Genomic DNA, 72,089 nt, shown 5'->3' on the forward strand with positions numbered 1-72,089 from the left:
CAAATCTCTTTGGCCTCCTCCTCATGAATTCCCTCCACATCGTCAAAAGAGTACCTCAACATGGTGGACATTCACGTTGGATAAATTGCATAGATAGTAAGATGGAGATGCAGTAGATTAAGTGAAAAAGATAGAGATTCTTATTTAGCCACAAGTTTAATACAAGCTAACAGTATAATGATACTGTATATAGATTAACACCTTGTATTCTGCTAGCTTCAGAAAGTTTGTCTAATTTCGAACCTTGTATCTGAAGAAAGTATTTTGAAAAGGCACCCAGAGTAATTTTTTAAAACCTTAATATAACATAATAAGAATGATTGAAGGAACTAATGCTAACAAAACCATCTGACCAGTTGTAGGTTAGAGATGGAGATAAATTATTGTTGGATAAGGAGTGGGAGTATACTATTGTTTTTAAAAATTTACAGTTAGATTATTCTGTGCTATTCCTGAAGATGAAATTAAGATTGAGAAGGAAAATATAACTGAAACTTATTCTATTCCTGAAGATGAAATTAAGATCGAGAAGGAAAATATAACAAACTTATTTTGGCTGAGATAAAAATCAACTTCCAAGAAATCATCAGTGGATAGCAGAGAAATAAACGTCCTCACCAAAATGATTAGAAAACAAATCACTAAAAGAGGTGTTAGCAGATATCACATAACTAATTCTTAAAAAGACTCCTACCCTAGAATTAAATTAGAAAATAGAACTTCTGTTCTTCTGCCCAATTAAAAAAAAAAAATCCATGATTCCTCAGTTTGAATATGAGTTTCTTGAGGACAGGTCTTGCTTTCTTTCATACTCCTCAAGTTGGAAGCCTCTCTTAGAAATGGCATCATGAATCACAGTGTCTCTTTTATCCTTAGTACAAGTGCATAATTTACTTAATGAGAGCAATGAGCGTCATAACAAAGGAAGAGAGTGATATAACCCAGTACTGAACACAGAAGAAATAAATGTTTTTAAATGAATGGATAGTTTTCAATTTATCTCAAACCTTATTTTATAGAACTTCATTTTAACCATTATTGCTCATGATTTCTTTAGCAAATGATAACCAGAATCATCGTTACTTTTTATTGCAATCTGAGAAGTGATATAAAAAAATTCTTCTGTTTATATAGCTTTAACCTTTGTTTTCCTCAGCAGTCTAGATTTCCAGTGGCAGAGTGTTTCCTTGCAAATTTATAGATGATAGAATATAGGTAACAGAGTATAACTAAGATTCCTTCAAGTGTGTACAGTGGAAGGTTTTTTTTTTCCACTTATTTATAGAGCATTTTAAAAGTGAAAAAATTCAGGGGGAAAACTAGCAAAAGTTTGAAAATGTTATTGCTTAAAAGTAAGCATCAGATTACATTTTAAAATAAGCTTCAAATGCTATGCTTTTGCTAGATTTTCATCTCAAAACACTTTCTATTTGGTTGATCTTTATGTGGTGTTTCATATTTCCTGCCCCTAAGAAAATGTTTTTGGGTGTATTGGTACATTACCTTTGTGCAACACCATTACAAGTGTGTTTAAAGAAAAAAGAAGAAAACAATCTAGCAGGTTAACATATTAACATTTCGGTGTTAGAAATAGAGGTTCAAATTTTAAACTGCTGAATGGGTTTGGTGCTAGGAGGTCATTCATCCACTTCACAAAGATAGTACAAAATTGACAGCTTCGTATTAGGTGAACAAGATCATAGAATGCAAAGGAGACATACATAGTCTTCGGAATAAATCCTTTGTGTGGGTCCTTTCAAATGGTGCTGCACTATCATTTATATAAGAATGAATTTTCTGACATTTTCCAGTTCACAAAGATACATTCTCAAGTTTTCCTGAAGATGCCCCCATGTATTTCAAAGCTATTTTTAAATTTACATAATTAGAATGAAATAAAGGAATCTCATTTCCCCTCCATGTTTCTAATAGTTATGTTAAAACCTAAGGTATTTTAGTCTTTTCCAAACATATTGCAGCCTTAATGCAAGTTAATTTGTCTCCTCAGAGAGCTTTTGATACTTTTTAAAATTAATTATGGCACTCTGATATATTTTGATTATTTCAGGTTGAATACTTTGCTACAATTTCTATTAACATCAAATAGTGAAGTATAAGATGGTGCAAAAAGGTGCTACGGAAGATATTTTACAGAGAGGAATAAATTAAAGTAAATATTAGATTTTCTAAATGTTAATTTTTAGCTAAAATAATGGTCAGAAGTTTTTATGCTAATCATACAATTTTTTCTCTTGTGAATCTTAAATTCAAAAAGCAAATTGTAAGTGCTAAACAAACTGCATGACAGAAAATAATCTTCTAGAGTTGAGTGTGCCTGCAGTTATATCTGCAAGAGAGTCCAAAGACGAGATTGACATCAATGAAAAGAACGTATAGTCAAGTTTCAAAGCATAATGCATCTCTTTTTAGTTGAAAAAGTGAGACACAAGAGGAGATGGAGTGTATTTTCCCCACTATAATGAGAAATATGATGGAGAAAAACAATAAAGGGTTGATTATGTATCCTAAGTGACAAAGGTTACTGTCAAAGGATGTGAGGACCCCAGAAATGTGGATACGAAAATATTTGGGGATCCTCCCAGTTGGAGGATTAGACATGTTTAACAAAACCTGTTAAACTCAAGCATGACCATATGACTTGCTTTGGCCAGGAAATGTGAGTGAGAGTGACATGTTCCATACCTAGTCTGAAGGTTGAAATGTGGCTTACTACATTTTCTTGTCACTGACAGCAATTCTGGAAGCATGCATCACAATAGAGTTTTCATCAGCCCATACCCTAGATAACTGTGATGAACATAGCCTCCTTGCTTGCCCACAATAGAGATGAAACATGTGTAAGAAATAAACTTTGCTGTTTTAAGTAAGTGAAAATTTCAGTTTGTCTTCACTGTACCATAGTTTATGCTATTCTGACTGATACATTAAGCCATGTGGCCTATGAGGTCATCATGGGAAGTTATAGAAGAGAAAGATGCTCCCTGGTGGCTTGAAGGATTCTGAAGGATAGTGGCACATTTAAGATACTTCATTAATTTCATCAGAAAAAAAAAAAAATATCGGGACTGGATTTCTGTAATTCCATTGTGGATATCTGTCATTCAAGAGGTTCACAGCCACATGTCACTAGCACCACACAGTGCAACTATAACATAGATTTTATGGGGGAAAAACTTACAAGCAGAGAAGTAGTAGAAAACATGCAGGCCTGTGGTCCGTACAGGTACATATAAAATGCTAGGGTCTTGAGGGAGCCCAACAATTCATACCCTGCTTCTCCACCTACGTTCTCCTAGTCCTGATAAAAAGAAACATCGATATTAGAAAATGTAGGCATACCCTCATTATAACTATGATGTTATGAGTATTGGAACAGTCAAAATGGTATCACCACTTTCCTAATCACCAATTTTAGCCTTAGAACAACTCTCCCAAGGATTTGAGCCTACATAAGAGAAATTCCCAGTGATAGACCTACTGATCTGAGTGGAGGAGTTTGAGAGAGAGCAAATTCCCCTCACATAGGAACTTCTAAAAGATTATCTACACTCAATCAAGAAATTTCAATCATGATGTCAACTCACTCATTTTTCTTCGGTGAGTACAAGTAAGAAGTAAGACAAGAGGGCAAGAGTATTTAGAGAAAAATCTCTTTTTATAGAAACTAATTGTAAGGGAAAAACCCTTTCTCCTTAAGAACATTTTACTGTCTTAACCATTTGAGTTTAACCATGATGTCAGTGGTTATCCAGAAGTACGGCTGGATGCGTTAGAAGACATCAGTGATCTCTCAGAACAATCCTGATCCAGCTTTCTGGAGGCAACTCTCCAATGTCAGCTGTGTCGATGGCATAGATTAAGGCCCTAAAAGATTCTGAAATGAATAAAAATAGTGCATTGAGTAAAATCATCCCAAGGCCACTTTTTACTCAGGACTAAAAATAAATTCTCTATTCCCTTTCCCTTCTAAGTTATGGCTGGTTATTTTGTGCAATATAGCCTATGAGACCATGAAATCAAAGTGACATTACAATAAACCTCATGAAGACCCGCCATTGATAACATGCTGATACTGTCCCTTATCAAATTCCCAAGGACAAATTAAATATCAGAAATAACATTGTTTTTACTATAAAGGGAATTAAGGCCAAATATTAAATTATTTTACTTTGTGAATTCAGAGAAATTGAAAGCTAAAATCTACCCACCCACCCCCACTTTGTATTGTGCTTAGTCTCACCTGGAATGTTTCTCAAAACCAAGTGGAGGGACTTCCCTGGTGGCACAGTGGTTGAGAGTCCACCTGCCAATGCAGGGGACATGGGTTCAAGCCCTCGTGTGGGAGGCTTGAAGATCCCACATGCCGCGGAGCAACTAAGCCCTTGTGCCACAACTCCTGAGCCTGTGCTCTAGAGCCTGCGAGCCACAACTACTGAGTCTGCCTGCCACAACTACTGAAACCTGCATGCCCATGCTCCACAGCAAGAGAAGCCACTGCAATGAGAAGCCCGTGCAACACAACGAAGAGTAGCCCCCGCTCGCTGCAACTAGAGAAAGCCCACGTGCAGCAACGAAGACCCAACGCAGCCAAAAATAAATAATAAATAAATTCATTAAAAAAAACAAGTGGAGTTGTGGCTTTTCTCAGCAGCTGCAGCCGGTGCTGTCTCTCCCTCCAATTGCTTGTGGTTCCATGACATGAATTTAATGCCAAGTATTTCATGGGCTGAACATTTAAAGATTCTAAAGAATTAATCATCCTCACAAGATTATCACTGCACTGAGCAACCTCCACAAAATTCAGAAAACAAGCCAGTCTGCATTTCCTACCACAGTCAGTCCAGACAACAAAATGTTTTTTCCAGAATACAATTAGGGTTGCCACAGACTCACTGCTATGTCGGTGATAGAGGGTAAGCAGACAAAGCCTTTGGCTTTAGCCTCAGTAGTATCTCAGTTAATCTATAACCATTGAATGGGATTTACGACTTTGAAGTTATCCATTGAGAGTAATATCCCAAGAGTAGTTCATTTCCATACTCTGCCTATATCATACTTTTGAAGAGGAACAAATCCTGTCATCTTCCCTCGGAAAGTGACATTTAAGTCCCTACTGCTTTCTCAATTAGTCGAGACCTTTGTAGGCATGGAGACACTGGTTCTCAGTTCTAATCTGTGGTGCGTTTCCCCCTCTTTATTGAGATCTTAATTTCTGTTTCCCTCTTTAACTCTGTTTTTGGCATTTCACTGCTGAATAGAATGCAAATTCTTTGTGTGTGCATGTGTTCATTAAATAATTCAGAACTAAGAGAATTGCTGCTAGAAAAGTGGCCATAGCATCTTCAGTTTGTTTCTGGAGAATCACCTGCAGCAGATTCTGAACTGAAGCTGCTGTAGAAACTTATGAATCTGTTTCACTAGAGAGGTGGTGAAAACCAATATCTCGACCATTCAGTCCTCATGATGTCATTTCCTCAGTGTTCTAATGTTCTAGCCCTTGAGTGGGTTTTCACTGTTTTCTCCACACACTAGATGGAGAGAATTCCAGTGGGTTATTTCCAGATACTGTTCCTCTACTGGCTTCAGGAAGGCTCAGCTAGTGTGTACAGTTAAACCTACTTAATTTTGACTCTTTCCTTACTATCCATGGTGAGCACTCTTTGCTGAGTCAGGTAGCCTTTTTTAGGTTTTTGGTCCAGTTATATTTTTATTACCATTTTCTAGTTGAATCCATCTTGTTGTGTCCCCACAGTGAGAGATTTGAAACCGTGAGTCTGGGGACTGCCAAAGGCATCAACTCTTCCAACATCATGACCAGTTTCAGATTCTTGATTGGATAATCCTTCCCAGGAGATATTCTCCCATGTACATTATATTTAGCCAAATCTCAGACTTAAGATATCATTGTCTCCCCTGTTTTTCTTTGTGTCTTCATTCCCATGTCTTTCCTTGGAGTCTGATTTCCACACATTTTTACGGTATATTTTCTTGAGACCCAAATATTACCTGGGTACTTTGCTATACTACACCACTTGGAATCTCAAAAAAATATTTATTTGATTATATTTAACTGACATTCAAGGTCTTCTTTTCTCAAATGTGTTCAGATATTTTTTCATATAGCTAGTACTCCAATTTTCAAAGGTGCATTCCCAGTTTCTCTGATTATGGATATTATTAATACTGTTAAGAAGTCAACTCTAAATGTTTTTCTGGTTTTCCTTTTCTGTTTTGTTGTTTTGATGATCAAGTGCCTAGAACAATGAATGCCTGGCACAGGGTTGTTCCTCAATTAGTGTTGACTGAATGAATGACTGATGATTTTTCAGCCTTTATTCAAGATTAGTCTCTCCATGGGTTTAGTCTAGATGGAGTCAAATTAAAGGCAACCAATGTACTGTCACTCTTCTAGGTCCACAGTTAAAATTTTCCACAGATACCAAGGGGGAAAGGGATGGGGTAGGAGGAATTGGGAGATTGGGACTGACATATATACACTACAATGTATAAAATAGATAACTAATGATAACCTACTGTATAGCACAGGGAACTCTACTTAATGCACTGTGGTGTCCTAAATGGGAGGGAAATCCAAAAGGGAGGGGATATATATACATGTATGGCTGATTCATTTTGCTGTGCAGTAGAAGCTAACACAACATCATAAAGCAACTATAGTCCAATAAAAATTATTAAATAAGAAAAGAGTGGAGAGACAATAAATCATAGTGGTTAAGAGTAAAAAAAAATTTTTTTCCATAGAATCACTGAAATACAAGATACAATACAGCAAATAAGTGCTTTGCCTTCCTTATAGCTGTAAGGGTGTGAATACAAAAAATTCTCTTTTCCCTAGATTCTTCACTCCAGCCATGCTTGTATTCTTGGTGCTTGTTAAATCTTCATGCCTTGCTTAAGGCCAGGGGATCTTCTATAGATATGGACACTCACCTCCATAAAAAAGGACACATACCTCAATATGGGCAAAGCCACCCACAAAGTCTTCATTCAGAAAGTGGCATTTAAGATTGTTTTTCTATTAATTTAGGCTCTGGGAAACACCAATTGCCAGCTCTAATTTAAGGTGGTTTTTTTTCCCCCTCTATATACAAATCTTAATTTTTGTTTCTTTTTTGAGCTCCTTGTTTTGGCTATCCAGGGCCAGGATAGTTGGAACCCAATAAAGTACCAACAACATTTAGGGCCACTCTCCTCAGCAAGCCAGAATCCTTGAACTCTCTATGTCCATTTGTCTATAAAATTGTCCCCTGCCTTGTTTATTCCCAATGATTGTTCCCTTTGCAACCAGGTGACACACTTATTCATTATATATTTTCCTTACCAAGCTGAAATTAAGCATTGTTTTACTATTCTGGCAAGAGGAAGAAAGAATATAAGATAGGAGACTGGGAATGCTTAGGGAAAATCCATAATGGAAACCAGGTTTAGGCAAGTGAATCCTATAGGATAATCCCCTTAGTTATGTCAGTATCTTGTTTGATCACCAAAATCCATCAAGTTTGCTTTATTTTCTCCATTTTTTAAAGATAAGGAATATGAGCTTTGAAACAGTAAGATAGTTTTGCAAAATTACACAGCCTATCATCGGCCATAGTTTCTAAGTCTCTTATTCTCTCACTACTGAAATACTATCTGGATCTGTAATTATATATAAGACCTCAATATCCCAAATTCAATTCCAAAAAGCTTTTGAAATTCTGTTTATATCATTTCATCATTCTAGAGTTTTTCATGTAGGTGCTTTACCTTTAGATTATACAAACAAAGGCAAGGCTAGTATCACTAGAAACTGGAAAGGTAGCTTGCCACCCTCCCCCTACACCCTCTGCTTCGAGTGCTATTTTCAAATGAACTTGGGTTATTTTAAAGTTATGGTTTTCAGTTTGTACTATGATATTAAACTATGGACTGCTCTGAATTATCATATTAAATGAAGGAGAGAAAAAGAAGAAAAACCAAAAATATCTAGAATTGAAAAAAAATAGGTACTAAAATATGAGGAAACTAAAAATTGAAACAAAAATAATAGATTCTAGGTTGGGAGAGGATCCCTGAGATACCATGATTTGCTCCCTTTATACTCACTCTCTCCCCATTTTAACTTTCTCCTTTTTTTTCTAGTTTTTTCTCTCTTTACCCTGCCATATCAAGCTCCATAATACACAAAATAACTATAGGAAACACGTGGAAATTCTAGAAAGATTTTGATGAAATGTAGATAGCAAGATGAATATAGATACAAAAATTAGGTATGGTTTGGGATGTGCTTCTTTGTGAATCTCGGTGCAATTTGTTTTCAGGTAATTGGGCTCTCATATGCTTTATTAGAAGAAAACCCAACATGTCCCTCTTGAATTTCCCTCCTCTCTCTAACTATCTAAGGGCTAGTAATCTAGAAAGGATTTAGTTCCGACTTCTAGACCCAAGAGGGAGACTACTAGTTTGGAATGATTCTCCTTTGATCTGGCCCCTCCACAGTGAATTGAAGCTGGCATTCGATACTATTCTATTGCTGAGATGAGACCAAATTGACCCAGATCCCTATACAGGCCATGTGGCTCTTTGACAGAGAGCAACATTATTCCTCAGTCTCAACTTGACCAAAGATACTAGATGCTTGTGCTCCTATGATTTCAGTCCTTACTACTGACTTCTTCAAGTTCATGCACCTTAAAAATTCAGAACCACCACACTCTACTTCTCTTGGGGGTTCCACATGATATTTGTCATCTTTTAAGGAAAATATAGTGTTACACTTACTTTGTCTAGACAAAGGGGCTATTCACTCACCTCCTGAGGAGCTACAATAGGGGATATAACAGGAAATGAATAAAATTAAAATGAATTATTGCCCAAGCCTGTGCAATATGTGAATACATCTCTTCTTTGTAGCCTAATAAAATTTTAATGGAAGTGGAAGTAAAATGAATACACCCACTTCAATGAGGAATATGTCTGAGGAAAGTAGAATGATGGAGTGGCAAATGTAAAGGTCAAAAATTAGGAAAGGATTTCAGCAACCTGGGCATCAGCTATACAAGAAACTTAACAAAAACTCAACAGTAGAAGCCTAAGAACCATAAAACCGTTATTGGAAATGGTAGAAGAAAAGAATGCTGCTAATGACAAGGATTCCCTCGCAGGCCTTTCTAAGGGAGCTAACTTCAAGAATTCCAAAATAATATATGCTTCTAAGGGGGGAATCTGTATGTTTTCTCCCTTGCAGAAAAAAATTGTCTGTTTTCAGTGATTTCAAACTGAATTTTGAGGGATTTTTTTTTTTTTTGCATTTTTGTAGGTAAAAAGAAAACTAGAAATTTATTCTTTGATGAGGCTTTTTGTTACATTTGAAATTAGTTTTAATTTTTGGTAATAACCTAAACTCATTAAGAACTGAGTATATTAAATGGGAGGGATATTTAAGCTGTATAATATTGGTTTGGGTGAAAAATGATCTGTAACTCTATTTGCGAAATGGGTGATGGTGATAGCTGTACAACAATATGAATGTACTTAATTTCACTTAACTGTACACTTAAAAATGGTTAAGATAGTAAGTTTTATGTTATGTGTATTTTACCACAATAAAAATAAAATAAAATGATCTATAACTATAAATTAAGGACCAAGTAACTGACAAACTGGTTCTGACAGTATTTTATGTCTATAGTCCTGGTATGTTTGCTTTTATAAAGATTTTGACTTTATAGTCACTCCTCATAAAGACAGATAATTTTACCAAAAAAAAAAAAAAAAAAAAAAAACATAATGCTTAACACCCCAAGAGCTAGAAAAAATTCATTCAATGGTTAAACTTTGGAAAGAAAATTTAAAACTAATAAATAAAAAGATGTGAAAATATACTTTTTGAAAAATTAAAGTGTGACTTTCATACAAGTCTAACATGAAAATCTGTCAAAGATTATACTCAGTTTTATTATTCAAGAGGTAGCCAGGGCTTCCCTGGTGGCGCAGTGGTTGAGAATCTGCCTGCCAATGCAGGGGACACGGGTTCGAGCCCTGGTCTGGGAAGATCGCACATGCCGCGGAGCAACTGAGCCCCTGAGCCACAGCTACTGAGCCTGCGCGTCTGGAGCCTGTGCTCCGCAACGAAGAGAGGCCGCGATGTGAGAGGCCCGCGCACCGCAATGAAGAGTGGCCCCCGCTCGCCACAACTAGAGAAAGCCCTCGCACAGAAACGAAGACCCAACACAGCCAAAAAATAAATAAATAAATGTAGTCATTAAAAAAAAAAAAAAAAAAAAACTAGGAAAAAAAAAAAAAGAGGTAGCCAGTAGGACAAGACTAATTAAAAGAAGAATTTGAGAACCAAGGGTTTATATAGTTAGTCAGTCAACAGAATGCTGAAATGAATTGTCTAATAGATACAAAACTGGCTTATGTCCTATAAGGCCACAAAACTGTAACATTTGTGTTTATATATTTCTACCAAACAAAAATCTAAAAGTTCACATGTAACAGTTAACAGTTTTCAGGACTCAAATAAAATATTAAATATTAAGTCAAGCACAGTGTTTTCTCTTATAAAATTAAATGTTTTGGGTGAGACTGTTTTCTAGACCTTAAAATATATGCAAGATTTGTAAGGAGGAAAGTCCATTCACCTGTTACATTTCAAATTTGGATAATTTTTCTTAACAAAAGAAAAGCAAAGCACAAAGAGAAGTTCTGGAGAGGAGAATTAACATTAGGTTAACAGTTTAATTTGAGATTTTTTTTCTCTTTATAATTGAACTGAGATACTAAGAAAGAACAAGGATGTTTATTATAAGTAGCAACACATCGTTTTTGCCAAATGCAAGCACAGATTTTAAGAAGACATTAACTCAAATAGAAATAGCGTTCAATTCAGAATAGCACATATTCAATTCAAGCACTGGAAGTAAAAGAAGGCTAAAATTAGAAGGATATGGATAACTTTACTTTTTTAAAGTGGATGTCACTCAGTAAAGCCTTTTTTAATTGTCGAAGTTTCCCTTAGAGGTTTGCGCCATACAGAAAATCATTCAATATCAATACGGCACATCGGGATGTAAGATTCAGTGTACAGGGAGCAGACTACCATGTCTTTAATTTGGTAGTTCCATGTCAGGAAATAGTTTTTTTCCCTTTTATATTCTTGTTTTCATTCCACTGAAGACTCATTTTAAATAATTACAATACCAGCCTCAGCCCACAAGTAGGACCAGCTAGCCAGTCATGAACATATGTGGGCGTGACTTATATGTGTTTTATAACTTACCATCACTTATTTAACAGAGTAACAGAGTACTGTGTTTTTCTCAGTGGGTTTCATAAAATATTTTCAGTACTTTATCCCTAGGAAAAAGTATGTCTTTATCCACAGGATCATCCAAATATTTGTCCACAGAAAAGTGAGCACAATTTGAAAGCAAAATGAAATTTGAGAATATAAGCATCAAACAATCATCATTGAAAAGTAATTCTTTAATAAAAGAAAAAGTCCTATAGTAATTAGCAACATACATATATATATATATAATGACAACTCATTGCCATAAACTTACATAAAATAATTTTAAAGTATCAGTGTCTTTATTTAATAAAGATATATCAAGTTTCTCAGCAGCATCTGATTTGTAATAGACATATTGCTAGACATTTAGCTATGGATATAGAAAATTCATTAGTACAAATTACTGCTCACATATCATCAATTACATGAAGGGTCATATAAAATATTTGGGTTAAAACTTTTAAGCATATACTTAATAGTTTCCTCCCATTGCCCCCTAAGCCAACTATTCATATAATTAAATAACAAATACAAAATATACACTATCATTATTATATCCTACATTCTCCACTTACTAACTGTACTGTGTCACCTTAAGCAAATTATTTATCCCCCTCATGCTTCATTTGCCCATCTGTGTAGTGAGATGATGTTAATAGTACCTACCTAATAACATTGGTGTGAAGTTAAAATGATTTAACAATACATATAAAGCACTTAGTAAAGAGTCCAGTATGCTGTAATCACACAAAAATATTAGGTGATTGTATTATAATTGTAATTATTATTAATAGTAATAGAAGTAACATGTTCTTCTTTAAAGTCTCCTATTCACATTGATTAAACTGGTATGTGACATTGAACTTGTCCTCTTAGTCCAGTTCTTTTGATAGGATTACAGAAATTCAAAGCCATTGATGATATGGGGTAGAAAAGTGATTTTGGTTGATTTATTATCTGGAAGACGGATGTGTGTGTGTGTGTGTGTGTGTGTGTGTGTGTGTGTGTAAACCAAAGCACATATGTATTCTAAATTTATATCACTGGTACCATCTTAGCTTTACTTTTTTGTCTTTCCTCTGTTAGCTAAAAAGAAACTTTTCTTTAAATGCAGTTCTCAACTATGTACTCTGCAGTGTACATCCTACACTACCAAGTTGAGTGCTCTGGAAATCCTATGAGGCCTATATCTAACCTAGAACAATTTTTTATTTATCAAATAAGAAAGAAAAAATGCACATTAAAGTATGCATTTCCTAACTTAAATCGCTGGCGTATTTAACACATCTTGTGGGAAAGAAACATTTTGTTACAGAATATGTTTCTATTAAACCACCTAACAGATATATCTGTTTTGTTTTACTTTTAAAAATAAATATTAGTATTATATTTTAATAAGAATAATTACTACAATTGATTAAGTGCCTACTCTGTGAAAACTCCTAAGTCTTATATGTATTTTGTAATATTGTACCAACTTTACAAATGAGAAAATTGTGATTTAGAGAGGCATAGAACTTGACAAAATCCACCTGAAAGTAAAAAGTAGAGCAAGGAATTTACATCATGTCAGAATGTATCCAAAGCCTAAGAATTGTCTGCAGTATATTAAGAATGAACTAATTTGGGAAGGGGGGAGATATATGTTCTATGAAAGAAAAAAAATGGCCAAGAGTGGTTAAATCTACTCTATAGTGATAAGTGCTCTATTTAAGTTTTTTTCTTTAGATACAAAATGTTCCTGTATGGGAATAGGATATTTAAAATATTTTATTGCAAATTTACTTTTAGTTCTACTCAATGTAAAAAACAAATAAGTATAATACGAAGTTATAACAGTCTGTGTGATTTTTTTAATATTGACAAATCAGAGAGTCTCAGAGACTACAGATATTATTTTAAATCATTTGTAACATTAAAGCTACTCAGCATCTGGATAAAAACTTGGTTATAAAATAATGTATATAGCTGCATGGTTAGTACATCTGCCACTGAGTTGTTCTGTGGGGTTTTTTTAATCACAGCTGGAAAAAAAACATATGAAATATTGCCATTAATATTAAAATTCCTACTTTAAACATTTGGGATGTATCAGTCTACACACTAAAAATAGATTGTTAAAATGAAAAAAATCAAGTAAAAGACTTGATAATAAATATTCAGATATCTGTGTCAAGTCTAAAGATTACTTTTATGTCTTAGTTATCCAATGAGATTCCCATACATTGCCATTGGTTCTGCAATAGAAAATAAATAATTATGAATGAACTTAATAAATTTCTAGAATTTCAGTTAGCTACATCTAAACTTTAAATCTATCCAATGTATAAATAAATGTTTCTGGAAAGAATCACAAAGAAGAATCTAATATGAAGTTGAAAGGTTGAAAAAATGCAGTCTCCCAATGTTGTATCTACATTATGTTCCTCCCTAGTGTTCTATTGCTGCTGTAACAAATTGTCATGTACTTGGTGATTTCAAAATTCCAAACACGTATTTTCATACAGATCTGTAGGTCGGAAGTCCAACACAGGTCTCATTGGGCTAAGATGAAGGTGTCGACATAACTGCATTCCATTCTATAGTCTCTAGGGGAGAATCTATTTCCTTGCATTTTCCAGCTTCTAGAGGCTGAGCACAGTCCTTGGCTAGAGTCCCCTCCCTCCATCTTCAAAGCCTGCAACCTTGCATCTCTAGCAACATTCTTCCGTAGATACATCACTCTCTGATTCTCCTCTGCTGTCTCCCTCTTCCACTGATAAGGACTGTTGTGATTATAAGGGGTCCACCAGGATAGTCTATCTTAAGGTCAACAGGTTAGCAATCTGAAATCCATCTGCAATCCTTATTCTTCTTTATCATGTAAACTAGCATATCTATAAGCTCCACAGTAATCTCTGGAGGCAGCTATTCCTCTGCTTACCAAACTCCCCCACTGTTTTTACTGTATTCTCTTTAAAATTATCAGCTACATTATTTTAGCAATATATTTACATCCTCAAGAAACTCTTGTGAAGAAGATACTATTCACTGGCTTAGCAAACAAAAATCCCAAAACCCCATTCTCCTTGAAGGCTCCACTGTGGAGAATGACATAGTTTGAACTTGCTTCCCCAGCCAGAATCCTGGCTAGGAGTGGCTGTGTGACAGTTATGGCTAATGAGCCTGCCGAGGGCTTCTAGTTTCCCTTTGCTTTTAAAAGGGTCATACCTAGCTGCTCTCATATATTATTTCTTCTCTCTACCTTGGTTGCAGATATGATTCCTGAAGATAGAAGAACCATGTGGTCTGCAGGAGGAAAAGGCCAAGAGAATCACAGATATGGCAGCCTTTAAATGGATGGTCCACCAAACTAATGCCTGAAACTGCTTATCTCAAGAGTTTCTGTCATGTGAGAAAAATCAGTACTTATTTGTTTATGTGACTATTAGTAGTTTATCTTGTTGCTTGCAGCTAAGTTGAGTATTCTGCAATTAGTAACCCAAAGTATTCATATCAAATTTACCTTGGAACTAGAAGCAGCATTTTGAGACTTTTTCTGAAAAAAAATCTTCTTAATCACTTTGACTGTTCCTATTATTTACAAGAAAACCAAAATTTTGGAGGAAGTCCTAATGTCTGTAGAATGTCATCAAAGTAAACAAAGAATACGGAACACAAGAACTTATTTTCTTCTAAATTTCATAATTTTAAGTGCCAGTTATCAACTTAATGTCTCTCACCTCAAAATTTACCCTTCCTTGCCTGCTTTGCAAAAACAAATCTGGCACTTTAAATATGTTTTTCCTTTGCCAGTTGGCAGTAAGCTTTGTCAATAGCTTTGCAGGAGAGAGGGCTTTTCCTCTTGGTTATAGCACTGACTTGGAAGCCTCATGCATTGCTCTTGTATACTTGGCCTCTCCAGCACTGCGTAACTGTGGTGTGGGTAGCTTCTCAGCTGCTCCGGTGTCTGGCTCTTAGAGCACACACTGCTTCTCCAGGATCAGGCTGCTACAGCTCTTGCACAACCTGTCTATCACCCAATTTCTGCCATGTATAGCATCCAGCAGTACTCAGCAGCAAGCAGCTTCCCCCAGAATCCCCTCAGGAAGTTCCATGGCAGAATGTTTCCATGAGACATCTTTCTGTGAAAGGCTTTCTTCTATACCCTAGAGAATTGATTTCCAGCAAGTTCTAGAGGGAAGAGTTCCAGCAAGTTCCACCAGCACCTCATCACAGTGATGTCTCTGCCTTTCAGTGAGAAATGGCCATGCCTTCTCCAAAAAGGTGTAGCTTTCAGCCCTGTCAGGAGGGAGGATGGGCTCTTCCGTCGGTGTTCTGGTAGTGGCTAACACATATTTGCTATTCCCATATTGTTTAGAGTTCTCTTAACATTTTACCAGCTTATCTATCATTAATCTAATCCCCACTATGCTTAAAAACTCTTTATATTAAATGTTCCCTGTTCAAATTACTGCATGGTTCTGTCTCCTGAGCAGACTGATTGACATTCTTTGAAGTACTGTTATATTCAGTTACAATGACATTTAAGATGTAATTGTAACATTTACCTTAATGCAGCTTCTCTCAAAAATGTTTCTCAGAACCTGCCACATGATGTGCTCCAGGAAAAATGGGTTCCAAAGTCCAACAGCTTAAATAATTCTAATTTCAATTAGAGATTCATAGCACCTATATTAATTCTCCCAGAGATTTTGCAGCAAATATAATCTAATTTTAAGCTAGCATTTCCTGAACCTAAATGACTTTGAAACAGTTTATTAAACAAAAACAACTGTAGCAATTTGTGAAACATCGGGGTGGGAAACAGTCTTGGAAAATATTTTCCTAAAAATATCAGTGTAATACACTAGCCTGTGAACAACAAAAAGCTTTTGAAGAGTATGGAAAATGCACCCTCCTGGCATTGTGTGCCATTTTTCTACTCTTTGTCTCCAAATGTTAGGAAAATTTTGACTGTAAGATGTGTTTCCTATTTTTCCATAAATGCATTCCTATTCAGAGTGGGTATAATCTGGCATAATTTTAAATAGATCTTTAAATTGTGAATAGCTGGGGAAAAAAGAGAGCTTTCAGTTCATGTTATCTCATACCAGTCTTCTCCATGTGTGATATTGGTCACTTCATTTGTTATGAGCCTTGCTCTTGATCAAAAATAAATTCCTAACTGAAGTCTGGCTAGCCTCTCTCTCATCCAAAGACGATTTAAATAGAAGAGTAGCTCTCTAACACTCAGTATCTGTGGCTGGCCACTGCTGAGTGAGCTTAGCTGAAAAAAATCAACACTAACTGCTGTAACAGGGAAAGTGACACTGTGTAATGGTGATGTGATCGTTATTTATTTAGACTAAAACTGCAAAAATTGCCATTCTTTTCCAAAGTCATAACCTGATTATAACAAAATATCCAGTCTCACTGTTCCCTTTATATAGCTCTGTGATGACAGATTACATTAAAGAACTCAAATTGATTCTTCAGAAAGAAGAAATATTTTTTACAATTTTACTGATTAAAAAGACACAGCAAAAATATTTCAAGTTTTTCCCTCCTGAGTGCTTGAGATGTTTTTATCAAAAATTTTGATATCACATTGATGTCTGTGTCCCTTGGCAGCCAATAGTAATTGTTATGAGACTACTACTGGAATTTTTTCATGGTTTCTTGACATGCTGGCAACTTATAAAGTTCATGAGAGCAACATTATGCCTTATCTTTCTTTTGTTGCCCTGTGTACATAAGTAAATTAATAACATATAGTGAATCTCCAATAAATGTTGAAGTCAGAAATCATCATGATAAGTAATAAAGTGCCTAAAGGTCTACAATTAAATGTTCAAAATGGCGTTAATAAACTTCTTTTTATGAAAGTTCTATGTCTGAATTATTCCAGTGTCATAGTTTTACTGACACTAGTGCTTCTCAACTATACTGCAGGAATGCGATAAAAGTTTTTGGTGTCTCACCCTGTCCTCTTTACTAGTTTATCATCCGCTATCTGCTGTGAGTACTGAAATGAATGGCTTATAATTGTGGCCTTCTCAGAAGAACTGCCCTTGGCTGAAGGGAACCAACCTGCCTGGAAACACTTGGGCAGTTTCCCCACCCCCTCCCCATTTACTGACTAATAAAATTATACAAAATTCTGTCCCTTAGTCTCAAGGTGTACAACTCTATGGGGTAATTCACTCTTTAGGAATATCCGCCACTCCCTGTCTGTACCACCCAAAACTAGTTTGCATCCTTGCCCAGATTTTTCCCCTCCCCTACTTGACTTCCTTCATTCTCTTACAGGATTTTCCTGAAGAGCACTCACTCAGTACATCGTGCACGCCTGAATCTTTGTCTCAACCTCTACTTCTAGGATGTAAGAAGTGATCCCTAGGAAGCTGACTCTAGAATGGGATTCTGGAGTTGAAAATATGGTGGCCAGCTGAAATGAAGACCCCATCTCAGATGGTAGGTGGAAAATTAACAGTCACTGCTCTACTGTGAAACTGCAATTCTTAAAACTTTCACCTCTAGTGAATTTGACTTATCTGCAGTTGGAAAGGGGTGCACTGACATTTGATATCTGATCAATAAAATATCTCTGGTCTTTGAGAAATATGGCTATTATAGTAATGATAATAGTTGAGAAATTAGATAGCTGTTGGTAAACAACACTGGTACTTTGAAAAGAAAAAGTGGCAGACTTGTGGTGATCGAACATCAATTCCAATAATTTAAATAAAATTGTTAGAGTCAGTGCTTCCTTCAGCAGTACATACAATAAAATTGGAAAGATACAGAGAAGAATAGCATGGCCCCTGTGCAAGGATGACATGCAAATTCATGAAGCATTCCATATTAAAATAAAACATGTGAGTCAGAGGCTTCCTTAGTAACATCTGATAAAACAATCATTTCCTATAATGGGAGGGCTGATCATGTTAAGAGACTGGCATAGAAGTTTATTTAAAGAACAGAAAAGTATAGAAGAAGGTTGAGTCCTCATCTTGGCAAATCTCTTTCATGAAATTTGGATTACAGTTATGAAGGATCCTGAGACTTGGGATGGGAACATTAGGTAGATGAACTAGAATACCTTGAGGGCCCAAGTCCCCCTGAGATTTCTAAACCTAGAAAAGTAGCACTATATTTTATCCTCTTGCTAAAGGATAAAATATAAACCCTTGCTTTAGGACTATATGGAACCCTCAGATGTGCTTTCCCAGGCAATTTCCCCCCCACCGGAGGAAAAATACACAAGTTTTATTCATATGCGTGTGGGAGCATTCAGATGAAGAGGCTCACCGAACATCTCGAAATAGGGGTTTATATACCAACTTAACAGGGGAAAGGGAAGGAGGAGAGAGGGCTTCTATGGGAAGAACAAATGAGCCTTTTTTAGGGAAGACAAATGGATGGTATGAAAGTTTGTGATAATGTTCGTTTATGCAATTTCTCATCCAGGGAGAATGATTGGTCTTCTCCTGGGAGCGAAGCTTCCTGAAAGAGGGGATTTATGGCAGCTTCACTTCCAGAGTTTCTGCCTTTTAGTCAGATAAGGGAAGCTCCAAGCTTTCTATATCTGCTGTATCTCAAAAGTCTTTAGTTTAAAATAATGTTCATACCAACTCTGGGGGCTGAGTGGGTCCCTACAAAGGGAAATGGGCTCTAAGTGAGGATCAAAAAAATGTATGAGCTTTAGTGACATCTATGGTGACACTTCAGAGTCATTTAAAAAAATGTTCTGTTTCTTAGCTGTGCTCTGGGCAGATGAGTCCCAGGCAATTTTTGTCTTCTTCAACATAGGCTCCCATAACCCCACCTGCTTAACAAATCAAATCATAAGATAACCAACTGGAGAAGTGCTAGGCCTGCGAGGAGAGGAAAGGCTACCTGACAAAGGAGCTGCCGTAAGTGTCTGGCACGTAGCCACAGGAAGTGGGAGGATATGACTGGGAGCAGATCCTGAGGGAGCTGAATCAAGGGGCACAGAATATAAAGGTGAAAAAGAAAGAGTTTGTCAGTATGGAAACTCTTTCATGACACAAAATTTAAACCCTGACTTCGGCCCTAGTAGCCAATTCGAAAATGTTCCTGAGATGTCCCTTGGACACTTTGAAATATATTGACCGCACAAAGTAAAGAAGATGCTAGAACTGCCGTGGCAGATTGTGGAGAAAAATGGTCATGCCTGAAGTGGGTATTGTAGAATGGATCTGTTATGAAAGAGGATAAACTACACCAGCTGTCTTTCCTCAGGAGGCCTGTGGCTTGTCATTTAAAGATAAAAAGGAATGCACTGTGAGTGGGCAGCAAGCAGCACGGATAAAATGTTCAGCCATGTCTTTTCATTTTTAGACTAGGATTCTTATTACAAGATGCTGTTATAGGACTGAAATCCCTAGTAACAATGAGGATGATTAATCTCTGAATAGCAGAGGCCAAGTGCAAGCAAGGTGAGTATAGCTGCCATCAATGGGAGAGCAAGGTTGAAATGGTAGTCCGTGAAGCATGACCATGCATGGCTATATATAAAGATGTATGTGGAGATGACTAAGCGAACATGGTGGTTTAGGGGCAAGAGACATAGGCAGCAAACAAGGAGATATATATATATGTATATTCCAAGGAATGTCAAAACAGTTATAGTAGGTTTCAAAAGAACAACATAGCAATAGTATAATTAAGGCTAAACTCTTCACTAGTAACAACCTAGCAACAACTTAAAACAAAATAAGATAGTTTGAAACCAAGGAACAATAGATAAATCAATAATAAGCAAGTGCAAACAAAAAGAAATACTAATATTAGCTAAGATTGAATTTAAGTGTAATAATAATAAAGAGGATACATAAAATATGATGCAAGTGTCTAATAAAATATACAATAAACCTTTATTTTTATGTACCATATAACATAGAAACTAATAAATTATGCAAAAATTACCAAAAAGAAAAAAAGACCTTTATAACAATATAATTGTACTAAGAGACAAATTTTTCCAAATTGGAAAAATATAATAGACAGAAAAGTAAAATAAGTAAAATCATAGCAGAATTGGGAAATATAATAAAAATTATTGACTCTATCTAGTACTCATTAATAAGTAAATAAAGAATATGCATTATTTTTGGTATGAACATGAAATATTTATAATAGATTATCACGAAAATTATACATATTTAAAACAAGTGTCGTGCTGTTATCAGGTAACTATATTAACAGTTATCTGATAATGATCCAATAAAATTGAAAATAAACCATAAAAAGATCTTAACGATTTAGAAATGATGAAATTTATACCTATATAATCCTTGTATCCAAAAGCTGTATTTTAAAACTTTTAAGATTCAGAAAAACTGAATTCAAAAGTAAATGTATAGCCTTAATGAATTTGATAATAAATAATTCAATGAAGAAAAGGAGGAAGGAAGAAAGGAAATTCTTAGCCTACAAAACATTTGAGAAAGAAATATAAAATAAACCAAAAAAATCAGAGGAAGAAATTAATATAGTTAAAATGTAAAATTAATAAATAGAAAATATAAGAAATAAAAATTTTAAATATCTACAGGATTTCTTTATTAAAAACAATTAGATTATCACTGTCCAATAGAACTATTGATGATAGAAATATTCTATATCTCTACTGTCTAAAAAGTAGCTACATGTGACACTTGAAATGTGGTCAGTGAAACTGAGGAACTAAATTTTCAATTTTATTTAATTTTAATTAATATAAATTTAAATCTAAAGGACAGGTGACTAGTTGTTATAATGTTAGACAGCACAAATTTAGATGAATAATTTTTCACAAGGATAATTCAAGGAAAAAGATAAAACTTTAAAATATTTTTTATGGATTAAAAAAATCTATAAATAAAGTCAATGTACAAATAATAGATTTGATTTGGAAAAAAATATATTTGATGAAGAACAAAGGATAATATCTATAGTATATAAGGAGCTTTTACAAATTGGCCAGAAGGGAATAAACAACCATACAGGAAAAAAATAGATACGAAGAAACAATTTACAAAGAATAAATAAATAAGGCCAACTGTGACACTCAAAATTCTAAGGTGGCCTCCATAATTCCCCAGCATTCATTCCCTTGAATATAGGTGGAAATGTGACTTTTTTCTAACAAATAGAATATGGCAAATGTAAAGGGATTTTTTTCACTTGAGTTAAGGTTCTTAAATGGTTAACTTTGAGTTAATGACATAAAAGATTGTCCTGGCTGGGTCTGACCTAACTTTGAAGCAGTGGAGACTAACTCTCTTCACTGCTGGTTTTGAAGAAAAAAGCTGCCATGAGGAAATGAATTCTACCAACACCTAGAGGATGCTTGAAAACAGACCCTTCCTTAGTCAAGCCTCCAGATGAGATTGCAGCCTTGCCAACACCTAGATTTCAGCCTTATAAGATTCTAAGCAGAGAATCCTTCTGAGCGATGCCTGAACTTCTGAATCCTTTTGAGCCATGCCTGGACTTCTGAATGAGATGGGTATTGTTTTCAGCTGCAAAGCTCCTGGTAATCTGTTATTCTGCAATAGAAAACTGATACATGAACAAACAAAAAGATGCTGAAAATAAGTAGTGAGAAAAATGAAAACTAAAGAAACAATGAATTATTTCTATTGTGATGGTTTCATGACTGAAAATTCTTTGAAATTCTTCCCAAAGGTGGAGTCCAATTCCCCATGATATAAACTAGCCTTAGTGACTGACTTCTAATGAATATAATGAGGTAGAAGTGATATTAATGACTCTCCTGTGCTGAGAGTTCTCCCCTGGAATGCTTGCCCTGGAGCTGAGCCACCATACTATGATGAAGCCAAAGAGCTCTTGGAAAAGCCACATGTATGTATTCTGGCCACTAACCCCAGCTGAAATCTTAGCCAACAACCATCGTCAACTTTGCCAGATCGTGAGCGAGCAAGGTTTTGGATGATTCCTTGCACAGCCTTTAAGCAAGCCCAACTGAAGCTGAATGAGGCAGAGAAAAACAAATTCTATCAAATCAACCCACACTGCATATTCCGCAGCAGACGTTGTCAATATTTTAAGCCACTAATTTGGGGTGGTTTGTTACATAACAAAACAATAACAGAACATCTCTGTACTCATCTGACAGGTGAAAGTTTAAAAGAACAATAACACCTATGGCCGGTAGGGATGTTGGGGAAAAGCATGGGAAAAAGCTAACTGTGGGGCAACAGGCAGAATTGTTCGAAAACGATTCTGAGTGCTCACTCTAATGAATGGTGAGGCAATGCCTGCACCCAAACCCTGCTTCCCACGGGCTTAAAGTTTTCCAGGTGCTGGGTAGCTGGTTTTCCCAAACAAGCATAAACATCTCAAAAGGAAAATTGACCTTGCCCGGCAAAAACTAGAAAATATATTCCTCCATTGACAAGGTTGCAACAGTGAATTGCATCCCTCTCTTGGAACATTTATAGACTGTGTGGGTATTCGGCAAGCTGCTCTATTCCTGGCAGGAGTCTCTATAGGAAATAATGAGGATGGAGGATCCGTGCCTTCTCCTCCTATTGAACTCTGGTTTAGAAGTTTTCTGACGTGTTCCTATGTGATATTGTAGAAAATGTCCTGAAGTCTAGAGCAGGGCTGGTAGCAAACATAAAGGGGCCCACCTGTATGATAGGTAGTGACAATAAAAGGTTTTCACCTTGCACAATATTTACTCAAATATTGCTGGTGATTGTTTAAAGCAGAGGTTCAACAGTAAATAGAAAACAAACAAATGTAAATAGAAAACAAATATAAATACAATGAAAAACCAAAAAAAGAATTAAAATAATTTTAATATCTATTGATAAAAGAATAGTTGAATACATTATTGTATATCAAGAACATGGAAAATAAGAACTCCCATATATAAACATATGTGTATAAATTAATTATATATCATATATATGCTTTTGGTGAAAATGAGAAATATGAAGGACTCTATACTAGGTTGTTCATATGAAGAGGGTAGGTTCAGAGAAAAGGAAAATAAAAGTTGATTATTCTTTTAAAAATAAAAAGACATCAGAGTCACTGTGTGTCAAACTAAATAGGCATCAGTAATTTTAGCAGGCCAGAGTTTATTACCTCGAGAATATGTCACATCATGGGATATTTCAGCCTTTCCTTAGGTACTTCATAATTCCATAGCTCAAGATGGAAATAGTCACATTTTACTCATTCTATCTTTTTTATTTCTGACAAAAACTTTCCATTTTTGATGTTCAAACCAATCAGTAGAATAAAAGGCTGAATAATAGCATATTTTCTTCTAAGTCCAGGAGTCTGCATTATTCTATAACAGATGCTACTTCAGAAAAGCAATGTCCTGATCAAACAATTACTTGGTCACTGCAGTTTCATGCCCCCTGGGAAGCTGCTGGAAAGAGAGAGGAATATATTTTATCGCAATCTTTGCATCTTCCTTGCATCGCAAGTGCAAGTAGAGTAAGTAAATCCCGTGAATGGTATGAAAGGAGAGAACAAATGGGGGGAGAGCTGGATGGTTGAGAGCCAGGCTTTGAAACCCGGCTACTGGATTCCCAACTCTGCTCCACCATTTATTAGGTCTGTAAATTTAGGCCATTCTTTGTAAAATACAGGTAATAATAGTACCTATTTCACAGTGTTTCATTAGTAGTGTAATGAGGTTTAAATGTGTCAATGCCTTTAATGTTCTTAGAAATGAACTTGGCATGCCGTAAGAGCTCAATGGATGTCAGCTGATATTATTATGATTATCATCCTTGACAACTGAGCAGTCTAGTTCCAAAAGCAGCAAATAACTAGCTCTTGTTATTTCTAAATGGCTAAGGTGTTTTATTCCACCAATAATGACATTGTAGCAAATGCTGTAGATGCCCCATCCATATCCCCTGGACCTCACCACTTCTATGCACTCCAGCACCCTCCTGTTACTTGACGTCAAGCAGACTTGAAGAACTAAAGAACTAAACTCCCCACCCCAAGAACAGCTCTCAACCAATGACCTGACAGGAGTTGGTGTCTAAATACTCTAGCGCCCTTTCCCCTCAGAGAAGTAGTTTTGAGACATATATTTTACACCTTCACTAGAGCTCCTGTGCTTTGATTAAAGTGCGTCACATAGGTTTATTGGCTGTCATCCTTTCACTGTCTCATGGTCCCCCGCCCTACCAGGAATGCAGTGGCATCCTTGTTTCAGGGTTGGCTCCTGGAGGAACTGAAACTGAAATAGACTTCTAGATCAGAAACACAGTAACATACACTGGACTTTTGAAATATGGAAAATATATTCAGAAATCCCTCAACTGATAAATAGCATTACCTTTGCCTTATGAAGTGCTATAAAATATAACTGAAAAAATAATTAAATGAATAATGGTTAAGAGCACAGACTCCAGTGTCAGTCTGCTCCAACTCTCACTCCACCTTGTCAATGTCACTTAGTCTCTCTGTAACTAAATGTCTTCATCTATAAATGAATGTTACAATATTACCAACCATATAGGGTTGTTATGAAGAACTTATATGCAAAGCACTTAGAATGTGATCACTGTTATTATTAATAAAACTGAGTTGATATGCAGAAGCTAGATTGCCATAGTACAAAGTAAATTTTTTTTTAAGTATTTATTTATTTATTTATGGCTGTGTTGGGTCTTCGTTTCTGTGCGAGGGCTTTCTCTAGTTGTGGCAAGCAGGGGCCACTCTTCATCGCGGTGCGCGGGCCTCTCACTGTCGCGGCCTCTCTTGTGGCGGAGCACAGGCTCCAGACACGCAGGCTCAGTAAGTGTGGCTCACGGGCCCAGCCGCTCCATGGCACGTGGGATCCTCCCAGGCCAGTGCTCGAACCAGTGTCCCCTGCATTGGCAGGCAGACTCTCAACCACTGCGCCACCAGGGAAGCCCCAAAGTAAAATATTGATCTAGGTCTCTCTCTCTCTCTCTCTCTCTCTCTCTCTCTCTCTCCTCTCCCCTCTCAGTCTAATGCCTTCAATGCCGTCCTACTCCCTGGAATACAGCTGACCTCTCTGCTGATCCCCAGTCCACTCCTGGCACTGTGGCCTGCCCCAGCCACTCACAACCAAAAGCAATTTTGGCACAAATCTTGTCCCGCAATCTTCTTCATAATCATTGCCCTTGTTTCCAAACCCAGCCCTAAAATGTGATTGAAAATTGGGCTTGGACATTCTGACAGGTCTGAAGTGATATCTCACCGGGGTTTTGATTTGCATTTCCCTGATGTCTAGTGATGTTGAGCATCTTTTCACGTGCCTGTTGGCTATCTGTATGCTTTCTTTGGAAAAATGCCTATTCAGGTCCTCTGCCCATTTTTAATCTTTTTTTTTTATACTGAGTTGTATGAGTTCTCTATATATTTTGGATATTAACCCCTTCTCAGACATATCATTTGCAAATATCTTCTCCCATTCAGTTGGTGGCCTTTTTGTTTTGTTGATGGCTTCCTTTGCTATGCAAAAGCATGAAACCATAAAACTCCTAGAATAGAAAAAGAGAACATAGGCGAAACACTCTTTGACAAATCATAGCAGTATTTTCTTGGATCAGTCTCCCAAGGCAAAAGAAATAAAGAAATAAAAGCAAAAATAAACATATGGGACCAAATTAAAAGTTTTTGCTTTTATACATATATGTATATATATATAATGGAGTATTACTATTATATTTGCTATAGATAATATATATATGTGATGGAATATTAGTCATAAAAAAGAACGAAATATTGCCATTTACAGCAACATGGGTGGACCTAGAGAATATTATGCTTAGTGAAATGTCAGACAGAGAAACACAGATACTATATGATATCACTTATATGTAGAATTTAAAAAATAATATAAAAGAATGCATATACAAAACAGAAACAGACTCAAAGACATAGGAAACAAACCTGTGGTTGCCAAAGGAGAGAGGGCGTGGGGAGGGACAAATTGTGGGTATGGGATTAGCAGATATAAACTACTATAGATAAACAACAAGGATTTACTGTATAGCACAGGGAATTATACCCAATACCTTGTAATAACCTATAATGGAGTAGAATGTGCAAAAAATACTGAATCACTATGCAGTACACCTGAAACTAACACAATATTGTAAATCAACTATTCTTCAATTTAAAAAAAACTTTTAAGTTTGAATAGGTCCCTTTTGTTTATTTTTGCCCTTGTTTCCCTTGCCTGAGGAGACAGATCCAAAAATATATTGCTAAGACCTAAACTACTAGGTATAAAACAACAAAGATATGAAGATATAATGTTCAGCACAGGAAATATAGCCAGTGTTTCATAATTACTTTATATGCAACATAATCTATAAAATATCAAATCGTTGTACACCTGAAACTAATATAATACTATAAGTCAACTATACTTCAATTTTAAAAAATTGGGCTTGAAAAAATTTCCAAATTGGTACCCATCATAAATTCTATGTATAAGACTATGAACACAAATTCCAAATATTGAAGACCTAGTGTATATCTTCATATTCATTAAGTTTCTAACCAAATTATTTTACCTTAAATTAAATATTCTGCTCATTTGAACTTGAGAAAGCATCCAATGTCAGTCATGACAAGTTATATTAACTAAAATTGAGGCTAAGTGATAGGACCCTATCCCCTGTCCAGCTGGCGCTGTCTCCTGCAGATGCTCGTGTGGAGGCTGAGTAACCTCTGGAAGCTGAGTTTTTCGGCTACAGTCTCTGCAGTTCTTGTATTTGCATCCAAATCTTAACCCAGCTCTCCTCAGTGTCAGAGCCATCCATTATCACCTACCTTCCCTCTGTCCTAGCTGAGAAATGGTCTTTCTTCATCATGCATTCTTCCAAATTTCTGTCTTCTGCCCTGAGTTCTTGCCTTCCTCTCCTGAAGTCCAGACTTTTACAATTTAATTACCTGTTCCTACTTTTCTGCAATAATGACCTTCATCTCAGGAAATGGATACCAAATGCCTAGTTGTTTCCTGATTTGGGGGTCACAGGAGACAGAGCAGTGTGGGTTATGTACATATGTAATTGAAAAGTTATATTCCATCAAAGTTATTTAGGGATTGTGTACACAGTCATCATTTGTTAATCTGTTTTGTTAACTATTATAAACTGCTTAAGGTCAGAAGCCGTCTCAGACACCTTTGGATACTTAAGCCTTAGCATGTTGCCTGATATATTAGAAGACCTCAGTGTATGTTGGCTCTTCGTTGGTGGCTGAATAAATTTATGAGATGCCAAAATGGGAAGACACAGAGAGATGCATGTTAGGTGGGTGGTATTTGAAATTTGATCACAGACCTAGGGTGGACCACATACCTTTATACTCAGAGGAAATTCCATTTTAGCTGGTTAGCATCGATACAGAACAAAAGGCAGCTCGCTTAGACCATAGCAAACTAGAGCTGTTTTACCCAAAAGGGAAAGATAATGACCATTCCTATGCCAATACACACACACCTAGAAAGAAAATCCCACTGAGAATGAAGTTTGATTTAAAAGGAGGGAAAAATAAGGCATTAGTTGAAATAGGTCATAATAAGGCAGTTTATTAAGGGCTTAATTATCCGCACCCCCAGAGGAGGGTATGATGTTATGGTGGAGGAAGAAATCATAAAACTTAGCATCAGGAATTCATCTTCTTAGATATTAAATAGGTAATTAATCTTAACTGCAAGAGGCAATTAAGCCTCACTCAGTAAGGTGAGGATGTTTAGGCTCCCAGTCAAAGCAAAACTTCAAGCCAAAGCAGAAATGGAAAAGGCAGGAGAGCAAAATAAATGACACCCGTGAGTACTTTTCTTTTGCAAAGTACATTAATCTTTACATTGTTTCTGTATTAATCTGTATCGTTTTGGAGAAATTTAAGTTTACTTGAGTTAAAATTTTATTTTCTTTTATTTAGAAAAGTACTCTGAATTTTCTCTTATTTTGGTGATTTTTGTTTTTCTGCAGTTGCTATTGGCATAATACCGTAGATGCCAAGAGTGCACCTTTGAACATTCTACATGTTATAGAAATGTAATCTGACAATAAATCTATAGAAATACAGGCTGGGGGAAGCAAGATTAGTAGGATCCTTTATACATACCTTAAAAAGTACATAAATTCTAAAAGAAAGCTTTTATTAAAATTTTTAAAAAGCATTAATTTTTGCCCTACATAAAATATTAAGTAAATAAATTTGAAAACATTTTAACTAATATTGTAACTTTAGGAGTAAGGAGGATAGCATGAATTTGCTAGGGTAGCCATTACAAAAGGCAGCACTATGTAAATCTATTTAAACCATAGACTGACTGGTTGGTTTAAACAACAGAAATGTATTTTCTCATGGGTCTGGAGGCTGAAAGTCCAAGATCAAAGTGTCAGCAGGTTTGATTTCTCCTGAAGCCTGTCTCCTTGGCTTACAGATCTCCATTTTCTTGCTGGGTCCTCAGGGACTTCTATGTGTACACACAGGCCCCTGGTGCCTCTCTGTAAATCCTAATCTCCCCTTCTTAGAAGGATGCCAGTCAGGTTGGATTAAGACCCAGCCTAACAGCCTCATTTTAAAATAATTACCTTTTTAAAGTCCTATCTCTAAATACAGTCACATTCTGAGGTACTGGGGGTTAGGGCTTTAATAAATAAATTTTTGCAGAACACAATTCCATTCATAATATATACATATAGCCCCCCAGAAAAGCATAAACCTTTGAGATAAAGAGAACTGAGTCAAAATTCCAGTTCTACTCTTGCTTCATGATTTGAAGCCAACTATTTAAATCCGCTGAGGCTTGGATTCTTAAGCATATGTGATTGGATAAAAGTATGAACGTGGATGTTCTCCCTGACTTCTGCCAGCCCCCCAGTAGAATCCTGTACTTGGATTTCAGCTCTCTTCTCACTATGACACACCTACATACTCCTATCGCCCCAGGTGAGTCTGTCTTTGCGAGACCAATTTCTGGATTTCTTGTCTGTAAAATGGGAACTATAGAGTACTTACTTCAGAGGTTGTGAAGATTAAACAATTGAGTACAAGAAAACTTCCTACAAAAATGCCTAGCCAAGAGAAAGCACTACGTATAAAAGATAGGAATTACTATTATGGCTATTAAATACCAGAGATAATATATACATAGTACATGTGCCAGAGCTTGGTGCACAGTAAGGTTACATTACAAAATAGTTACTTGTATTATTACTAGTGTTTACTGCAAGTGTCTGTTTATAACTACTGCTACTATTATAGTCATTATTATTATTTTAATTACTGCTATTCCTATTATCATCCACTGCTGTTAATATTTTTACTGAAATGACTGATCTTTCTAAAATGCTAAAATTCAAGTTGGAAAAATGTTACTCCCCTGATTTAAACATTTTAGTGACTGCCAATTGCTTTTAGGACAAAGCACAAAGTCTTATATGGCTCATAATTTTCTGAAGGCTCTAACGCCTCTGAGCCTCATCCCTAGCCACTTCCTACCTGCCACAATGTAGCCACACAAATAATATTTCAGTTCCTTCCACAGCAACAAAAGCACTTACCGTGGGCCTGCCTACTGTGATAGAAGCACAGAGACTATACAGCTGTGGGGAAAACAGTCAAGATCCCTGTACTCAGGAAGCAGGTATTCAGGAAGGAGGGGATTGTGGAGTCAAATAATAAGCAAGTAAACATGTTAGCCAGTGAAGCATGCTTTGAAGAAAGTCAAATACCAATACAAGAGAGAGACTGAATGGTGGACAGCTTGGGGTGGATTGCGTAGGAAAGATTTCGCTGAGGAAATGATATTTAAGGTGAGATATGAATGAGAAGAGGAAGTAAGGTGAACATTCCAGGCAGAGGGAGGACCCCATGTAAAAGCTCTAAGGTGGGAATGCACTTTGGGAATTCGCGAAACTGACAGAAACATGGAGTGACTAGGGCCCACTGTGCACAGTCGAGAGAATCAAAAGATGAGATCTAGAGGCTGGGAGCAGCCAGATCCTTCAGGAGCTAACCTGTGTGAGGAGATGGGCTTCATTTTTTTTCTTTTCTTTTTTTTAATATCTATTTATTTATTTGACTGCGTCGGGTCTTAGTTGCCGCACACAGGATCTTCACTGTCGTGTGCAGGATCTTTAGTTGCAGCATGCGGCGTCTTTAGGTGGCCCAGTGGCTAAGACTGTGCTCCCAATGCAGGGGGCCCAGGGTTCGATCCCTCATCAGGGAACTAGATCCCACATGCTGCAACTAAGAGTTTGAGTGCCACAACTAAGGAGATTGGCTTTTATTATAAGGGCGGTGAAAGCCATTAGAAGAACTTGGGCCTAATAAAACATTATCTGATTTCCATTTTCATAAGACAACTTCAACTTCTTTATTTAGAACTGATTGGGAAAATACAATCATGGAGACCAATTAGAGGGCAATAATGATAGTCCAGGTGAGGAGTGATGGTTCTTGGCTTTGAGCAACTAGGCAGATGATGCAAAAGGCTGGATGAGAAAGTTTTAGAGGGTAGCACTGAGACCTATATCACATATTATGGCAGATACTGTTATTCTGTCATATCTGTTCTTTCCTTCCTCCTTACTTGCAGAGCTAGTTGATTTTTAGCTGGACATGTGTCTGCCTAGAATAAAGACCTCATTTCCTTACTGAAAGGAACACAGACTAAGTTCTGAACAGTGGAACCTAGAAGGGGTGTGTGTAACATCATCTCAATATGGATGAGAGAAAAATTAATCTTTACCTTTTTTTAAACCACTGGTATATAGTTAGATATACAAGCCTGGAACTTAGAGAAGTTGTCAGGGAAAGATACATGAATTTAGAAATCATTTGCTTAAAGATGCTATCTAAAGCTTAAAACTGACTAGAATCACTGAGGAAGAAAATTTAGCCAGAGAAGTCCCCAGACTGAGCCCTGGGGCACTAGAGTTAGGGAAGAGGAGGAAGCTTCATTAAAATAGGATAAGGAGCAACCAGTGAGACTGTGCTATCTTAGAAACCCAGAGGACAAGACTTCAAAGAAGGCAGGAGTGGTTAAATAATAGGTCAGTCAATGAGGACATAGAAAAAACCAGTGAATTTGCAGCAGCATGGTTGGTGACCTTGACAGGAGCAATTTCAGTTGTGTTGCGTGGACGGAATCCCAAATTTAGTGGGTTGAAGAGAGAACAAGAGGGAAAAACATAAAGACAATGAAGACCATAGGCCACACATCTGAGTTTTTGAGTTTGTTTTGTTTTTTGTTTGTTTGTTTTACCCTAACAGAGAGCAGTAAAAAGATGAAAAAGAGGAGGAGAATGAAGGTGAGTCAAGGAAGAGGAATTTTCCTTTGTTTTGCTTTGTTTCATGGCAAATAATAGATCTATTTATTCCTTAAAACATCCCCAGGCATAGTCTTTCTCATGGGCTTTTTCACATGTGTTCTCTGCCTAGAATAAACGATTTTCATTCACAATTTTCTCCTGGCTTTTCCACCCAGCCAAAATTAAATATATCCCTTTTTTTGTGCTGACAGTGAAATTCAGGCTAGAGAGAAAGAAGTCTCCTCTTTCAGAAATTTTTACAGTAGAAAAAGCAGGACCTGTGAGTCAAATGGACCTTCTAAATATAAGTTGTCTAATACTGAAGTAGTTGCTTAACGATTCTGTCTTAATTTTCTTATCACTAAAAAAATATGCTTTTTAAAAAATTACTGAAAGTCTGCTGTAAAACCTCAATGAGGTAACATGTAAAAGGCTTTGCATAGAGCCTGTCACATACTTGGCCACCAATAGAAGTGATTCTTTTTATTGTGAGCCTGTCTGGGTCCCTCTTTCCCTCTTGTCACTCAATTTCTACAGATTCCTTTCTGTGCTTCATCCTATTTTTGTCCATTTCTAGACTGAGCTAGGATATTGACTCCTTTTTCGGTAGTTTTAATTGCAAGGAACAGAGATACATTCATGTCCCCTCAACTTAAATAAATTTAAAAATAGGAATGATTGGGAATAATGGATCTAATTCAGTCATTTAAATCTGAGTGCAAAGAGACTCAATAATTGGGGCAGAAGCATAAAGAGCAATGTCAATCTGCAGATTCCAAGAGGTAAAAGGAACTATGAGTAGGCAGAAACTGTGAATGAGTGTCTTTTGAAAGACTATTACAGTAGAGAGGAGATGGTTGACTTGCAGCAACAGGGGAAATAGAAATCAGAATTGGTTGAATCTGAGTCAACACTGTGGCGAGATTACTCGTACACAGATGAATAGTGGCTGCTAAAGGCCAAAGATAAAACCCAGTCCTCAGAACCATGTCAGTCCTGAGTGACCTTCTATTTCCTGAACTATATTCCAGTCTCCTGCAGCCATGCTATACTTGTTGCTATTTCTTCCATGATGTCGGTAGGATGTCTTTTCCTGATTCCAGTGAGGTGCCAGTCTTCTGTCTTACTTGACCAACAAAAAACAAAACAAACAAAAAGCAACAACAACAAATATAGTTGACCCTAACTATATCACAAATAGAGTCTTATGGTGCAACAAAAACAAAATTACTCAGGAGTATATCTACCAACACCTGTAATGCAAAACAAAACAAAACTTAAAACAGGGAACTGAAATATATTTCAGAAAGGAAAAGATAGGAGAAAACTTCAACTGTTGCACATAAAAGGCTGTCACTCAGTGATACAATATTCTACATTTCCAAATCTTTCATAGCCTAAAACCATCCATATATGTTTTTTCTTAACTGCAGCAGCAAACCTTTCCATCTGACTACCTTCTATATGGTGAGAGTACAGCAAAATGACTAAGAGGGTAGATTCTGGAGGCAGAAGGAGTTTATTGGAGGCCCAGATCCAACTCTTACAAGCTGTGTGATTAATCTTCCTGATCCCCAAACTTGACTTCCCTCTTTCATAAAGTTAAAACTGCTCACCAGAACTCTCTCTTTGGGTGTCCCATAGGTGTTCGTCATTTTCTTCCTCTAAACACCCTACGTCTTCAACAATACTGAACAAATGCAATTCCATGACAGTAATTTAGGGGAATTTCTGACCAAAGATCAGGCAGACACCCTTAACTTTCCAGGCCACTGATTAACTAAAAGGTTGTCATTTGTTTTCTTTTTTGTTTTAAGGCAGTGAGTCAAAGTTCAGAACAGCATGAGACAGCCATCATTCAGAAATCTTTTGTTGTTGCTGTGGGGTTTTTTTGTTTTTGTTTTTGTTTTTAAATTTATTTATTTTATTTATTTATTTTTGGCTGCGTTGGGTCTTCGTTGCTGTACGTGGCTTTCTCCAGTTGCGGCGATAAGGGTCTTCTCATTGCAGTGGCTTCTCTTGTCATGGAGCACGGGCTCTAGGTGCGCAGGCTTCAATAGTTGTGGCATGTGGGCTCAGTAGTTGTGGTGCACGGGCTTAGTTGCTCCACGGCATGTGGGACCTTCCCGGATCAGGGCTCGAACGTGTGCCCCCTGCATTGGCAGGCAGATTCTTAACCACTGCACCCCCAGGGAAACCCCTGGTTTGTTTTTGTTTTTGTTTTTTAATGTTCCTTTATTCTGTACTCAAGATATGGAACATCAGATTATCAGCTATTACTATGGACATTGTTTTCTCAAGTGATGGTAGACCTTTCATATTTCTGAGAAATGAGGTCACACTATTTTATGAGGGTAAGCAGGAAAAGACATCCAGACAAATCACATATTCATTACTTGTCATTTTATTTCTCCTTGACAAAGTAACTTCCCTCCCTCTTTTATACCAAGATGATTGACAATATAAGAATACTCAATTATACTAGTTTCTTTCATCGGGATATGAAAATTAACCAGCATGTAGTGTTTTCATGATATAGCACAAGATGTATGTACTGTATCACATACCATGCTTTACAATTCTTCCACTTGGAAATTCTATACGTTGTCCATTGGGAATGGAATAGCCCAATCCATGTGGTCCCATCCTCTCTGGATGCAGTTTGTTAAGTCCATGTATTCCTGCAAGGATGAAGCACTGTCACATTACAAATGACCCAAGGTCTTGGGTACCCAAGTGAGAATGTCTGGGGTCCTCCTACTCATACCTTTGTGACTTTGTACATGCTACTCTCTTTTCCTAGAATGGCTTCCCACTTCCTGCCCCTTTCTTCATCTGGTTACCTCTTCACCATGGATAACTGTTTTTCTTATATATTTATTTTTATTTTTTTACATCTGTACACATAACTTTCCTGATATTTAGCACAATGGATTGCACTTGTGTAAACTCCTTGAGGAATCAATCTTAGTGTGGATTTGTCACATAGTAGATACTCAAATATTTGACAGAGTGAATAAATTGATGGTTTACAAATTGACTTTACTATTTGGCAGACACATTGCAAGGTATAATGTGATCAAAGGTGGGGAGAAGGGATTGAACTAATGATAGTGTGGTGTGGAAAATGGTATCTAGTGACAGAATTTGGGATAAGAAATTCACTACTTACATGAAAACAGATATGTGTGTGTGTGTGTATACATATATATATATATGAAACAGTCTCTTCTAAAAGGAAATCATAAAAAATAAGATTAAAATAAATGTACTCAAATAAAATCCCACTTCTCAGAATCTTTTAGTGTGGCCTTTCAATTGAACCAACTAAATTGGGGAAAAAAACTTATTGTATCTTCATTTTCTGCTTTGGTATCATAGCTGAAAATATCAATGGTCAAGGTAGGATTGAATTTCTCAAAAGACAAAAAATAGCTTTTAAAACTAAGCACTTGTAAAAATTTTAAAGTTGATACATTTTAAAACATAGTAGAGATAAAGCTATACCTAGTTTTTATGTTAAGTACTTAGCATATTTGTTGCATGAATTAATTACCTAATTGATATAGCTTCATATTTCTTTAGTATGTGCCTTGAGGATTTTAACTGTAAATACAAAAGTCTAAAAATATAAAAGTTCATATCAAGAGTTACGAGTTAGCATCCCACACTGGCAAAGACATTAAAATGTCAGACCTATAATCCCTTCAGACAAACAGGTTCTATGAGGAGAATAGAGCAGTAAAAGTATTTTTGTTTCCTCCACTGACCTGAATTATGCAACCACTACCTCTTTCATCTCTTTAAAAGGCAGAAATGACTAAGATGAAGTTCAGTTTTACATTACATTTTTTATGTCCCTCTCCATGACTAACTTTTACTTTTTATGAAGATATGTGCATTGCTTGAAGGAATTAACATTTTGGAATAAAATTGGAGACAAGAAAATTCTCTCAGAATTTAGATTGAAATCAATTACTACAATATGTAAAGTGAATGCTTTGACTATTTCAGCAACTTTTCTAGTGAGGCAGTTTTGCATTTTAATTACATATTTTTATCTTAATTTGGAGGAAGAAGTAGATGTATCATCCATAAAAAAAGCCGCTTTAAGTCATTAATGAAAATTTTCTCTATATTAGAATTGCATATTTTAACACCACTCCTGACTAAAGTTCATATATCATCCACTTACACAGCTTTGATTGGACATCATTCTCCAATCTTTTCCTTCCATGACAGATCATTCAAATTTTACGTGTGTAGAATTCAGGAAAGAAAGTGAAGGTTAGTGAATTTCAATGGACTAATGAGTTTCTTTGATTAAATTTTTCTTAAAATAAAATCAACATTGTACATCAACTGTACTTCAATATAAACAAACAAATGAATAAATAAATAAATAAAATTAAGACAATTTCATGTATAGGACAATCTTCAAGAAAACCATGTAATGTCATACTCCAATGTAGTTAGTTGCGCTAAAATGTAAGTTTTTGCTTTCAGTCACCCCAAAGCTCTATCCCACGGTTACATCAGCTCTCTCACATTTAGTGATGACCTGGAAAGCAGGTCTGTTCCAAAGGGTTACTGGAAATATTAGACGTAGATGCCAAGTCCACATGTGGAAGAGCCCTAGCCTTATGCCATGCATCTTTTTGTTTTAAAATGAATAAACTATGTTCAGTAGGAATCTGAGATCAGATTGTTCCATACTGCTGAAATATGTTCTTATTTTATACTGAATCTCCATATTCTCTTCTCTCTTTTATAGAACATCGTTTGGGAGGGAAAGATCAATGATGTAGTAGCTGCTTTCTGAAATTATGTGTCTTAGACACGTAGATTGCTTGGGTCATTGCTTTTCTTCACTAGTGGAAAATATAATGAAAACTGCATAATGAAAAGAACAATCCCGATGAGAGCAGGTTAAACTGGTGCAGAATTTTAAACTTGAAATGTGAGCTATGGAATAAGTAATAAGTTGTCATCTTTGCAAAATAATAGTTTCTTCATATGGAATACCACCGGATTAAAAACGATTTTAAAAAACTCTTTCTGAGATTAGAATCTTCTTTCTCTATATCAAAAGATTTATTTTCATCTTTTTTTTTAATAGATCTTTATTGAAGTATAATTGCTTCACAATACTGTGTTAGTTTCTGTTGTCCACCAAAGTGAATCAGCCATTGGCATACATATGTCCCCATATCCCCTCCCTCTTGAGCCTCCCTCCCATCCTCCCTATCCCACCCCTCTAAGTCATCGCAGAGCACCGAGCTGATCTCCCTGTGCTATGTGGCTGCTTCCCACTAGCTATTTTACATTTGGTAGTGTATATATGTCGATGCTACTCCTCTCACTTCGCCCCAGCTTCCCCCTCCTACTCCTGTCCTCAAGTCCATTCTCTATGTCTACACCTTTATTCCTGTCCTGCAACTAGGTTCATCCGTACCTTTTTTTTTTTTTTTGATTCCATATATATGCGTTAGCATATGGTATTTGTTTTTCTCTTTCTGACTTACTTCATTCTGTATGACAGACTCTAGGTCCATCCACCTCACTACAAATAACTCAATTTCATTTCCTTTTATGGCTGAGTAATATTCCATTGCATATGTGTGCCACATCTTCTTTATCCATTCATCTGTCAATGGACATTTAGGTTGGTTCCATGTCCTGGCTATTGTAAATAGAGCTGCAATGAACATTGTGGTACATGTCTCTTTTTGAATTATGGTTTTCTCAGGGTATATGCCCATTAGTGGGATTGTTGGGTCATATGGTAGTTCTATTTTTAGTTTTTTAAGGAACCTCCATACTGTTTTCCATAGTGGTTGTATCAATTTACATTCCCACCAACAGTGCAGGAGGGTTCCCTTTTCACCACACCCTTTCCAGAATTTATTGTTTCTAGATTTTTTGATAATGGCCACTCTGACTGGCAAGAGGTGATACCTCATTGTAGTTTTGATTTGCATTTCTCTAATAATTAGTGATGTTGAGCATCTTTTCATGTACCTCTTGGCCATCTTTTGCACAGCAAAAGAAACCATAAACAAGACAAAAAGACAACCCTCAGAATGGGAGAAAATATTTGAAAATGAAACAACAGACAAAGTATCAATCTCCAAAGTATACAAACAGCTCATGGAGCTCAATATCAAAAAAACAAACAATCCAATTTAAAAATGGGCAGAAGACCTAAATAGACATTTCACCGAGGAAGATATTTTAATCTTTGGTGAAGTTAACATCCCTAATGAATCTAGAGCTAGGACACAGAAATTAAAAGGGCCTGGTATGTTGAACAGGCAAGCAATCCTGGAAAGTGCACCCCTGAGGAAGTATCATTTAGGTGTTATTTACATGAGCAAATCCCTGAAGGGAGCTGAGAAAGGAGCAAGTGTATTTGTCAGAGTTTTAGTTAGACTATATATACATGGAAATGACAAGAATATTGACTATAAACTTGTTAAAGAACACTATCTCAGAACAACTGTAAACTAGGACATGTTTAATAACATAAATACAAGAAGTGGCATGATATTCTTATTTCTTCCAAGTGAAGGAAATCACCCCTGTATCCAGCCTGAATTGGGAATTTCTTCTATATTTCCCCACTCCCCCCCCAAAAAAACTTGAATTCATCATCACATTATTACATATAAAACAGAAAGTGAATCAGGCTAAATTCAGAGAACTGTGAGAGAATAAATTTCTGTTGTTTAAGCAATCCAGTTTGTGATACTTTAAGGTAGCCCTAGGAAACAAACACAATGTAAGTCATAACAAATTTTGGTATGAGATATCTATTATGAGGCTGCTTTGACAATTCACCATTCTGCATCATGCAGATTAGTGGCAGAAGTGAGATTGTCATCAGACCACAAATTATAATGGCCAAAGCATTTTTGGGTATGAAAAAAGAAGCCGGAAGAAAAGCTTAATAAAAATTTGATAATGGAATGTCTCTACATATCCTTTGTATGAAGAGATGATAACCTTGAGGTAAATTACAGGGGACAACCTTACTAATGAAATACAAAAGAAATACACTTCAGCTTAAGGGAATTGGATAAGAGGATGGACAGAAAGGACCAAGCAGAGGGAAAGTCGACTAAAAGTGCTATTCCTGGCCATTACAGAAGCACTGGTGAAAGTTAAACCCCTAAAGGAGGAAACTAGAATAGGAAAGTTATTTTCTCCACTCCAATGGATTGTTAAGCCAGAAATTAAAAATTAATATCAAAACCTTATAATATGTCAGTGGTTAAATCCTGTATATATGCTTATTAACTGAATAATTAACTGAATAAATCAGTCCATAATATGACTTCCTCAAATATTTATGTATGATCTTTATAGAACACTGAGGCAAGGAAACCCTCGGGGTATTATTATGGATAGACATCGGGTATATGTACATCCTAAATGGCTATTTCTTTTTATTTGGTTGCTCAGAGTGGGAAATGCTTGGTTGTTGCCTTAAATGTTTATAATTTTTAAAAGTTAAAGTAGGGCTTCCCTGGTGGCGCAGCGGTTGAGAATCTGCCTGCCAATGCAGGGGACACGGGTTCGAACCCTGGTCTGGGAAGATCCCACCTGCCGCGGAGCAGCTAGGCCTGTGAGCCACAACTACTGAGCCTGCGCGTCTGGAGCCTGTGCTCCGCAACAAGAGAGGCCGCGATAGTGAGAGGACCGCGCAATGCGATGAAGAGTGGCCCCCGCTCGCCGCCACTAGAGAAAGCCCTCGCACGGAAAAGAAGACCCAACACAGCCAAAAATAAATAAATAAATTAAAAAAAAAAAAAAAATTAAAGTAAAAGCTAAGTGGATAGTGGGTAAGGTATTACTAATGTAACAATTCATGAATCAATTTCTATAATAGTAAACAAATTATGATGCAAAGTGAATGAAGATTTAGTAAAATGAAACATCAGGTGAATTGACAGATCACACAAAGAGAAATAATTTCATGTTAAAAGAATTTACTGCAGTTATATTTTACTTTTTACTAATTAATACTAATCCATTTAATTCTAATAATATTATAAATTGCAATATGATGAATGGGTTGGTTCTTCTCAGCATTTTAGTAGTAAAATGAATATTATTTTATCATCCTTGTCAGAGACACTTATGAAATTAGAGTTGGAATATGTTGCACCGTATGCTTATTGAACGATTACCAAATAATTGAGTTTATGCACAATGGATACCATAATCATACTAAATATAAAGAGGAATGTGAACTGAATAAATGATGAACTATATATCTTATCTCATGCCCGATATTCACCATAGGACTTGATTTTAGGTGTTATTGCTCATGATAATGATGATCTTTCACAAACTGAAAAAGACCATGTATTTATTAGCCAGACTCAGATAAGGTTTTTGCAAACAAATGGAGTACAAAAATGATACCCTAATTCTATTATTTTTATTTTGCTGAATGAGAACTTTTGAATACCTAACCTTTCAAGACAGAATGGGTAATTCAGGATCCTATTCAAAGATGGAAATTGTCAATGAGTCATTTATTCATTTAACAAAGAATCCATTTAATCAACAAACCATTTGTGAATAATGCTTGAAAATTAACCAATGTATTTCCCAGCAATTCTTGAAATACTTCAGTATATAAAATCCTTTATAAGGAAGAAATCTAAGTAATGAGATATTCTACACTTACATTTGGGATAAGTAATTTATAATGGCTTTGTTGATTCTGGAGGCTGTCAGTCTAATTTCCAGCAATTATAATACTGTATGTATATAATTATTAAAATGTGAGTAAAAGCTGTTTCGCTTTTTAAGTAAAAACCATGATTGTTGCACTACAAATATATCCTGGTAAAAAGCCATTTTGACCTGAGATGAAAAAGTAGAGCTATAAATAATTACCATAGGAGAAAATTCTTAATTTAAGTATACCCATCAAAACTACAACAGCTTACTGACAACTTAGTTTAATTGTAATACTTCATGATTAATGTGTGATTGTTCATTCAATAAATCCATATCCATCACTCCATCCATTTCATTACACTCATCAACATAAGTAATATTTTTATTTCTATCTTGCAACTATATATATTACTATCTATAATTTTTTAAATTCAAAATTATTGATTGTTATTTCCAAAATATTTCCCCCCTTTCCTGCAATCAAGATTTCCTGATAAAAGAACAAAATTCAAAATTGTTCTGGCTGGAGTGTACACCAACTCTATCTCAGGAAAAGCAACAATTCCCAAGAGAACTGGGTTGTTCATGGGCTTTAGAGCTGACTCAGCTGCATTGCTAAAAGCTGACTCTTGCTCCCTTGCAGCAAAATTAAGGGAACCACTCCTGGGAGTCAACTCTGGCAGACCTTTCAGCATTACCCCTGGAAAATGTTACCAAAATCAGAAAGCCATATAGAGAGCCACGAAAGACATTAAGCCCATCAAAATCCTGAATCTACTTATTTTCTGCAGAACTTTGTTTTTGCATGCAAGAGTTGCAATGCAAATTTTAGCGTGAATGCATATATTTATGTGTATGTAAAAATAAATGTCTCAGGCTTCCCTGCTGGCACAGTGGTTAAGAATCCGCCTGTCAATGCAGGGGACACGGGTTCGAGCCCTGGTCCGGGAAAATCCCACATGCTGCGGAGCAACTAAGCCCGAGCGCCACAACTACTGAGCCCACGTGCCTAGAGTCCATGCTGCACAACAAGAGAAGCCACCACAATGAGAAGCACGTGCACCACAACAAAGAGTGGCCCCCTTTCACCGCAGCTAGAAAAAGCCTGAGAACAGCAATGAAGACCCAACACAGCCAAAAATAAATGACTAAATAAATTTATTTAAATAAATAGATGTCTCCGTTTTTTTTTTTTTATTTTTTTCTATTTTGGGGGGTTTGGGCTGAGAACTTATTTTCCTTTTTTTTTTTTTTTTTAATCCTAACATTTCCTTCCCTTCTTTTTTTTCTTTTTTTAAATTAATTTATTTTTGGCTGTGTTGGGTCTTCGTTTCTGTGCGAGGGCTTTCTCTAGTTGCGGCAAGCGGGGGCCACTCTTCATCGCGGTGCGCAGGCCTCCCACTATCGTGGCCTCTCTTTTTGCGGAGCACAGGCTCCAGACGCGCAGGCTCATTAGTTGTGGCTCACGGGCCCAGTTGCTCTGCGGCATGTGGGATCCTCCCAGACCAGGGCTCGAACCTGTGTCCCCTGCATTAGCAGGCAGATTCTCAACCACTGCACCACCAGGGAAGCCCAAATGTCTCCTTTTATTATTCTTTTTTTTATATATCATTTTTTTAAAATTATGTAATTATTTATTTATTTTTGGCTGTGTTGGGTCTTCGTTTCTGTGCGAGGGCTTTCCCCAATTGCGGTGAGCGGGGGCCACTCTTCATCGCGGTTCACGGGCCTCTCACCATCGCGGCCTCTCTTGTTGTGGAGCATGGGCTCCAGACACGCAGGCTCAGTAGTTGTGGCTCATGGGCCCAGCCACTCCACGGCATGTGGGACCCTCCCAGACCAGGGCTCGACCCCGTGTCCCCTGCATTGGCAGGCAGACTCTCAACCACTGCGCCACTGGGGAAGCCTATTCTTTTTTTTTTGAATTTTATTTTATTTATTTTTTTATACAGCAGGTTCTTATTAGTTATCCATTTTACACATATTACTGTATATATATCAATCCCAATCTCCCAATTCATCACACCACCACCACCCACCCTGCCAATTTCCCCCCTTGGTGTGTTCTCTACATCTGTGTCTCACTTTCTGCCCTGCAAACCGGTTCATCTGTACCATTTTTCTAGGTTCCACCTATATACATTAATATACAATATTTGTTTTTCTCTTTCTGACTTACTTTACTCTGTATGACAGTCTGTAGATCCATCCACGTCTCTACAAATGACCCAATTTCGTTCCTTTTTATTGCTGAGTAATATTCCATTGTATATATGTACCACATCTGCTTTATCCATTCATCTGTTGATGGACACTTAGGTTGCTTCCATGACGTGGCTATTATAAATAGTGCTGCAATGAACACTGGGGTGCATGTATCTTTTTGAATTATGGTTTTCTCTGGGTATATGCCCAGTAATGGGATTGCTGGGTCATATGGTAATTCTATTTTTAGTTTTTTAAGGAACCTCCATATTGCTCTGTGTAGTGGCTGTATCAATTTACATTCCCACCAACAGTGCAAGAGGGTTCCCTTTTCTCCACATCCTCTTCAGCATTTGTTGTTTGTAGATTTTCTGATGATGCCCATTCTAACTGGTGTGAGGTGATACCTAATTGTAGTTTTCATTTGCATTTCTCTAATATTAGTGATGTTGAGCAGCTTTTCATGTGCTTCTTGGCCATCTGTGTGTCTTCTTTGGAGAAATGTCTATTTAGGTCTTCTCCCCATTTTTGGATTGGGTTGTTTGTTTTTTTTTTTTTTTTTTTTTTTTTTTTTATAAATTTATTTATTTATTTATTTTAGCTGTGTTGGGTCTTCATTTCTGTGCGAGGGCTTCCTCCAGTTGTGGCAAGTGGGGGCCACCCCCCATCACGGTGCGCGGGCCTCCCACTATCGCGGCCTCTCCCGCTGCGGAGCACAGGCTCCAGACGCGCAGGCTCAGCAGCCGTGGCCCACGGGCCCAGCCGCTCCGCGGCACGTGGGATCCTCCCAGACCAGGGCCCGAACCCGCGTCCCCCGCACCGGCAGGCAGACCCTCAACCACTGCGCCACCAGGGAAGCCCATGGGTTGTTTGTTTTTTTAATATTGAGCTGCATAAGCTGTTTATATATTTTGGAAATTAATCCTTTGTCCGTTGATTCATTTGCAAATATTTTCTCCCATGCTGAGACTTGTCTTTTTGTCTTGTTTGTAGTTTCCTTTGCTTTGCAAAAGGTTTTAAGTTTCATTAGGTCCCATTTGTTTAGTTTTGTTTTTACTTCATTAGTCTAGGAGGTGGATCAAAAAAGATCATGCTGTGATTTATGTCAAAGAGTGTTCTTCCTATGTTTTCCTCTAAGAGTTTTAGAGTGTCCATTCTTATATTTAGGTCTCTAATCCATTTTGAGTTTATTTTTGTGTATGGTGCTGGGAGTGTTCTAATTTCAGTCTTTTACATGTAGCTGTCCAGTTTTCCCAGCACCACTTATTGAAGAGACTGTCTTTTCTCCATTGTATATCTTTGCCTCCTTTGTCATAGATTAGTTGACCATAGGTGCGTGGGTTTGTCTCTGGGCTTTCTGTCCTGTTCCATTGATCTATATTTCTGTTTTTGTGCCAGTACCATACTGTCTTGATTACTGTAGCTTTGTAGTGTAGTCTGAAGTAAGGGAGTCTGATTCCTCCAGCTCCTTTTTTTTCCTCAAGACCGCTTTGGCTATTCGGGGTCTTTTGTGTCTCCATACAAATTTTAAGATTTTTTGTTCTAGTTCTGTAAAAAATGGCATTGGTAATTTGATAGGGATTGCATGGAATCTGTAGATTGGTTTGGGTCATATAGTCATTTTCACAATATTGATTCTTCCAATCCAAGAACATGGTATATCTCTCCATCTGTTGGTATCATCTTTAATTTCTTTCATCAGTGTCTTATAGTTTTCTGCATACAGGTCTTTTGTCTCCCTAGGTAGGTTTATTCTTAGGTATTTTATTCTTTTTGTTGTAATGGTAAATGGGAGTGTTTCCTTAATTTCTCTTTGAGATTTTTCATCATTAGTATATAGGAATGCAAGAGATTTCTGTGCATTAATTTTGTATCCTGCAACTTTACCAAATTCATTGATTAGTTCTAGTAGTTTTCTAGTGGCATCTTTAGGATCCTCTATCTATAGTATCATGTCCTCTGCAAACAGTGACAGTTTTACTTCTTCTTTTCTAATTTGTATTCCTTTTATTTCTTTTTCTTCTCTGATTGCCGTGGCTAGGACTTCCGAAACTATGTTGAATAATAGTGGCGAGAGTAGACATCCTTGTCTTGTTCCTGATCTTAAAGGAAATGGTTTCAGTTTTTCACCATTGAGAATGATGTTTGCTGTGGGTTTGTCATATATGGCCTTTATTATGTTGAGATAGGTTCCCTCTATGCCCACTATCTGGAGAGTTTTTATCATAAATCGGTGTTGAATTTTGCCAAAAGCTTTTTCTGCATCTACTGAGATGATCATATGGTTTTTATTCTTCAATTTGTTAATATAGTGTATCACATTGATTGATTTGCATTTATTGAAGAATCCTTGCACCCCTGTGATAAATCCCACTGGATCATGGTGTATGATCCTTTTAATGTGTTGTTGGATTCTGTTTGCTAGTATCATGTTGAGGATTTTTGCATCTATATTCATCAGTGATATTGTTCTGTAATGTTCTTTTTTTGTAGTATCTTTTTGTCTGGTTTTGGTATGAGGGTGATGGTGGCCTCATAGAATTGAGTTTGGGAGTGTTCCTTCCTCTGCAATTTTTTGGAAGAGTTTAAGAAGGATGGGTGTTACCTCTTCTCTGAATGTTTGATAGAATTCACCTGTGAAGCCATGTGGTCCTGGACTTTTGTTTGTTGGAAGATTTTTAATCACAGTTTCCATTTCATTACTTATGATTGGTCTGTTGATATTTTCTATTTCTTCCTGGTTCAGTAGTGGAAGGTTATACCTTTCTAAGAATTTGTCCGTTTCTTCCAGGTTGTCCATTTTATTGGCATAGAGTTGCTTGTAGTAGTCTCTTAGGATGCTTTGTATTTCTGCGGTGTCTGTTGTAACTTCTCCTTTTTCATTTCTAATTTTTTTGAGTCCTCTCCCTCTTTTTCTTGATGAGTCTGGCTAAAGGTTTATCAATTTTGTTTACCTTCTCAGAAAACCAGCTTTTAGTTTTATTGATCTTTGCTATTGTTTTCTTTGTTTCTATTTCATTTATTTCTGCTCTGATCCTTATGATTTCTTTCCTTCTACTAACTTTGAGTTTGGTTTGTTCTTCTTTCTCTAGTTCCTTTAGGTGTAAGGTTAGATTGTTTATTTGAGATTTGTCTTGTTTCTTGAGGTAGGCTTGTATTGCTATAAACTTCCATCTTAGAACTGCTTTTGCTGCATCCCATAGGTTTTGGATTGTCGTGTTTTTGTTGTCATTTGTCTCTAAGTATTTTCTGATTTCCTCTTTGATTTCTTCAGTGATCTCTTGGTTATTTAGTAACGTATTGTTTAACATCCATATGTTTTTGTTTTTTATGTTTTTTTCCCTGTAATTGATTTCTAATCTCATAGTGCTGTGGTCAGAAAAGATACTTGATATGATTCTAATTTTCTTAAATTTACTGTAGCTTGATTTGTGACCCAAGATGTAATTTATCCTGGAGAATGTTCCGTGCGCACTTGAGAGGAAAGTGTAATCTGCTGTTTTTGGATGGAATGTCCTATAAATATCAATTAAACCTATCTGGTCTATTGTATCATTTAAAGCTTGTGTTTCCTTATTAATTTTCTATTTGGATGGTCTGTCCATTGGTGTAAGTGAAGTGTTAAAGTCCCCCACTATTATTGTGTTAGTGTCGATTTCCTCTTTTATAGCTGTTAGCAGTTGCCTTATGTATTGAGGTACTCCTATCTTGGGTGCATATATAGTTATAATTGTTATATCTTCTCAGAATGATCCCTTGATCATTATGTAGTGTCCTTCCTTGTCTCTTGTAACATTCTTTATTTGAAAGTCTATTTTATCTGATATGAGTATTGCTACTCCAGCTTTCTTTTGATTTCCATTTGCATGGAATATCTTTTTCCATCCCCTCACTTTCAGTCTGTATGTGTCTCTAGGTCTGAAGTGGGTCTCTTGTAGACCGCATATATATAGGTCTTGTTTTGTATCCATTCAGCGAGCCTGTGTCTTTTGGTTGGAGGATTTAATCCATTCACGTTAAGGTAATTATCAATGTGTATGTTCCTATTACCATTTTCTTAATTGTTTTGGGTTTGTTTTTGTAGGTCCTTTTCTTGTGTTTCCCACTTAAAGAAGTTCCTTTAGCATTTGTTCTGGAGCTGGTTTGGAGGTGCTGAATTCTCTTAGCTTTTGCTTACCTGTAAAGCTTTTGATTTCTCTGTCCAATCTGAATGAGATCCATGCCGAGTAGAGTAGTCTTGGTTGTAGGTTCTTCCCTTTCATCACTTTAAATATATCATGTCACTCCCTTCTGGCTTGTAGAGTTTCTGCTAAGAAATCAGCTGTTAAGCTTACGGGAGTTCCCTTGTATGTTATTTGTCATTTTTCCCTTGTTTCTTTCAATAATTTTTCTTTGTCTTTATTTTTTGTCAGTTTGATTACTATGTGTCTCAGCATGTTTCTCCTTGGTTTATCCTGCCTGGGACTCTCTGCGGTTTCTGGACTTGGGTGGCTATTTCCTTTCCCGTGTTAGGGAAGTTTTCAACTATAGTCTCCTCCAATATTTTCTCGGGTCTTTTCTGTCTCTCTTCTCCTTCTGGGACCCCTATAATGCAAATGTTGTTGCATTTAATGTTGTCCCAGAGGTCTCTTAGACTGCCTTCATTTCTTTTCCTTCTTTTTTCTTTACTCTCTTCCGGGGCAGTGAATTCCACCATTCTGTCTTCCAGGTTACTTATCTGTTCTTCTGCCTCAGTTATTCTGCTATTGATTCCTTCCAGTGTAGTTTTCATTTCAGTTATTGTATTGTTCATCTCTGTTTGTTCTTTAATTCTCCTGGTGTTTGTTCTTTAATTCTTCTAGGTCTTTGTTAAACATTTCTTGCATCTTCTTGGTCTTTGCCTCCATTCTTTTTCCGAGGTCCTGGATCAACTTCACTATCATTATTCTGAATTCTTTTTCTGGAAGTTTTCCCCTCTCCACTTCATTTCGCTGTTTTTCTGGGGTTTTATCTTGTTCCTTCATCTGGTACATAGCCCTCTGTCTTTTCATCTTGTGTATCTTTCTGTGAATGTGGTTTTTGTTCCACAGGCTGCAGGATTGTAGTTCTTCTTGCTTCTGCTGTCTGCCCTCTCTCCTTTTATTATTCTTGTACAGTCTGCCATTGTAATATTCATAATAGTTGTGAAAATGGTGTGCAGTTTACCAGAAAGAAACAACAATGCCTAAAGAGCTTCTCAAGGTAAATCTTATTGATGTTCTGGCAGAGTATATATAAGACATTATGTAGGGATTTTAACATCTTTCCTTACCCACTTTAGAAAGGCTGACAATTGTTTAGTTGTGGAATTGAATACCTTTGTCAGGGGCTGGAATATGCACTCAGCTGATACATGGACGTAAACATGCGATCCCTGTTCCGAAGCCCAGAGTGGAAATGTACTTACATGAGTTGCCTTTTACAACATTTAATGATAAATCCTGAGGCGGGGGGACAGACAATGTGCACTGGCAACAGTGTCAGCTTAGTGGAATAGAAAATACCTGAGCTCACTTTTAATAAAGGAATGGTAATTTGCTAAGAAAATAAGGAAAAAGAGTTCCCTAACAGGAAGAATTGTAAGAGCAATGATAAAAAGACCAGGGTATGTGTGGCATATTTGAGAGGTAAAAACTATTTAGTGTTCCTGAAGTATAAACAGAACATTTGTAGAGTCAAGATAGAAAGCAGGATAAGAAAAGCATTCCTAAACTTAAGTGGTCCTGAATCTATGCCAAGCAATTTAAATTTAATTTTGTAATGGGGAGTCATTAAGGAATTTTGAAAAGGATGGAACTGGAAGTAGAAACCAATCCTAGGCTGACAAAAGTCCAGGGAAGAGGAGCACAAGGCAGATAAAACAAGGTAACAGAGGAAGGTTAAAGAAATAAAGCTTTCATTTATTATTTAAGCAACTGCATGAGAAGATTTACAAGGTTGGACGAGTCTGCATGATTTTCAAGTTTCTAGCTTGTGACACTAGGTCAATTGTATGCTATTTTGTTACATAGAATATAATAGATTCAAAGAAAGTCAGTGTATTTAGTTTTCAGGTAACTGATGGACCTGACGAAATTTCCAGAAGAGGCTTAGACAAAAAATAATGTTGGCTCTTAGGAGAGGAAAGAGATATTGACTGCAAATAAAGTTGTTGTATATGTAGCAATTAATGCCACAGGGTTAAATTCACTAATAATTTGACTCATCAATAAGTATTCATATATATCACAAGGTTATTAACTTTATATATTACAAAATGTATCACGAATGTGAAAATAAAACATAAATCAACACCAAAATCAATTTTACAATACAACCTCTATTCATTTATCATGCATCTAACCCATGATGTCTCATATACTGTCCATTTCTCAACACATATGAAGTCAGAAATATTTAACAAATCATTTAAGCACTTTGCAGACTTACAGTAATTCATATAGAAAATAAATATCTCATTACAATCAACAAAATCTGACTGTTTCTGTAAACCACAAAGGATGTTTTTGACCTACACATCAGTTGTTAGGGAGCTATTATAATGTTCCTAACAAATAACATTATGGTCTTGCAGTAATGCAGTGACATGGATATAGAAAAAAGAGCTCAGACTAAAAGCACTTCTGTGTTTAAGAAAGAAGTTAGAAGTTAATTGACTACAATAGTAGCCAACAATTAATTTTTATTTAACACCTGCTAGTCACCATTCTAAGCACTTTACATGTGTTGACTCATTTAATCCTCACTACAATCCTATGAGATAAATACTATTATTGCTTCCATTTTATGGATAAAAAACTGAAGTAAAAGAAGGAATCAAAAAAAAAAAAAAAAAAGAAGGAATCAAATTTAGGCCAGAATTTATACTATAGTAAACACCTTTTAAAGACTGGCAGTCTGGGTTCAAATACATGCTGTAATCTTATACACTAGATTTGTGGTCGTTCCTAGCCTTTTGATATACTCTACTACGTTCCATGAAGTAGTATCATACATATTTATAATAATAACTTTATCACAAATGAAAAAGCTTAATCCGTTCATGAATCCCAATTGGTAAACCTACACAGAGGTGGTCAAGAAGTATGTATTTTTTATTCTGTCATGTGAACGTAAGCTCAATAAAGCTAGGTAGAGATTTTTGCTTATAACCCTGTCGTATCCACAGCACCTAGAACTAAAGCACTTAGTGAGCACTTAAAAAATATCTTTAAATTAACAAATGAATAAACAAATTAATTAAGCCATAATGGTCTAAAATATGGGAGAATAGTCTATTTTAATTGAAGAATATATATTGGCAAACACAAGGCTTTTCCTTTAAGAGATTACTGCATAGAAAATTTGTTTAATATTAACAAATGGTTAGAGAAAAAATAATACAATTTTTTTGCAATATGCCCAAATACTAATGAAAGGCACTGACATAATTTTAATATAGGGGTTTGATTTCCAACTCCTCTTTAAAAATAACACTTTGTGATTGGTATGACTATACATATTTTTGAAGAAAATATGTGCAGTAAAAGAAGATATAAATACAAAATTGAAAAGAACTTATAATGCATCATCCAGGGATAACCACTGTTAAACATTCAGGGTCTGAATATCTAATATCCACTCTATGAATGTGATTAAATTTCAATTAAAAAATTAGACTTAAACTATGTATATAGTTTTATTATCTTCTTTCTTCTCTTAAGAGTGGACCGTCAGAATTTCCACATGCCATTAAATATTATTTGAAAACTTAGTTTTAGGGATACATAGCATTCCATTTTCTGAATATATCACAATAAATCTGACTTTTGTGATTCCTAGTACAGTAAGTCTCCTACATATGAACCTTCAAGTTGCAAACTTTCAAAGATGCAAACGTGTGTTCGCATGTCCAATCACGTAAGTTAGTTCATGTGTCTGGCGTACGTTGTCACGTGCGTGCTTCCTCTACAAGTGGTTGTACTTTTGTGTACTTTACTGTACAGTACTGTATAGAGTATAGTAGTACAGTATCTTTATTTCAAGCCCAGGATGCCCAGAAGCAAGAGTAAAAGCAGTGGTGATGTAGCTGGTACTGCTAAGAAGCGCCAGGAATTGGAGGCCCAGAGGAAGGACGAAGAAAGACAAGAGGAAGAACTAACTGAAGAACTGAAGAGACTTATGACACAGGAAAGGGAAAGGGGATTTTCTTTATTTGAGGAGACACTGTTAGTTTTTGAGGCACAGGACCCAAACGTAGAAAGGTACATGAAAGTTGCAGCAGCCGTTCAGAACGCAATCCAGTGTTATTGTGTCATCTATGACTAGAGAAAAAGAGCTACTACCCAGACATCACTGGATCATTTTTTCAAGAGGGTAGATAGAATTGAATCCAGCAAGCAACCAGAACGTGTGCCATCAACGTCAGGCATGAGTGAAATTGCAGCTTGCCCTCTGTCTCCTATTGCTGACAATCCTTCAGCTCTACCATCTCCCACCTCCTCTCCCTCTTCCAGTCAGTAACTCTTCTTGCCTGTTCACTCGATGCCAGCCCCTGTATGCCAGCTGTTGTACTGTACTACTGTGCTTTTCAAGGTACTGTACTGTAAGACTAAAAATGTTTTCTTTATTTTTTGTGTTTGTTTTTTATGTATTATTTGTGTGAAACATATTGTAAACCTATTACAGTATAGTACTATATAGCTGACTGTGTTAGTTGGGTACCTAGGCTAATTTTGTTGGACTTATGAACAAACGACTTATGAACGCACTCTCGGAACGGAACTCATTCCTATGTAGGGGACTTACTGTATTTCATTTTACTGATTTCTGTAAATAACACTGTGTAGACATTCTTACATGTAAATACTTGAGCACATCTCTAATTATATTTAAGAATAAATTAGGAAAGCTTAAATTTAAGAGGTCAGAGTTGATTTAATGATTGTTAGAGCTTTAAGAATGCTAAGTTATAATAGAAAATGATACATTTGTGTATAATGTTTATCTATTAAGTAAAAAATGGCAAAAAAAAATGGCTTGCATTATTTTATATAAATATCATCAGGTATAATCTTTAAGCCTTCTTTATTTCTTTCATTATTTAGTATTTATAGAGAAGTCTACTACGGATCAAGCAAATTGCTGGTCATAAGATATAAAATTAAATGGCAATTATGTGATAGGTTTTCATGTATTTATTGTCTTCATCTATGCATGCTTAAAATTGAGAAACTATTGATTTATGGAAGTGTTGGAAATAAAATTGGATCATTATTAAAAAGAATAAATTTCTAGATTTGGAATCTATCATTATTTTTCAGTTGAAATGACTATCAACTCACTAATCATTAAATGTAGATTTCAGTGTCATATAGAATTGCCTGTTTCCCTCAAATGTTCTCTAATTTAATATGTTTTCCTTTAATCTGTAAAACAATTACAGGCTTTATTGGCACAACTTAGAGTAATAAGCATTAACACAATAAAAGTTAAGTAAGTAGAAGTTAATGATTATGATCAAATATTATTCTGCTAAGAGTAATAAACCTCTGCCTAGAGGTTTAAATTCTCTTTCATAACTGTTTGTTTATATTTATTTTAATTTTATAGTGTTACATTAATTTAGACATGATTTTTGATCCAAAATCAAATTTTGCAACTAGACAAGCTTGCAAAATCAAGAGATCTTAAATCACAAATCTGTGAAAAGCCTGATAGCTTCCCGAATAGATGGCGGAGATGACAATTTTAAAGAGAACCTACAAGAGTAAACCCACTTATAAATTCTCATGTAAAATTCAGCTGAATATTAACATCTTCACATTCCTTAAATTTAAAAGCAACACTTTTATTCACATTTTTACCCTAGAAATCATGGTAAAATCAGACAAGATTTCATCTCAGGAAATATTGTATTCACTGTAGTCACACATGCTTTTATATTAGGAGCAGAGAGCAGAGATTTTTTGCATGGTAGGAAAATTAAAGTCTGTTCTGTAACACTCAACTGATATCTAATGTATTATTTTCTATTCCATTTGCCTGGTTTCTTATCTCTTTAGGTGTATGGAGCATTTTGAGAACTACTTATATAAATAATTTAATATTGACCCCTAAGTCATCTACCATTGACCACTTTTATCAGATATGTACATGGCTCAGTGTAAATGATTAACCCTCACATATGTCGGCATAAAATGGCCTTTTAAAACTTTTTGTATTGAAACTATGAGAACTGAGGACGTTTGTAGCAAGGACAGAAAAGGGGAAAAATGAGTACTTTAAGAAAAAATACATAATAAACCTGAATCAAAAGATTAGTCAAATTAAATAATTATTTCAAAGAAAATAGAAACAATAAAAACATCACTACTTTGTATTCCTGGTAAACTATCCATTCAATGTTACTATTATTTCTGAATTCTACAGAAGTTTCCAAAGTGTGCTCTACAGGCTATTAAAGCAGATATGTAGCTGTTAATATTTTAAAACAAAAACCAAGGAGAGACAATCAAAGTTCTGTAGCCAGATAATTTGAGGAAAGTTGGTTAAACGGAACTGTATACTTTTAATTGTTGTTTTGGTTCTATAGTTTCTTTTCTTATAGTTAATATGTTTATGGGTACTGTAAATTCTTAGGATATTTGTATCATTTATTTACTGATATATAACAAACCACCCCAAAGCTTTGAATCTATGAATTTTTGGGCAGCTCTGCTGACCTGGACCAGGCTCCACTGACCTCTGTGTTCTCTCATACTTCTCTCATCAGCAAGCAGGTCAGGTAGGGATGGTCTACTGTCCTCAGCTGGGGCAACTTTACTCTGCTTCACATGGTCTTTCATCTTCCAATAGGCTAGCCTGAGCTTGCTCTCCTAGCAGAGGCAGAGTGCAAAAGAGAGAATGGAAGCATGCCAAATCTCCTGAACCTACACTTAAAAATGGCAAACATCACTTTCCCTGTATTCTATGGGCCGAAGCAAGTCACAGGTGCAGCACAAATTTAAGGAGTAGAGAAATAGATTCCACCTTTTGATAAAAACACCTCATGGTAAGAGTTATACTGCAAAAGATATGTACAAAGAAATGGAATATGGGGAATAATATTGTAACCAATGTACTGTACACTTTGGGGAACCCCTTTTTTTTCACATAATGTCTTTCAAGATTGAATTTGTAGCTCATATCTCATAAATGCTAACATATAAGGATTTTATAATCCACCGTATTCAATAAATATTAATTGAGCACTGAGTCCAGTTAGCAACTAAATTTTTGGTACACGAGATGTGTTGAGAGCATGTTCTCTATCTTCAAGATAATTCAGGGACTTCCCTGGTGGTCCGGTAGCTAAGACTCTGCACTCCCAGGGCAGGGGGCCTGGGTTTGATCCCTGCTCAGGGAACTAGATCCCACATGATGCAACTAAAGATCCCGCGTGCCACAACTAAGACCCAGCACAGCCAAATATATATATATATATATATATATATATATATATATATATATATATATATATATATATATATATGAAAGATAATTCAGTGCAGCTTTCAGTGGTTGCCCATGTAGGTGAGGCAAACTTTTGCATTGGTGTTTTCCAATAAACTACACTTAGTGTTATTTACATACCTGTATTCCTCTTCAGTGCTGAAGCTTGGCCATGTAATTTGCATATCAATGGGACATTAGTAAGTGTGATGAAAGCAGAGGCTTGATAAGTGCTAGCAAAGAGGTTTGTCCTCTTGAAATATTACCTCTTGAGCCTCAGAGACCACTATCTATGAGAAAACTCAACCTAGTCACATGGAAAAGCTAATGCAGAAGAACCAAGAAATTGAATGGATATCCAGATCCCAGACCCCAGATATATGGTCCCAGTCAATGTACTTTAATCAGCTCCAGCCATTCAAGCCACAACATTTTAGGCTACAGTCATTATGGAACTGATACCAGCTGTCTCTGCTTTCCTTGCCTGAAATTCTGACCCTAAATTCTAAATTCTTAGCAGAATTATGAATAAATGAAGTGTTTCTTATTTTAATATACTAAGTTTGGGGTGGTATGCTATGTACCAATAGATAACTGTGAGAGAAATTGATACCAGAAGAGTAGTGCTGCTGTAACAAAAACCTAAATGCAATATTGGCCTTGGGACTTGAAAGCAGGCAAAGGTTTACATGTACATGGCATTTCTTATGGAAAATAAAGATAGACTCAGATGGAAGGAAAAAACCCAGAGACAACAACTCTATGGAAAAGAACTAGCCTATAATCAAGGACCACGTCCTGTCTCCCAAAAAAGGATACCTTACTATATGGAGCTGTTTGGATTTTAGAATTGTTATGGACCAGTGACTGCTGTGTGCTATACTTTATTAATAGGAATGTGTGCTTCAGTTTTCCTATTATTATCTCATCATTAAATAGTGGATATGTAAAGGCAGAAAACTTCCCTTTTTAGCTCACAGATTTCTGGATTAAGAGGAGTCATACCTGAGCAGTTGCATCCAAAGAACTATGTCTAAAGATCCTCATTTGTACCTGAACCTGATTCAGATGACAAGAGCCTAACTAAGCCTGATACCATAAGGAAATATGATGTTGAGGATCTTGGGAAGAGGGAAGTGTACTTTGCATATGGAAGGGCTGTGAATCATTAGACATCAAAGGATGGACTGAGGTAAACAGTTGCATCAGTTGCTGCCGCAAACCCATACCTTTCAATATTCACACCCTTATATAGTTTCCTCTTATTCCAGCTGACTCTGGAATCAGCTGTGTATCTTGCTTTGGCCAATGGGACATAAGAAATACACTTGAGGGCTTCCCTGGTGGCGCAGTGGTTGAGAGTCTGCCTGCCAATGCAGGGGACACGGGTTCGAGCCCTGGTCTGGGAGGATCCCACATGCCACGGAGCAACTGGGCCCGTGAGCCACGATTGCTGAGCCTGCGCGTCTGGAGCCTGTGCTCCGCAACAAGAGGGGCCGCGATGGTGAGAGGCCCGCGCACCGCGATAAAGGGTGGTCCCCACTTGCCGCAACTAGAGAAAGCCCTCGCACAGAAACGAAGACTCAACACAGTCATAAATAAATAAATAAAAGAACGTGAATTTCTTTAAAAAAAAAAAAAAAGAAATACACTTGATAGGCACCAACACATTGGTTCAGTCCTCATGTAATGCACCCTCTTTGGACTCTGAGACCACCTTTTTATGAGAAAGTACAAGCTAGCTACATGGAGAGATCACATGCAGGAGAACTGAAGAACCCAGTTAGTCACTAAGACTGAATCTCCAGACATCCAGCCTCAACTGAGCTATGGTAGTCAGCTCCCACCTGTTCAAGGCAGCCCACGTGAGATCCCAACATCATGGAGCAAGATGAGTTACTTCCACTGTTCCCTGCTCAATTTCTGAATCATGGTAGAATCATGGTCCAAGATGTTACTGTAAGTCACTAAGTTTTGGAATTGCTATGGAGAAATATATAACTGAAACAACAGAGTATGCTGCAGGTTGGTAGAAGAGTGAACATCATTGAGGAATCAGATGAATCAACAAGTATCAGCAGGTATAACAGAAATATTATATAATGAAGAGTGCGGCTGCCTCACAGAGACGATAGATAGATGATAGATAGATAATAGATAAATAGCCAGCCATTGGTCTCTTCCTTTTATTGAGATAATTGGATAATTGAAACGTAGCTCTATGACTTAGAGATTAAACTGTTCAAGCACACATAACCCACCAGGTCCTTTCACATTATACTGTAAAATTTAATCACATTCTTACTTGATTAGCATAGGCTTTATAAAATCTAGACAGTCATATTATAAGCAAGTTACATATGCCTACTTTCATTTTAATTAGGTTTACGATCCTAAAGCAATTTAATGAAAACTGGCAAATAAAGGGAGATGGTCTTATTCCAAAGAAGTAGATGTAAAGAGAGACTACACAAGAAAGAAAATTTTCCTAAAGAATTCTTTATTAAGAATATCTATTATAAGGCACAGTGTTTTATATTTGGATATTCTAAGTTGCATCTAACCCTATCTCGATCTGAGAACATTTTAATATGAAATATTATATATCTAATAATTTAAGAATTACTAAAAATGCCAATGAGTTTTAAAGTTTTCTATGATTTTATATTTTCTATTTCTTAAAAAAAATTTAACATGAAATTTTAATATTTTTCTCTGTATAACTTACTATGAAGCTATATATACTTGTTAAATGATACACCTGTAATAGAAGGGAGGAAACGCATTAACATGTTTTCACTGAATACAAACTAGAAATCCCCATGTATAAAAATATTAAACAATTAATTCATAAGTTATATCATATTTCTGTGATCTATGCTGATTGAAGGGAGGTTTTATGAGTATGTTTGTTTGTTTGAAACATTCCTGTGGCCAATTGGTTAAGAACAACAACTTCAGAGCTCAATTTGCCAAGGTTCAAATCCTTACTCTGTCACTTCTTAACTGTATGATCTGTATCTCTGATTCCACAATGTTAAAATGGAGACAATATTAGTAACTTTTTCAGAGCATTGGTATGAGAATTAAATAAGGTAATATACATAAGGCAATCAAAGCAGTACCAGAAACAATATCACACGCAGTACCTAAGTGTAAGCTATTGTTATTCTTAGCAGTTTAGTTGCTAAATTTCTCTTCAATTTAGGTAAATTGTCCATCCCAGTCATTTGTACTTCTTTGGGAATTGTTAATAATTTCTTTAAAAGGAAAAAGAAATTAACACTTACTGACTGCCAAGAAATCTTTTAACAGCTTTACTATTAGAAGTAATGTATTGATTGATTTGATCATTACAACCACCCCTATGAAGCAGAAACTATCATCATCCTCACTTTAGAAATGCAAAAACAGAGCTTCAAACAGTTTAAAGAGGCTGCCCATGATATGCCCCTAGTAAATGATGAAGTCAGCACTCAAAGTATTAGAGCTCCAGAACCTGCAATCTTAATTATTATATTAACTGACCTCTGAACCACTCTGGATTATATAATTTCCAATTTTTTCTGTCAGAATCAGACCCTATGAAAATTATTGCCTCTAACAGTCTTTTTTCAACATCTTTATCTTTGCAGAGAACACAGAGAAGAAAGTAATAGTGCATGAAAGAATCAACAGAAAATTCAGATTGGTGAGAGAGGAGAAAAGAACAAAGGGGTCCATAAACCACTGCAGTGAGCACCTGTGCTGTTCTAGGAACTGTGGATACCGGAATAAAAAAAACTGACACTGAGAAGTTCTTTGCCTGTGAGGAGTTTGCATTGATTCCAGAGAAGTCTCGTAATGAAATGATGGCAAAATTAAAGAATCAATACAAGTTAAATGAGTAATAAGAACTAGAGAAAAGGTAAGGTAGAATCAGGATATGCCACACCAAAATACGCCACTTTGGCATACTGATTAATTTGAGCTGAAAGCAACTGAGAAACAGCAGATGCAGGGAAAGCTCTCTATCTTTCCTCTTATCTGCCTAAAAACATGACATAAATTTCCCGTGAAAAAGGTGCCCTCCCTGTACCAAGAGAAGAGAGCACTCTTTATCACTGGAGACAAAGAGTCGATGCCAAGATGATTCTGCATAAGCAAGCGTTTCTAAAATAACCCTTATCTTCCATTAGTTTCCTCCATATATTTCTTAGTCACTTTCCCACAATTTATTGGCCCTAGAAGCCCAAACACCCTTTCTTTTGCCTAGTCACTTCCCTACAAGTTAATACCCTCTGTTTAAATTGGTGCATAAGCTGTTAATTTGCCTTTTGTCAGTTTAATTCGCAGGTCCCAGTGACTTAACCTAAAAAGGCAGAGGAAAAGTCGTTCCTCCCTTACAAGGGTAATGACATAGAGAGGTCAGGGCATGCTATTTTGGAGACTGTACCAAGCAAAGCCTCTCTGAGTAAACATCATTTATATTAAGACTTGAGAAACTAAAAACGTGTGTTGCAGGTAGAGGGAACAGCAATAGCTGTGGCCTGAAGTGAAAGGAATGATGGTCTGTTCAAAGCACAATAATAAGGAGACCAATGTGGATAGAGTATAGTGAGCAAGGGGGAGATATGAAGAAGATAAGTTTCTAGAAGACAGAGACCCAGGGAGGGATTTGTGTACCAGGCTAAGGAGTTTAGAGTTTATTCTAATTAAAATAGAAAGCCACTGAACAACTTTAAGCAGGAGACTGACTCCATTTGATAAAAGAATATTTCGTGTCATTCATTCATGGAGGTCACCATGCATACCCCTCTGTGACAGAAATGCAAGCCAGTATATGGAATCGTGTTTGTTATCTATTTTGTTAAGTGTAGAAAGGAAGCCTCTTATTGAAACAGATCCGTGTGTCCAACATAATATAGAACACATCTTCTGCATTGCGTTAGGTCTTTAACTGCCATTCAAACTTGTTAATAAACCTTAAATTTATTCTTTTCCTGAACTATTTTTTTCTTTTTGTTTAAAACTGTACCCAAATGTGATTTAGTCTTCATGATTTTAAAATGTAACAAGTGTAGTAAATGTGAAAATTATACTTGAGACATTTTTATTAGCGAACAGTAAATATTTATACCATTACAGAGTAGGGTTTTTTTTTTAAGATCTGACTTTTTAGGTTGAATTAATAACAGATTGAAGCAGTTAGAATAAAGATAAAAATCATAAACTCCTAAGGATTTTATTAAATCTCTATAGCCCTCTAGGTATACTTTAGTTTTTTTCTTGCTAATCAGCATGCAATTGCGACACAAAATGAAGGATTTTTCTCTGAGCCACTGTGGTCCCTCTGAAGCTGCTACAAAAATTGAATAGTTCAGAAATAAACCAAAGTAGCTTTCAGTTCATTTTCTTGTAAAGGTCTTGCCTGAGGGGGTAGTTAGAGGTGTGCCATAATGTTTGATTTAAATGCTAAAGAGAAGTTATTTGATTTGCCCAAGGTCATCAATTGCCACTACAAGAACTGAGAAAAAATTCCAGCTCTTTACGTCATTCACTGTATCAATGATTTATATCATTTTGTTGTGAAACTGGAAAACATAACAAAACTTCCTGTTGGGTAAGTGATTTTTTTATTTTTTTAACTGAGATATAATTGACATACAACATTATATTAGTTTCAGGTGTACAACATAATAACTCAATATTTGTATATAAATTGCAAAATGATCACCACAACTTCTCTAGGTAATATCCATCACCATACATAGTTACAGCATTGAATTTTCACTTTTTATGTGGCCTTCTCCATTTTGGCGTACTATCAGTGTAGTGTACTGGAAAGAGCACAAAATGTTGGGACAGGTAATCAGAAGGCTTTAATTATAGTCTCAGGTACACTTACTAGTTCTTCCACTTACTATTGCAATAGAACATATCATCCCGATGCTTAGTGACGTAAAACAACAACAGTCATTGTGCTGTTATCACTCCCAGTTGCAGGGGGTTGATTGAACTCTCATCTGGAATTTCTTACACAGTTGCTGTCAGATTGTAGTTGAGAATGGAGTCATCTCCAATGCTTCCTCCCTCATGTGCCTGTTGATTGATGCTAGCTGTTGGCCATATGGCCTACAGGAGGCCTTTTCGCAAGGCTTGAGCTGCCTCACAGCGTGGTAGCTTTTATAACCTAACTTCAGAAGTCACATAGCTTCAATTCGAGTCTAGCCAAGGGCCTTCCCTGCTTTGGGGGAATGAACATGGACACTTGCATCTCTCAGTGGAAAGAATGTCGATGTCACTGTGTAAGAAGAGCATCTGGAACTGGACAGCTTGTTACAGCTATCATGGAAAATACACTCTGCATACTAGCTATGCTATCTTAATCAAGTTTCTGAATCCCTCTGTGCTTCCATTCTTCCATCTATAAAATAGAAATAGTAACTGCTTGACTTATTCCAAACTGGGGTTATGAAAGTCAGATATTAGGATGTATAAGAAAAGATGTAATAAACTTTCAAACGCAATAGCTGAAAGCTGTTATTAGGATATACATATTCTCTAACTTATTTGACAAGGAGGAGCGGATTGAAATCTTAGATTCCAGCTACTCGTCTAGAGTTATTTCTAGCTTGGCAATGAATTGCCCATATGAGATATGCAATCGAATTAACTAAATATTAAAACAAAAAAATCAAGCCGTATAAAGCTGATTCCAAAAATTCTGTACATGTACAAACTTAAAAATGAATTGTCATAAGAATTAAAATGCTTTATTTATGATAAAATAATGATTCAGTATGCTGTGCAATTGTCAAAATCTTGGGAACTTTAAATTTAATTTTTCTAATGAAACAGTGCTTTTGTATATAACTTTTCTATGCTTCAATTGTCTTCATCAGTAAAATTAAAATAGTAGCACTTTTTAATATATGTTATATTAAATAATCAATTAGATAAAGTTTAGAATAATACCAACATCAGTGGTAAATATAATCTGGTATAAAAATTATCGTTGGAATTTGATTCTGAGTTAGGCTTGATCAGACCACATAGAAAGCATGCAATAATGACCAAATTTATCCCCCCCCCCGCCAGATATCCTACTCATATCAAGGGCATATATTTAAGCATATCAAGGGTCTTATATTTGGATTTTTCTTTGCCTATGAAATCTGGTGATAACACTTTTCAGTTCCGGCTTTCACTAAAGCTGTTTTCTAATGATTCAAATGCAGAAAAACATGACAAATACTATTTAACTAAGAAACTCACAGAGTAGGATCATGGATCAGTATGGGTGTACCTGCCTAAGAAAATAAAGTGAAGACTATATAGTTTAGTAATTCATTGTCATTATTTTAGTGAACAATGATAGAAGGAAAAGAATTAATTTTTTAATTAAAATCCAAACAATTATAATTTTAAAAATAATTTTGGCTGAGCTATAAAGTGATTTATTTTTTCTCTAAATAAGTAAGCACAAATCATTCTAAAATAGGGAGATTGACTGCATATTCCATCACTTTTTTCAACTAAAATTTATACAATACCAGCAAAACTAACTTTGAAGATTTTAAGGAATGTAAGTGGTACAGTGGAGTGTGATTAAAGGCAGCAATTTTCACAGTCATCTAAAAATATCACCCCTCACCAACAGTGATTCATTTAAGAAATATTTACTGGGCACCATAGTTCCTATGTGCATGGCATTTTTCTTAGATCTAAGAAGACAGAAATGGAAGAGACACAAGCACTGTCCTTAAGGGCCTTCAAACAAAGCAACATGATGATTTTCTGTAAAGGAATCATGTGATTTAATTGTAGTTTCAACAATTATCTTCCTATGGCAGAGACTAGTTTACTGTTTATCAAACTAGTTGCATATTCTTTTTGGATACACAATTATCCACATTTTTCCCAGCCTCATTTGCAGTTGAATGTGGCCTTGTGTCTGAGATTTAGCCAGTGGAATAATAGTGACAGTGAAAAGTACCACTTTCAGGACTAGACCATGAACTTCCTAGGGTATCATTCACTGTCATTCCCCACACAACCTGTTTGATATCGAAAAACAATGAAAACTTCAAAGGTATGTGAAGATGATGCAAAACTCAAGAAGTGACCAAAATCACTTTACTGTTTCCCTCAGCTTGACTAAACTTTAAACAGGTTTCTTATTGACTGTAGACCCCTGACCTCCCTTTTCTTAGAGCATTTACTATAGAATATTTGCAATCCAATACTTCTCCACTAGCGGACCCTAGCACTTAAAAAAATCTCCCATCCTATGTTGAGTTCCTCTCCCTCCGATTGCAATAGTCTTGACACCTATTGCCATAGTCTTGAATAGTCTTCTTTGCCAGTTTAACTTTTCTGATGCATTTTCTTTTGATATAGGAAAACTGGGTCTCTATATCACCTCATGGATTCGAACACAAGCTATACAGTAATACCTGTTTTGGACTTATCATAAATGAAAAAATCAATTATCTTGATTGAGCTATAAAATTTGGGATTTGTTGCTTAGAAAAATTAGCTTTCCCTTAGTTAACATAATCTCCACAATAATGCAAGCCTCTGAGGACAAATATCCTTTTTTTCTTATTCACCATTGTTTCCTATAACTGTGAGAACATAGAAGAAGGGACAAGATCTAATTGGGATGATTCAGGAAAGTCTTCATATAAGATAACATTGATTTGAAACATTAGTGAGAAGGAATTTTCTGAGAGTTGATGCTCTCCAAAGAGTGATCAACATATATGAAACCTGGCCATAGAAGTAAGCATAATATATAGAAACTAGTCCTTAGCTATAATTAGGTTACATAAAGGCAAGTAGTTTGCATTAGTATTAGATGAATAAACAGGGGGTGGATTTTAATATCAGAATCTCTGTCACTGAGTGATGAATTTTAAAGTTCACCAGGGCAATGGGTTTTCTTTGGACCAAGGATGAGAGAAAAAGGCAAAGATTCAGAGGACATGAAAATCAGAGGACTGAACAAATCCAGGAGGCTATTTGGGAACTTAATTTTAAAATCTGAAGAAATAATTAGGCCAGAAGCAAATACCAAAGCCAAGCTTATAGAGCCAAGAATATATGAATCACAGATATTAGCCAGAAGAATGTAGTTGGTTACTGCAACGGTACAGAAGAAGTCTAAAGACCTAAGTTTGTGGCATTATGGTAGAGGAAAGAAACCAGACAGAAGATATGAAATCTGTAGAATTCTGTGATCAACAGACTTTGAGAAATTATATAGAGGAAAATCTACTGGGCTTTGGTTTATGGCTTCTGGCCTAGGAAAGTAAAAGATAATGTAGTCATTCACTGAAAGTGATTTAAAAGGGAGCAACTATTTTTGAAGTCAAAAAAAAAAGAATTACAAGATCATTTAGGATAAAGTAAAATTTGAAACCCTTATGGGCTATCCAGGTGGAATCCAATCTTCTTAAGTTGTCATCACCTAGATACCCCATAAGAGTTTCAAAAAGAAGATGAAGGATGCCAAGAGTTGAGGAGTTTGGAAGTTTTTTTATTATGAAATAGGGGTGGTAGAGCACACAGTAGATTATAAAGGGGGTCGTCAGTTGCAAATGAGTCAGTGACAGAGTGACAGAGCAAAAGTAAAACACTCTGAACTTCAGTAATGAGAAAAAAAACTGATGGCTGGAGGTGCTTGTCAGGGTCTGTGGATATTTGTTTTATATAAAAATAAGTCATGTACTACACAGACTAGGGTGCATGACACCTACTTGCATGGCTAGTGCAGTGAGGAAATTAGTCCTCAGATGCTCTCCTTTTCACTGCCTAAAACCATCCTCAACAAAGTTACATGTTGGATTAGCCCAAGCTGAAAATAAATATGATATTGAAAGTAGGATTTATTAGATTATCTGATTCCTGCAATCAACAGCAGGTAATAAGCAGATTTTGAGTGAATGAGGCAAAAAATAGTATTTTTGATTAACTGAGAATTTAAGGGCAGTTGGCATTGGAGCACCAGCTATCTGGAGCACCAGCTATCTGAACCAGAAAATGGTCGCCAGTGATCAATACGAAAGTTATTTTCCACACTTGAAGATGTAGTAGGAGTGGACATATGATGTAGTAAGTGGGGTGGTCATTGAACATACAGTACACACTTGACTTTTGTTCAGTTTGTTAAGTAATCATTGCACTCATTTTAGAAGTGTTTTCACATGATTATTTTTTCCTAAAATTTAAAGAAGTTTTTTTTGTAATTTTTACAAGTATCTCAGGGAGATTATCAAACATTGAGCTGTCTATAAAATTTTGTCAGCTCTCTTTCACTGGATTGATTATCCAGTCTTCTAATTAAAGTTTTTTTTTCTTTTTTCCATTATTAAAAAGCAGTCAAAACCTTGAGATTGAGAACTTGTATGTGAACTATAAGATTCTCAAGCATTACATCTTAAGACAAGAGACTATTTATTGGCCTCTACAGAGTTACATATAATTTGTTTGAAGTTTTTTTTTTTTTAATAGTAATCTTTTATTTATTTATTTATTTTTATATTTATTTTTGGCTGTGTTGGGTCTTCGTTTCTGTGCGAGGGCTTTCTCTAGTTGCGGCAAGCGGGGGCCACTCTTCATCGCGGTGCGCGGGCCTCTCACTATCGCGGCCTCTCGTTGCGGAGCACAGGCTCCAGACGCGCAGGCTCAGTAGTTGTGGCTCACGGGCTTAGTTGCTCCGCGGCATGTGGGATCTTCCCAGACCAGGGCTCGAACCCGTGTCCCCTGCATTAGCAGGCAGGTTCTCAACCACTGTGCCACCAGGGAAGCCCTGTTTGAAGTTTTTAACTGGAAAAATGGTAAGAATATTTTGGAACCTCAATCATCACAGCACCTTGTCAATAGACAGTGCTCTCTCTCTCTCTCTCTCTCTCTTTAAAGCTATCCATTGTTCTTCATTCAGGTCAAAATTTTAAAAGCAGAGTAAAATACAAAGTATATGCCCTAGAAAACTATCATTTATTCTCGACACTACAGTGCAGTGCTTTGTGAGGTGCTGTCAATTTTGGAATGGATTACACTATCAGGAGCTCTGGGAAATACGACGATGTCATTTTATTTAGGAACAATTGACTTACAAAGTAGCTAATTTATTTTTAAATACAGCTGTGCTAAGGCATCAAATACAACTAAATAGGCAACAAGATAATATTTATTGCTCAGACTCTAAAGACAAGCCGACTGGTTTCAAATTAAGTTTCTGTCACTTACTAGCAAGTGACTTTGTTCAGGCTATGAAACTCCTGAAGCCTCAGCTTTTTCACCTTTAACATTAGTAAAATAACAATACCTACTACACCCTACTTAGATGGGGGTTTTATAAAATAATGTATATAAAATGCTTTAAAATACATATTGTTTTTTAAATAAATAATTGAAACTTTCATTGGAAGATGAATATAACAGGGCAGAGGTGCAGGCTAGGAGCACAATTAAAGTACTGTGGAGAGCACTTTAATCACTGGATAAAACTATTTCCTTTATCCTAAACAATATGATCGAATTTATGGCACTACACTATTAACTGACTCATGACCAGATAATTTTGTTATTAATTGTGAAGGTCTGCTCAAATTGCACCATGAGGAAAACTCTTTTACTTTCTTACATATTTTCCCCTAATTCACAGATAGTAAGCATCCCCTTCACTGAACTTTCTTAATGTGTACCTAGTGAATTCCAAAAAGAGAAATCGATTCAGCAGCATAATATTACAGTGATATCTGCCATCAAAGAACGGGTGCTATTTTGACAGCAGTTCCCCTGGTGGTTGATCATTTATCCCTGGTGACACTAGAAATGCAAAGCCATCAGCAACCACCAGTTAAGTGAAAAGATTAGGAGAGCACATGTTCAACAAATAGATTTACTCTAGAAAGATCTATTTGAGTCCTTATTTGATTTTACACTTTCTCTATAAATTGTAGCTTTATTGATTCAAGAAGCTACACTGATTGAATAAAAATAACTAAACATAATTTCTTCCATTTACGTACTAGCAGTCAAAGAAAATTCTGTTTGAAGCATGTAAGAATATTGAGTTTATCCAGATGCAAGGTGTTAACGAGGCTTCGAGATGAATGTGTCAATTCAATACTAAATGTGTGGAAATGGAGTGAGAGTGGGAAAGTATGGAGTCCGATTAGTCAGCAAGTGCTAGAAGTAAAGGAAAGGCATAATAAAGCAGTGACCATTCATTGTTCAGCTTTTTAATTTCTAAAACTAGCTATAGAGAATATAATGGGAAAGCCCTTCAGAGACTGAGAAGTGGAGTTTGTACTATAACAAATGAAGCAAAAAACAGAGTAAGAGAGTGTTACAGGCTGAATTGTGTCCCTCCAAAATTTGTATGTTGAAGTCCTAACCCCCCAGCACCTCAGAATGTAACCATATTTGGAGATAAGGTTTTTAAAGATGTGATTAATTAAATATTGAGGTCTTTAGCATGGGTCCTGATCCAATATGACTGGTATCTTAGTAAGAGGAAATTTGAATACAGACATGCACACCCACAGATGCCTTGATCTCAGACTTACAGCCTCCAGAACAATGAGAAAGTAAATGTTTAAGCCACCTAGTCTGTAGTGCTTTGTTATGGCAGCACTATAAAACTAATACAGAGAGAAAAAGAAGAGGGCAAGGTTGGGGAAGGCAGATATTCCAGGTCCTCCAAGGTCATACTATGCCATCATCATCTCTTTCCTGCTAAGGTGACCCTTATTCAGTCTCTAAGAGCCTAGATCTGCAAGAGGGTACTTGAGGTATAAACCTTTTCCTTGATCTCCTTGGTGGTCCTTATTTAAAATCCTCTGTACATTATGTTGGAACTAATCATTAACTATTCCTGTTTCTTGGAAATTTTTCTGTAATAATTCTCAATCAAAGGTGGAAGCCTTTGACCAGTTGAGTGTTGGCACAAGAAATCATGGGAGTTGACACATAGATTGACCTTCTCAGATATATAATATTACCCTTGGACACGAAATATTCAAATCTATATGTTAGTAAAAATTTTCAGTTGTAAGTTAACTCATTAGTATCCAAGAACATTAATAAATCAAGATAACTTATTGAAATATTAATGTCTGCTTGTTCTTTCTTTTTTCTTTTTTGCTTCTCTGCCACTCTCACTCTCTTCCACCAAAGTAGGTAGCCAGGCTTTGGAAGTCCAGGGACTTTTGGTGGGGTGGAAACCTTCAGAAGTAAGTGATGTAATAAATTCCTTTTGTCTTTTGAAAAAAAGATGTTTAACTGGGAGCTGAAACAGGCCAGCAAGAGTGTCAATATTGTTAAAAGTATGAAATTCGCAACAAGCTTCACCATTCTTTAGTATAGTCAGTCTGATTCTAGGAGACAAGTCAGCTTGAAATCCCTGAGCCCTAAACCAGTAAAAAAAAAAAAGATTATGTTAGGTGTATGGGCAGAGTTTGGAAGAAAAAGTATCTTTAAGAATCAAGGAGGCAGAGAAAATGGATTATGGAATGGAAGATAGCATTCTGAGTTCCACAGGTAATGGGCATCTAAGTACTCCTCTATGCGGCACCAGGGAAGATGACTCAGTCTTTAAAGAGACAGCTGTATGATCTGTCTTAAGGAGATGCTATATCTGTTACAAAAAGACAGAAAAACAGATCCAAGAGCTTGAAGAAAGGCAGTTTATTGGCTTACATGGCTGAAAATTTCAGGAGTTATTTGATCAGCTGTTGAAATGAAGCCCCAGGATTCAGCTTCCTGTTCTCTACCTTTCAGTTCTATTCACCTTACCATCAGTGCTATTCTCCAGCAAACTCTCCCCTCTCCCCTCTTAAGACAGCTTAAGTAGCTCCAAACTATACATGATCTGAGCCTCGTATTTTAAAGGAAAAATGAGATTCTCTTATCCAGGATCCCCTCCCTGAGGTAAGGTATCATTCATTTCATTAGCCCTGAATGTGTCACATGTCATCTATGAACCAATCACTGTAGCCAGAGGAATGCGCTGTGCTGATTGGCCAGGCTAAGGTAGTATGCATACTTCTGGGTCTTGAGGTTAAAATCAGCTTTACCCAAACCACATAGGATGAGATTGAAAGAAATGACAGCTTTCAAGGACAAAAATGGTTTCCAAAAATAGAATAATTAGACAAAGATTTCTATAGCCCACATCTAGCGTGAAAGTACAAAACTGCAGGACACCAAGGGAACACTGCAGACTTAGACAAAAAAGATACCAGCATTAAATAGTAAACAGGAGCTTACAACTCATTATCTCATTTGGGGGGTAGTGTCTAGATCTGATTTCTGAGTGAAACTGGAAGAGGAAGGATCCTATAATGACTGAGAAGAAATTCTCATCCAGCACAGGAAAAGCGCAACTTTGAGACCAATCTGAATTGATTTAATGGTATGTACAAAGTAATATTTCTTTTACTCTTGGACTTGTGGAGTAAGTTTAATATCCTTTCATAAGGGTCTTAGACTTCCTTTTAAATGCTGACCCAGCCAGGTTACTGAACTTGTAAGGTTAAATGATATCAATGAAATCATGAAAAGTCACCACAGAAATGCCAACATATGATAACTATATATGACTTCGGGATAATTTCATTATGACATATTCATGAATTAATGAATATGTAAAACTATAACCATCCATTTACTGAAGCCTACCTTAAAAACTATACCATTTCTTCCAAAGTTATCAAATGAATTTAAGAAAAACAAATAGAGTGGACAGAGGGGTATGTTTTACTTAAAGACAAAGCCTCTTTAAAGAAATAAAATCAAAGAAGAAAACAAAATCCATATATCACATTCCTCTTGATACCTCTCTAATATAACTCCTTTTTCTGGAAATATTAAAAATGTATGTCTGTACTTCAGAAAGAGGAGACCCTTTTGTTACCAGCATTAGGGTTGTGTTTTAATTTAAAAAAAAAAGACAATGAAAAACTATAAATATGGATCCAACCATAAATATATATGGAAATATCTCAAGTCCTAAAAACCTACATTTTTGCCCACACGTTCCAGCAGAATAAATAATGAAACCAGATGACCTCCAGTGGTGACAGATGGGCTCAGTTTTTGACAATGTGATTCTTATATTTTGCCCTAAGCTAGAACATCTTTAAACTTGATGAGGAATAAAATGAGAATTTTATTGCACAATTTAAAATAAGACTCAGTCATATAAATTGAGCATGAACCTGGAGCATTAATTTGCAATAACTTGAGCTACATATAATTATACAAACATTTATTCTAAGTCAGTAAAGCAGAAGCAATTTTACAATATGGTAGTTAAGTTTACCAGGATGGTGCAGGGTTGATAGTTAATTAGTTTTTTCCTTTATTTCGCAAGAATATTTGAAAATTAATTTGTTTTCTTTCTCTTGGTTACTTGGTTAATTTAGTGATATGTTTCCCCAAGAGATATCTTCATGCCAAAAGTCAATACCTTCAAAAGCCTAAGAAATTGTCTTTATTTGATTACCTGTAAGTCTATGATTTAGAAACCAGTTGTGCTCTATAGAAAGTTTGTTTTATTATTTATTAGGTTATATAGTTTTTTTTCTTCCCTCTGGTACCCAAAATATTTATTTTAGAAAAATAGGTTTTCTTTTTATTATTCATAACATTTTGAGTCAATAAGTAAGAAAAAATCCAAAGAAACTTAAAGTTTGAGATTTTACATAAGGTTTCGGTACCCCTCAGTATACTGAGATAAACTACCTGCCAAAACATTTATGTGTTTATTTCATGCAAGATACCAAATTTTCCCCTTCTTTTTCCAAGTTATAGTTAGCTAGGAATCTTTTCACTTTGGTCTTAAATTGAATCAATGGGGGGCAAGTATGCATGCGTTTTAGAATATATCACAGAATGATTTTCCATTATAACTTTCCTATGGGAGCAGTCTGCTACCGGACAAGTGTTTTAGCTGCTTTCCATCAGATCATTCCAGTTATGGAATGCATAACTACTTTGAATCCTGCTTTTTATTAGGTTGGGTTGTTGACATTAATATCTAGGGTGCATTAAAAAAAACCAAGTATAGGTAAATCAAGTAGTTAGGGAAAGGAGAGGGCTTCCTTTTTGACTCATTTGAACCAATATACATGTGAAACAAAAATTTTTGTTTGATTAATTGAAATATTTAAGGCAAACTGACCAATCAGCCTTCTTAATTCTCCTCTCTCTCTTTGCTTTTGCTTGTCAAGGGGAAGCTATAGGCAATGGTGAGTGACAATACAGATTCTTCAGTCAGATTATTATACAGGTAATCAGAAATACTAAAATGACGTTTATTCAAAATGCAAAACTACTAAATGTTCACAGGGCAATAATTATTGTGTTCCACTTGGCAGAATTCATTTATATCTCTATGGATATGAATTATTTACTTTTCTATCAATATCCTACACCTAGGAATGGTAAAATACCAACAACCAAAGTCACAGATAACCCAGCAGGCTGAGTTAAACAGGTCTTCCAGGAATCTTTTTTACCCATTTCAAAGTCTCCCACATTTTTTCTTGACAATAAAATGGATAAGAAGCAGAAGCATATTAGTTGTTTGATGAGAATAGCATGTTACATCTTCCAGATAAAGAAAAAAAAGGGAAGAGAGCAAGGAAGAGAGAGGATGGATGGGAAGAGAGAAGGCAGACAAATAGAAACTTCACAAAGAAAAAGAGTCTACAAAAACAATAGTCCAAATAGGACACAGCTAAAATGTGACAATTTAAATGACTGAGGGATGTAAGAAAATATAATCCATTTGACCTTGACTCTAAGAACATTCTCTTTCAAAGAGCAATCCAGAACCTACCAGATGTTATCTGCAGTGGCTAAAACTCACAGTCATAATAATGGAAATGGAATTTATTTGTTTTCACCCTTTGGAATCTGTTAAAACAAAAGTGAAAGAATAATTTATGAGATAGCTAGTGGGAAGCAGCTGCACTACACAGGGAGATCAGCTCGGTGCTTTGTGACCACCTAGAGGGGTGGGATAGGGAGTGTGGGAGAGAGATGCAAGAGGGAGGGGATATGGGGATATATGTATACATATAGCTGATCCATTTTGTTATACAGCAGAAACTAACACACAGCAGAAACTAACACAACAATGTAAAGCAATTATACTACAATAAAGATGTTAAAAAAAGAATAATTTATGGTTTACACAAAAATATATAAACATGAAAGATATAAAATACACTGCAGAAGGATCCAAATGTGTCTCAGCATTCAAAGCAGAAAATAAAAGCAAACAATATTTCATCATTAAGCAGTAAAAAATAGCTAACATTTATTTAAAATGTGAAAGACACCTTAGTAAGCAGTTTACATTTATCATCTCATTTATTCCTCACAAAACCACTATCAGTAAGGTGCATTTTTATTGCCAATTTACTACTAAAGAAAATGAGGCACAGAGAAACTTTGTAGCTGGTGATCATATTACACAACAGAGTGTCAGAATCTGGACTTAAACCAGGCAGTTTGACACCTAGGTTAACATAGGAGAAATTGGAAACTAAGATTTCTCAGAAAATAGACTCCAAACTGGATTGGGCAAAAGGAGAATTTATGGGTTAACGTATCTGACAGGCCCAAGAGTATAAATAACTTCAAGAACAGCTTGATTCAAGGGCATACACAATGCCATCTCTCTCCGTTTGCAGTTATGTTTTCCATGGCTTCTATATTTAGGTTTCATTTGGTATCAAGATGGTTCTCAGCAGCTCTAAGTCCACATCTGCCAGGTTAAATTCCAAAGAGGAAAGGAAAGAGAGAGGGGGGAGAAGAAAGAGATATACTTCCACAGATGTCCTAGCCTGTGTCTCTGTTGAATTGTTACAAAACCATCCTGAACCAATCAATGTGACCAGCACAATGTGATGTTCTGCTTGGCTTGGTCTAATATGCATATCTATTCTGAACCTAGAATCTTAGCTAAAGCAACCAAATCATCACAGACTGATCTTGGGACATGTTTCATTTCCTGCAGAAAAATTGGGTTGCTAATACCTAAAGGGTGAAAAAAATACTAGTCAGTAAAAATGAGA

General features: G+C 36.1%; 1 long non-coding RNA gene and 1 other non-coding gene across 2 annotated transcripts; one reads left to right on the forward strand and one right to left on the reverse strand.

The window, feature by feature from the left end:
* The first annotated feature begins 18,064 nt into the window (after nucleotides 1-18,064).
* On the forward strand, nucleotides 18,065-18,171 carry LOC118902974. Its single transcript, XR_005021684.1, has one exon. It is a non-coding gene; the product is annotated as a U6 spliceosomal RNA (small nuclear RNA).
* Nucleotides 18,172-25,145: 6,974 nt separating this feature from the next.
* Nucleotides 25,146-33,316, reverse strand: LOC118901488. Its single transcript, XR_005021401.1, has 3 exons — nucleotides 33,237-33,316; nucleotides 27,122-27,211; nucleotides 25,146-25,183 (listed from the first exon to the last, which is right to left on the reverse strand). It is a non-coding gene; the product is annotated as an uncharacterized LOC118901488 (long non-coding RNA).
* Between the last annotated feature and the right edge of the window lie 38,773 nt (nucleotides 33,317-72,089).

The sequence above is a fragment of the Balaenoptera musculus genome, chromosome 10 (genome assembly GCF_009873245.2).
Source record: "Balaenoptera musculus isolate JJ_BM4_2016_0621 chromosome 10, mBalMus1.pri.v3, whole genome shotgun sequence".
NCBI classification, from domain to species: Eukaryota; Metazoa; Chordata; class Mammalia; order Artiodactyla; family Balaenopteridae; genus Balaenoptera; species Balaenoptera musculus.